This window comes from Dermacentor variabilis, chromosome 8 (genome assembly GCF_050947875.1).
Source record: "Dermacentor variabilis isolate Ectoservices chromosome 8, ASM5094787v1, whole genome shotgun sequence".
Taxonomy (NCBI): Eukaryota; Metazoa; Arthropoda; class Arachnida; order Ixodida; family Ixodidae; genus Dermacentor; species Dermacentor variabilis.
Window position 1 is genome coordinate 74,331,235 of NC_134575.1, and position 72,089 is coordinate 74,403,323.

Sequence of the window (72,089 nt, forward strand, 5' to 3'; positions counted from 1 at the left end):
TTGTCTTATTGAAGAAAAGGACGGAACACTACGTTTCTGCGCGGATTATCGCCGACTGAACAAGACCACCAATAAGGACGTATACCTCCTACTCGGGATACACGACGCATTGGATCGGCTCTTGGAAGCGAAATACTTCTCGTTGATGGATCTCAAGTCCGTCTACTGGCAAATACAAATCGATGAGCGAGATGGCGAAAAGACCACCTTCATCACGCCAGACAGCCTCTACAACTTCAAGGTCATGCCTGTGGGACTGTGCTCGGCACCTGCAACGTTCCAGCGCTTAATGGACACGGGAGTAGCAGGATTGAAGTGGCGGACCAGTTTTATTTAGTTGGATGACGTCGTCCTTTTCGCCAGAAATTTAAACGATCACCTTAGGCGGCTTGTGACAGTACTAGAGGCCATCAAGTCGTCAGGGCTCACTCTGAAGCCAGAAAAGTTCCGCTTCGCTTACGATGAGTTTCTGTTCGTGGGCTACGTCATCAGCAAATCTGGAGTCCACCCGGATCCGCACAAGACAGCTGCCATCAATACGTTCCGACAGGCCATCGACAAAAAGGTAGTAGGTAGATTCCTTGACAGGTATGACTACTACAGGACTTTTTACGCATCGCTGACCCGCTGTCATATCCGCATAAATATGATGTCAAATTATAGTGGGAAACGCTGGTGGCCGAAGCGTTTCAAGAACTCCAATACGGATGCAGTCGCCACCGGTACTTGCACACTTTGACGAGGACGCCGACACAGAAATCCACGCTGACGTCAGTAGCTTAGACCTCGGTACCGTCCTAGTCCAGAGAAAAGACGGACTTGAAAGAGTCATAGCTTACGCTACCGGGTCGCTCTCACAAGTGGAAGACAATTATCCTACGAACGAAAAGGAGTACCTCGCCATTAATTGGGCTACAGCAAAATTTCTCCCATACCTAGATGGCAGGCCCTTCAAGGTCGTCAACGACTATCACGCTGGTTGGGTAGTGAATTTAAAGGAACCTTCAGGAGTGATAACGCGGTGGGGCCTCATACACCAAGAATATGACATCACTGTAACCTACAGGTTCGGACAAAAACACTCCGATGCGGATTACCTATCACTGGCGCCAATTGACCCGCCACCGCAAGATGACGACGCCTTCCATGCAATAATAAGCGCGGAAGGTTTCACTGAACAGAAACGAACAGACGTGGAACCAAAAAACCTTGTCGAGTACTTGGAAGGGAACACCGACGTTTTCCCTGCGCATTTAAGCGAGCATTAAAAACAACGTACTCGTAAAGAACTTCTCGCCAGTGAACGCCAACTACCTTCTTGCTGATCCTTCAAAGCTGCGTCGAAATGTACTGCACGCCCTATATGACGATCCGACCGCTGTGCACCTCGGATTCTCTCGGCGATGCTATCGAGGATACAGGAAAGGTATTATTAGCAAGCAAAGACTGTCAGCCACGCAAGACACCACCAACAAGACCAACGGGATTACTAGAGCTTATTGAGCCTCCTTGCCGACAATTTGAGCAGATCGGGATGATCTTGTCGGGACCCTTTCCAACGTGAACAACCGGAAATAAGTGGATTGTCGTGGTGACTTCATCCGCTTCGCTGCAACGAAAGCTCTGCCGAAAGGTAGCGCAGCCGAAATGGCTAAACGCTTCGTGGAGAGCATCCTGCTGCGACTTGGCACTCCAGACGTCCTTATCAGCGACAGAGGAAGGGCCTTTACAGCGGACGTCACTGAAACCATTCTGGAACACAGCCAGTCAAGCCATACGAGGACGACTGTCTACCACCCGCAGACGAAAGGTCTTACGGAGTACGTGAACAAGACCCTCGCCGACATGCAAGCAATGTACGTCGCCCTCAAGCAACGAACAGACGCGGAACCAAAAAAACCTCGTCGAGTATTCGGTATGGCACACCGACGTTTTCCCTGGGCATTTAAGCGAGCATTAAAAACAACGTACTCGTAAAGAAGAACTTCTCGCCAGTCAACGCCAACTACCTTCTTGCTGATCCTTCAGAGCTGCGTCCAAATGTACTGCACGCCCTATATGTTGTTCCGACCGCTGTGCACCTCGGATACTCTCGGCGATGCTATCGAGGATACAGGAAAGATATTATTAGCAAGCAAAGACTGTCAGCCACGCAAGACACCACCAACAAGACCAACGGGATTACTAGAGCTGATTGAGCCTCCTTGCCCACAATAGCAGCAGATCGGGATGATCTTGTTGGGACCCTTTCCAACGTGAACAAATGGAAATAAGTGGATTGTCGTGGTGACTTCATCCGCTTCGCTGCAACGAAAGCTCTACCGAAAGGTAGCGCAGCCGAAATGGCTAAACGCTTCGTGGAGAGTATTCTGCTGCGACTTGGCACTCCAGAATTCCTTGTCAGCGACAGAGGAACGGCCTTTACAGCAGACGTCACCGAAGCCATTCTGGAACACAGCCAGTCAAGCCATACGTGGACGACTGTCTACCATCCGCAGACGAAAGGTCTTACGGAGTACGTGAACAAGACCCTCGCCGACATGCTAGCAATGTACGTCGCCCTCGAGCACAAGACCTGGGATACCGTCTTACCGTACGTAACCTTCGCTTACAACACGGCGGTGCAAGGAAACACAGATCACGCCATTGAAGCTGGTTTATGGCAGGAACCCGATGACGACTCTCCACGCTATGCTGCCACATGTCACCGAAGAAGAGAATTCCCACCGACTGTGCTCGCCGCTGTCGGCGTTCTTTGAGTACAGCCTATTTCTGAGGCCACAAGCTGGCGCAATAAATATATCGTTTTGTATTTACAGTTTCGCTAGTGTGTTCATCACAGTCACTACCGCGTTGGTAATGAACAGGATACAGAGGCTCCTTATATAACTAGCGATAAAGTTAGATGGGACTTGCAATGCATGAAACGTGCAAAAGTGGCAGAAGAACATAGAATAACAGTCGACTTAACCAAAGCAGGCGAGACATTATGCTTGAAAAGCTAAAACCTTTCGGCCCTGCTTCAAGGGTGCCAGAGAACTGGACGAATGCGATAATTATGCTATTCCGCAAAAAAGTAGCCTTAAATAATTGAAAGGTTACAGGCTCATCAGCTTACTTTCAGTAATTAATAAAATATTCACCCAGGTAATTTTCAATTAAATAAGGGGAACACGACTTCAACCAACAAAGAGAACAGGCTGGTTTCAGGAAGAGATCACATCCCTTCCTGACAGATCACATCCTTCTCATCTACGAGGTAATCGAGAAATCGCCAGAGTACAATCAGTCTCTCTGTATGACTTCCATAGATTTCGAAACGGAACTTGATTAATTAGAGATAGCAACAGTGATAGAGAAATTACGTAGTCGACGAGCACAGGAGGTTTACGTAAATATCTTGGAAAATATCTAGAGATCCCATAGCTGCCTTAATTATCCGCAAGGAAAGTAGAAAGATACCTATGAAGAAAATGGTCAGACAAGGAGGCACAATCTCTCCAATACTACTCACTGCATCCTTCGAAGAAGTATTCTAGCCATTAAACCGGGAAGGCTCAGGAGTAAGGATCAGCGGCGAATACATCAGCAACCTTCGGTTTGCAGATGACATTGGTGTCTTCAGCAACACTGGAAACGAGTTACAACGAATGATTGAGGACCCTAAAAGAGAGAGCGTAATAGTGGGGTTGAAGAATATCATCGAGAACACAAAGAAAATGTTGAATAGCCGGACAAGGGAACAGGAGTTTCCAGTGAGGCTCTAGAGTCTGTGAATGAATACGTTTATCAAGGTCGATAACCCACAGGGAACCCTGATCATGAGAAGGAAATTTAGAGAACAATAAAAAAGGGCTCGAAGGCATACGACGCACAGCGTAATCGGACATCGCAAGGAGAGGCCTTGTCCTTCAGTGGATATAAAATAGGCTGATGAAGATTATATATATATATATATATATATATATATATATATATATATATATATATATATATATATATATATATATATATATATATATATAATCTTCATCAGCCTATTTTATATCCACTGAAGGACAAGGCCTCTCCTTGCGATGTCCAATTACGCTGCCCTCCTCCAACCGATGCCAATTAGCGCCTGCGCATTTCTTAATTTCACCATCCCACCTAGTATTCTGCGGTCGTCGACTCGCGATCCCTTCTCTTGGCGCCCATTCTGCAACTCTAATAATCCACCGGTTATCTATTCTGCACTTTACATGACCTGCCCAGCTATATATATATATATAATGAACGAGAAAAGAATTCGGTATACCACCAGGACCGGTTGATTTTTTAGTGTCTAACTTTAGTATTAGGTTCAGTACACCATGCTCATTAATCATGATATCAGTAATCGGAGTTGTCACTTTAGGAGGGTCAAAGGATGGAACTTCGTGGGTATCTGATGAAATGACAGATTTAAAGTAGGCATTAAAAGCATCAGCTATTATTAACGGATCATTAGTTGTTTCATCACTGATGATTATAGATGCCGATGTAGACTCTGTTGGCAAGACAGAGCGCCAAAATTTGCGAGGATTAGTTTTTAGAAGATTTCCTAACTGGACATTGAAGAAACGATCTTTTGCCGATTTCGTAAGTACTCGCAGTTCTTCCTTTGCCCTACGAAACCTGATAGCACTATAGGAGTCTGATAAACGCTTCACGCGCCTGAGGCGTCCAACGCGGCGTGATACGTGAAGGATATCACGTGTCATTCAGGGTACTTTGAGGTTCTTTTTTTCGTTTTTAGCGGAACAAAACGTTCATGCAGTAACTGACAATACTTTCGAATTTGCTGACTAGTGCGTTGATGTCACCCATGTGACTAATCGTGTCGAATGCATCGAAAGAAGAAGCAAGAAAATCGGTGGTAGCAATATCGTCAGCGCGAGCCAAATCAGGAAATGTAGTGAAAGCCGACAGCGGCGCGATAACAGGGCAGTTAATAGTAACTACCACAGCCTTGTGGTCCGAAATTTCATCAACAATATCACATTCAAAACCAAACTGATAAAGAGTTGAACCGAGAAAGACCAAGTGAAGCAACGAGTCACCTCTTGTTGCTTCGTTAACAATTTGCTTTAGATCGAAGAACAAGGAAATGTTCAGCACTTCTTGTCAGATGGATGTATCCTGACCAGAAAACGTAAATGATGGCCAATGGATACCTGGAGTGTTGAAATCGCCCATCAAAATAAGATTAGACAGTTTGAATGTTTGTATGTTCAAATAATCACTAAGGATGCGCAATACATCGACAGATGAACATGGCGGTCGATAAAGAATGCCGATTACAATGGACTGTTCATTAAGAAAAATTTTGTACCTGACAGATTCAATTTCTGCTGGCGCCTTCATAACGGAGAACTTCATGTCAGATCGAACGATAAGAGCGACCCCTCCACCTTTGCTATCCTGTCGATCCGCTCGTATCGCCACGTAGCCTGGGGGAGTGAATTCAGAATCATGGACGCCATTGTGAAGCCACGTTTCCGTAATGCCCACAATATGTGGGGAATGCGAACACACAAGGGACAGGAAGTCAGGAAATTTGTTTATAATGCTTCTAGCGTTAATATGCATAATCGAGAGCATTTCAAGCCTGTGCTTAGGACGTCAAACAGAAGGCGTAGTAGAATGTTGGGCTGTGCGTTTGAGGGAATGCCTATGTTCTTTCTCAAGGGCATCCTTATCAATATATATATATATATATATATATATATATATATATATATATTGCAGGCTGTCCGAACTAACTTTAATTAGAGTTAAAAAATTTGCTGATTCCACGTCGCTGGGCATAACAAAGCTAATGTTTCCCGTAGCTTGGGCATATTTCAACTATTCTTTTAATTCTTCCGAATTAGGCAATTAGTCTTAATCACTCAACTTCGTAAATATTATATTCAGACGAAAAGTGTCAATGCGAAAATCGTAGCGCTACATGGAAAATTTGATACATCTTTTTGTTTTCTAAATACGTGCAGCATAAAAACATTTTTTTCGAGCGTGAGAGAAACCTGCGAATTCACGCAAAGTGACTGGAGCGGCCAGTCGCATGGCAGTTCTGCGTGTATTCTTTCACGCTCGAAAAAACTGTTTTATTTAGCATCTATTGAGCAACAGAAGGCAGCATCGGGAGTTTTTCATGTTGCTCTACTATTTCCTCCTTGACACTTGCCATTAATTAAAATATTTGTGAAGTAGGATAAATAATTAAGACTAATGATCTCTTTAGGCGGAATAAAAAATATTTCAGTATCTCCTAGCGACAGCAAACGACATTACCTTGGTTCTGTCAAGCTACATGGCATATCTTTAAACACTGGCTAAAGTGAGCTGGGCCTGCCTGTAGAAGGCGTGACGAGGATGGTATGGTGCGTGTAGGATATTAGAAGCTGGTATGACGACAACGATCCGAATGACCATGGCGCATCATGTCCAAGAGCACATACCCAGTGGCCAAAGCTGGCTGACAAATTAGCCACTGCGTTAGTGTAAGAGGCTACATGAATAGATGAATATGCTGAGAACGGTGGAAGTAGGCCAATTTTTGTCGCTAATATCCCCCTGCCCTCTGTAATGTGCAAACCCTGAGTCTAAAATAAACCAATAATAAACTAACTAAAAATAATGCTATTGGTATTAGAACAGTGAATAAAGTGCAAGCACAAGGTTACAAGGCACAAGGCGGCACAGGAAAAATGAAGTCGAAGGGAACAATACATTAGTAAAAAACCGCTACAAGGTAGGCCAGCATCATTACCAATAAATGATATGGTGACTAGTGGCATTCAAGAGCAGTAGACAAAAGTCAGAAAAACAATACACTTGCCTAAACCAAGTGTCACCCCTTAGCAAAAGTGAATTATAAATCTTTTGAACAAGAAAAGGATTATTGCAGTCATTTCGGATGATGGGAGACAATGGGTGATTGTAATGTTCGCACTTGTCCACACCCAACTCTATATTGCAGAAAATAAATCTATTTTAGCCTGCACAACTAAGGCATTGTCTGCAAGTAGTTCCGGTTAGTATTCCTTGGCACCCCATAAAATGACGTGGGCGAGTTGAAAGGAAGCCTGGAGTCATTATTTTCCTACGCACTGTTAAAAAAGATTATGCACTTCTGCAATAAATGACACGCGAAAACATTGACAGTTTAGCCAGTTTTCAACATATTTTATTATATTTTTAGGAACAGCATTTCTTATCTGGTACCAAGCATAGAAAGACATATTCTTAACAACTAGCGAACTGGGATAGCATATGTCTTCACCAGGTGCTAACAGGGCTTCGGCACCCACTCACAGCATCGCGGATAATGACCACCTCGACGAGTCCATCCGCAGCTTATAACGCGCCGTGGCATTTGACTAGTGCATCTAAGAGAGAAAAAAACAATTGTAGAAGTTGTAAAGTAGTGATAATACAAAAGCACGTAATATTCGAAATATATTGCTTAACAAATAAATAATTGGTATTGACGTAACCAAAATTTGCAGTCCTTACTTTGCAGTCGCCTGGAAACGAATGTATTCCTAAAATATTTGCCACTGCAAAAATGAAGGATGACACTTTTGCTCGTGAGTCTATGGGGCGACCTTCTCCTTCACACAGGCCGATTCCGCGGTGATTAATAAAAATTTTATTTCGCTTGTGTTTCTAAGTAATCAGTTCGTGCATACCTTTATTCGAAAAGCTGTTCACATATTTTAACCTTTTTGGGAGTATCTGCCACTCAAGCTTAATCATTAGTAGAAAACATGATGTGGTATTTCACATTTGGCTCCATGGAGATAAACTAGTGAGTTTGTTGGTGCTGCGTTATGCCATACCACTAACTAGGGCAGTAGTACATCGAGCACGCGCTGCCAACGTACATTACTGACTCGCCACAGCCCACCCCAATGTGCACATAATTTGCGTAATTAATAATGTTTCACCAGCAAACCGTAATATCAACCAGCAACAACGTGTACCCTGGTTACAGAAATTACATTGATAGTTGGGGGAGGGGAGCTATCCGAACCGCAGGTTTGGCATTCTACTACATTGTAGTACAAGAAATCAGAGTGCGATAGAAAACACACACATAAAAACGCACATGCATCCACTCGTACCAAAACTCGGAAAGAGGCAGGAATGAACACCATGCAATGCACAAGGAAAAAAGTGAACCCTTATGGCACCGTCACTGAAGTAATTGTTATGCATCTCTGTTTTTTAGAGTGCACTACAGAAATAGATAACATGTTTGTTATTGACGGCGACATAAAGCTCCGCGCTCTGCTTTGGTCATTTCAAAATGCTCAGTGCTACCGTTTCTGAGTTATTGTCCCAGTTTATGCGTACGTGTTTTACTATATTTTTGTGTTCTCTCGTTCTTCGATTCCTTGTTATATCAACACCTGTAGTAGCATCTACAAATTTTTGTTCGGCTAACCTCCATTCCTGTTTATCTCACCAGCGCACGCGTATATTCAGTGCCAATTCATATTACGGTTTTCAAGTACGATGACAGGGCGTGCAAAAGATATTACTGCCCTAGGCTAAGGATATGGCATAAGAGAGCTCCATCATAATGAGTACCTTATATACAGGACCCAAATAAAGAATACCATATCTTCTTGCTCACTACTGTATCTATATTAAGACCCGTCCTTTTCATATGTGTGTGAGTATTCCCCAAGGGTACGCTGTGAAGTAAGAACTGCTCCTTTTGCCTTTCATGCCTCTTATCACTTCATTTTCTTGCCATTGTGCGGCTGCGGCATTGCTCGAGTCGGCGAAGCACCGGTCAACGGCTGCCAAAAGGTCGTGGGAGTAGGAAACGGTGAGCCAGACGGGTATTGCCGGCCACTCGGGCAGAGCTAACATGGTAGTTCCTCTCAAGTTAGCTCTGCTTGCTCGAGGTAAGTCGTCAGATCTTGACTCCCGGGAACCCAACGCTGCAATCGCATCCGGCACAACAAGATCAGCTCGCCAGCGTTTTTCGGGAAAGCTCTGCCATCGACGTTTATGGAATTTCTGCTGCTGCCCGGTCATGCGTATGTCATCCTTTGTTTTCTTTTGAACTTTGTTGTAGTGGACTACTGGTAAGTGCATTCTTGTGCAGCGTTGGTTTTTATATCCGCTGTTAATTGCTCGTTGTATTTCTTTTGTCTTCATCATTGATCTATAATAAGTGCATCCGTGTTAGTGTTCTTGTGTCACTTTAAAAAAAATTGTTCATCGTTGTAAGTCAATAAATATATTTTTTTTCTTTCACCCGACTCTGACCACTTCACTGTGTTCGCCTGAGTAAGGAACGACCAACCGGCTTGCATACCTCATCGACGACTTCGCGGCGATGGCGAAAGGGTGACAAGCCGTGACACCTATATTCGCTTCTTTCTAGAGAAACTTATTTTTTGCCCCCCCCCCCATCTCACGTAATGCTGAATATCTAAATTTTGATATTTATTACTAGCAGATGTTAATATACGCTAAATTTAAAATGTATATTAATTGAGTGCAAATATATGAGTTATCGACGTATTATTGTTACAATACTAGCAAATGTTGCTATGTATGTTTGCATAAGGAATGATAAGTCTGCGGATATGGTGATGATAATAAAGTGGTATTTAGCATTGGAATGCATTACGTCTGATGCAAAAAAACATAACAAAACCTCGTGTAGCCTTGATGGCTAGGCGATAGAGTGGTATGTGTATTAAAGTAGGTTGCTGTTGAGACTTTCAAAACTTACAAACCTTCGTTGAAGTTTTCATTTATTGTGAATGAATAATTTGTCAGTAGAGCATTTTTTTCTCTTCACAAGGAAAGAAGAACTATATTGCAGATTTATATACATAAATATTCTCCTACCCTGTGGGCATGCTCCATGATTTATGTCTTATATAGTTACACTTGAACAAAAGAAGGGGATACTCATTTGTCTGCTTCGGATATGATGCCCAACGTTATTTGATCAGGATAACGCAGCATGGACAAATAAAGAAAAAAATAAGCAGCATCATTTTCTGTTATGTTATGCCATTCCCAGTACTACACCTTTCTTATATCTTTCAAACGTACATCTACAGCAGGCCATACTCTGCGGATGAGGAGGGAATAAAGAGAGGAGATAGGGATGTTAAGCAGCAATGCATTTAGTTGGCTACATTCTAGATTTCCGAGCTTCGCTGCTCATATACAAAGAAGCAATAGATACTCTCTTTCCAAGCAACTGCTTATGCGGCATTGCCTCTCTGGCAAAAGGAGCTTTTGCAAGAGCAATTGCTCTAAGAAAACGACCGTTCTGTTTTTAGCATTCAGAAAAGAATGCGTATCTTTTAAACCGTATTTTACAGCATATTTTAAATACGCATTAAAATAACCGTAATGCGTATTTTAAATGATGGCCAGGAAGTCGAAAGCTTCTATGAAGACGTGGAATCTGCGATGGGTAAAGTTAAAACAATATACACTATACTGATGGGCGACTTAAATGCCAGGGTAGGCAAGAAGCAGGCTGGAGACAAATCAGTGGGGGAATATGGCATAGGCTCTAGGAATAGCAGGGGAGAGCTATTACTAGAGTTTGCAGAACAGAATAATATGCGGATAATGAATACCTTGTTCCGCAAGCGGAACAGCCGAAAGTGAACGTGCAGGATCCCGAATGGCGAGACTAGATATGAAATAGATTTTACACTCTGCGCAAACCCTGGCATCATACAAGATGTTGACGTGCTCGGCCAAGTGCGCTGCATTGACCATAGGATGACCAGAACTCGAATTAGCCTAGACATGAGGAGGGAACGGAAGAAACTGTTACATAAGAAGCCGATCAATTATTTAGCGGTATGAGGCAAAAAAGAGGAATTCCAGATCAAGCTACAGAAGTGGTCTTCGGCTTTAACTCAGGAAGAGGACCTTAGTGTTGAAGGAATGAACGACAATCTTGTTGGCCTCATTAAGCAGTGTGCAATAGAAGTCGGTGGCAACTCCGTTAGACAGGATACCAGAAAGCTATCGCAGGAGACGAAAGATCTGATCAAGACACGTCAAAGTATGAAAGACTCTAACCCTACAGCTAGAATAGAACTGGCACAATTTTCCAAGTTAATCAACACGCGTAAGACAGCTGACTTAAGGAAGTATGTTATGGATAGAATTGAACATGCTTTCAGGTACGGAGGAAGCCTAAAAGCAGTGAAGAAAAAACTAGGAATTGGCAAGAATCATATGTATGCGTTAAGAGACAAAGCCGGCAATATCATTACTAATATGGATGAGATAGTTCAAGTGGCTGAGGAGTTCTATAGAGATTTATACAGTACCAGTGGCACCCAAGACGATAATGGAACAGATAATAGTCCAGAGGAATTCGAAATCCCACAAGTAACGCCAGAAGAAGTAAAAAACGCCTTGGGAGCTATGCAAATGGTGAAGGCAGCTGGGGAGGCTCAGGTAACAGCAGGTTTGTTGAAGGATGGTGGGCAGGTTAATCTAAAAAAACTGACCACCCTGTAAACGCAATGCCTCCTGAACTCGAGCGTAGCGGAATCTTGGGAGAACGATGACATAATCCTAATTCCTAAGAAAGGGGACGCCAAGAATTGAAAAATCATTGACCGATCAGCTTACTCTCCGTTACCTACAAAACATTTGCTAAGGTAATCGCAAATAGAATCAGGAACACCTTAGACTTCTGTCAACCAAAGGACCAGGCAGGATTTCGTAAACGCTACTCTACAATAGACCATATTCACACTATCAATCAGGTGATATGGAAATGTGCGGAATATAACCAACCCTCACATATAGCTTTCATTGATTACGAGAAAGCGTTTGATTCTGTCGAATCCTCAGCAGTCATGAAGGCATTACCAAATCAGGATGTAGACGAGGCATATATAAAGATACTAACAGATATTTATAGTGGCTCCACAGCCACCGCAGTCCGCCATAAAGGAAGCGACAAAATTCCAATGAAGAAAGGCGTCAAGGAGGGAGATCCGATCTCTCCAATGCTATTCACAGCATGTTTACAGGAGGTAATCAGGGACCTGCATTGGGGAGAATTGGGGATAATAGTTAATGGAGAATGCCTTATTAACTTGAGATTCGGTGATGATATTGCCTTGCTGAGTAACTCAGGAGACCAACTGCAATGAATGCTCACTGACCTGGAGAGGGAAAGTAGAAGGGTGGGTCTAAAAATTACAGCGCCGAAAACTAAAGTAATGTTTAACAGTCTCGGAAGATAACAGTAGTTTACGATAGGTAGCGAGGAAGTGGAAGTGGTAAGGGAATACATCTACCTAAGGCAGGTAGTGAGCGAGGATCCGGATCATATCCCGTAGGATCATTTCAATCATGTCATGTTGCACATGCTGCTTATCATTGCACAAAAAAAGCTAATAATCTGAGAGGATGGTTACATAGAAGAATAATAGGCCAGTACAAAATTTTCAAACTGTTCTAGATAATCAACTTTAATAATACTATGCGGTAGCGCATTCCCATTTTGAATCGTTTTAGGAAAGAAGAAATACCTAAATGAGTCAAATTTTGCTGTTATGGGCACATATTGGCCCTCATGGCTAGACCTAACGGACCGTGATATCCGTGACGTTCTCTTTTGTAAGTACCTTTGAGTGTGGAAATTGAAGTGGTTATGTTTCATTAAATAAATAAATTTTAGCCTAGCCACTTTTCGCCGTAATGAAAGCTAGGGCAAGTTTACGTGAGTGAGCATCTCAGTCACAAAATCAGTGTACCTAATTTGACATAATAAACGTTGCTGCACGCCTCTGTATTTTTTCAATTTTATTTACTTCCGTCTTCTTATACGGATCCAATATTACGCTAGCATATTCTATCGCGGGACATACCAATGACAGATTTGCAGTTACTTTAACATCTCGGGGAGAAGTTTAAGCCTCCGTCGCAGTGACCAAAGTTTAACCTCTGCGGCATTACATAAATTAGTGATGTGTTTTTTCCAAGATAAGTCATCTCATATCGTAATGCCTAAATACTTGAAGTGGCTCACTTGTTTTATTGGTTTACCGTCTAACTTGTAATTGTAATTTAACACATTTCTTGTTCTTCTATTTGTTCGCGCATAAACAGTTCTTTCGTAATTTATTTTCATTTTCTATCACTTGCACCAATTTGTGATTTATTCTAGTGCTAAATCTAATTTTTATTGGTCCTCATGACACGAGATTTTAGAGTATAATAAGCCCCCATCTGCAAATAAACGAACCATTGTGTTATCATTAAGACAATTTGTCATGTCATTAATATAACATGGAAACAATGCAGGTCCTAACACAGACCCGTGAGGGACACCTGATGTTACTTTTAGAATTTTCGATTTGTTTCGTTCGGTATGACTTTAACTTGACTTTAACTATAACTTTGGTATATCGCAGCCAATAAACCCATGCTCTCCGGCAGGTGCTAGTAGCCAGCGCCTGATTGATCGGCAGCAGCCATCTTTTATTCCTTTCGGAACGGGGTAGCCTGTGGCTATTCAGAAGAAAATTCAGTTTTGTTCGGCACATTAATGCATCTTTAACGCGTACACGGCACTTTGACGCGGTGAGGCTTCACGGTTTTGTGACGTCGCGTGACAGGCAGGTGAAGTGGCTGCAGTCCGAAATCTTTTGACCAATAGCCTAGGTTTAATGGCGAAAAGACGTCAAATCAAAAATAACTATTTTTCTTTTGTACTTTGTTCATGCATCGTCAGTGTGTTCACATCATATGAGATGGGGAGTTATCGCGGTTTTCGTAATGTCGCGTGACAGACAGGCGTAGTGGGGGTAGTTAGAAAAATTTTTGACCAATCGCGGAGGGCTGATAGCACAAATGGAATAGAAAAGCTTGGAATAGTTTTACGTTTTAGCGACCCATATGTGTTTGCGACAACAGTGGCACGACAATCACGTTGTGGACTATCGTACGACAGCAATGGTCTGATTTCTGCGCCGGCTGTTCAATGCGAACCTAGCGCTGGACGATTGTTAGGATCTACTTAGGTCGTCGAGGAACTAAAGGAATATAAAAACGGATTCTGACGTCATCAGCGGCTACGTGTTATACAGTCGTTCGTACATATGTAAATTTCATGTGGTGCATGGCAAAACCACGGGGACATTTGTACGTGGCTGAAGTAATCTGAAGTCCTGAATACCTTGGGCCATCGAAGTCCGTACAACGCCGCGCAATTTATATGTAGCCTAAGCTGCTAAAAGGAAATTACTGGCAGTAGTAGGCTCGTCGAACACGGCACCTGAAATGGCGGGCTGTTACAAGAAAATAAGAGAAAATTTTGCATGAGCGCATCCGCCGAGTGTCTCAAAGGGCTGGCTGGCTTTGTAACACGAGAAGCATGCGTACAATCGCTGCCTAATTGTTAGAATACTCTGCTACTGTACTCGACAAAAAACAATTCTTTACTTGCATATTGTAATCACATCGCAGAAGTACGCACGTAAATACATGGTAACACGTTTCCATAGAATTTTGTTCACAGAGCCTGCATTTTGGGTCTGGCTATATTTAAGAGGCTTTATCGAAGTAATCCAATAACGTCAACTCAAAAATCTGCATGCCAGATTCTATGTATATTGGATACAAAATGCCCTTTTTCACTTTCAACTACGTTGTGAATGCGGTATGAATATCGCTTTATTATTCCGAGCGGTGCGATGGCGTATTTTATAAAATGAGCAAGGCAATTAACGAAGCAAAATGTGATCCTGGTCCTCAAAGTTATGCGACACCTTACAACTTTTAGAAAAATTGACATTTCCTTTGAATAGTAAACTTAAACTTTATGGAGACCATTAGCGGAGGAGTATTAGCGTTTTCGTGGTCATTATTTGTTGTTTGAGGGTATTTTTGTTATTCAAAATTTTAAAATAATTTGGCAGGTGAGAGAATAGCTTTGATGTTGCTTTCTTAGAGTGGCGAGTTGATAATAGAATAATTGATAAGATGAACACATGATGTGATATTACGGACGCAGGTGAACAAGTGCATACATGGTATACAAGCATAGTGTTTCTACCTCAGGGTAGGTGAAACATTAAAACTAATGGTAGCCTCTTTTGTGATGACAGTCGAATTCTTGAAATATAAACCTGCTGTATAATTCGCTTCGTGATGTCTTTCTTTATATTTTTCTGACCTATTGTTAGATAGATTCCCCCCATTGTTCTGGAATGCGAGTTTACGTAATTTTATGCCACAGATCCTCTCATTAGCCGCTGAAATATACTATTAACGTAGTTTGTGATAGTTCATCTTTGTGCGAGTGTGCAATTTGTAAAGAAATCGTACTAAAGCATCTGTATTTATGCAAGGTTTGATAAGAGGTATCAATTGCGTTTAATTTATCTCAATTAGCATATTATTGGGTGCTCTTTATTGCATCTGAAGAAAAGATAAATCGTAGTTTTGTCCGCAGCAAGAAATGAACAGGGTAATAAAATACCAACGTTGATCCGACCGTTAAGCCGCCGCGGTTGCTCAGTGGCTATGGTGTCAGGCTGCTGAGCACAAGGTCGCGGGATCGAATCCCGGCCTCAGCAGCCGCATTTCGATGGGGGCGAAATGCGAAAACACCCGTGTACTTAGATTTAGGTGCACGTTAAAGAACCCCAGGTGGTCGAAATTTCCGGAGTCCTCCACTACGGCGTGCCTCATAATCAGAAAGTGGTTTTGGCACGTAAAACCCCATAATTTTCTTATCCGATCGTTACTCTTTCTTTGTACCTGCAACCGCGTGTGAAACTGTTTTTACCGCGCGAAAAAATGTTTTGCAAAAAGTATCAGTTTTGGCCGACTGGCGAAGCACCTATTACGACAGCGACTTAGCAGACAGCTATACGCAGTAAGGATAGCAATTTTATCGGCCGTATAAACTCGTTAAAATTCAAGTACTAACTAAATCCACAATTATATGGTATGTAGGCGCGACTGAACGAGCACGTAGAAAGAAACAGATGCATAAAGACAGCACTGTCATAACGTGTATGTTTCTTTCTACGTCCCGTTCAGTATCGCTTACACATTCTATTGTGAACTCAAACCAACTAGCCCGCAAATGTGTTTTAACTAAACTAACAAGCACTCTGTCTCGCTGGCACAAGTAAACATGAAGACATCTCCCTGGATGAGCGCGAAAACTCGCTCTCAATATGCTGGAGTGAGGAATCGGGGCAGCAGCAGCTATCCAATTAACCTTCGTGCATCTCTCGCTTCCACGCTAACCAACGTGGGACGCACAGCGCATAGGAAGCCATGGGCACTAAACGCACTCTGTAAACATCGAGTATCGCTTTCAAAAAGAAGCCCGCGCGGGCGGGCAATTTGGGCACGTCGCAGATCGCTTTCTATATACGGCATGCGCATAGCCGCGCCGTAAGCTGGATCCGGTGGAGAAAAATACCTCCTGTACAGTTAAAAGTACAGTGGTCGCAAATACGGCGACAACGTTATTTTGTGCTGATATCTTACGGTATTTATTCTTCCTTCGTGTATACCTTATAGTGTCCTTTGGTGGAATATAACAAATGCAAGCATGGAAAACGTTGAAAAAATCTACAAAAATTCTGCAACACCATTAACCCGAGTAACCCACAACCATTAGCATTGTGCGATGAACAAAACCATTCAATTCCCGATCATGAGGCCGCCTAGCAGTTTAACCACATTTCTTTCTTCAATGTTTATCGCCGAACCTGCCGACAACTTACCTTCCTTTCCTTATCTCGACTGCACGGTGATGCCCGACATCAAATTTTGGCCTAACGGTATTGCCAAACTAATCGACTCGTTAAAACTCACATCTTCATGTGGCGTGGACGGTATCAATGCGAAAATGCTGAAAAATATGAAATCGACTACTGTGTGATACCATGCCATATTTCTCACCAGTGACAATCAACAGGAGTGGTACCGGCAGACTGTAAAGTGGGAAAGGCAGTTCCAGTACCCAAAATAGGCACTCTATTTTTGTGCAGCCAGTTATCACCTTATTTCACTTACTACCATTTGTTTTAAACTAATGGAACATGCGATTTATTCAAACATTGTCAATTTCTGAGACTGCAATACTTTATTTCATCCTAGTCAACACGGCTTTCGCGCGCGGCTCTCATGTGATACCCAAGTAGCTTTGATTGATTATTACCTGATTATTACATTGATTATTACCGTTTTAGGTCGGCAGCACTTTCGAGGCCAGACCGTGATTACGTTATGTTGGATAGGCTCGTTCACTGCACAGCTAACACTGTGCCACGTCCTTCTGCGCGAAGGACGTGGCACAGAAGGACGTGACGGACCCCGGAGTACCCACATTTGTGAGTACTCCGGGGTCTTGTAGAAGACGTAGCCCTTCAGATTTATTTGGTGTTTGCCTACCTCCTTTACGCATATAACTTCGGGAGAGACTGGAGACAATTCAATAATTTTTGTGTAATTGGCGAGCTTTTTCCGCAGTGAGCGGCAATTCTTCTGCCAAATTTCCACTTGTTCAGTCTGTTTACTATTACTCGGTATAGCCATGATTGGTGTTCTCGTAACCCGGTCCTACTTCTTTGACTTGTCTCGTGGGAGAGCCTGGGCTTTCACTAGATCTCTTGCGAGGGTTCTGCGTCTGGCTTAGGTCGGTAATGGTGTGTTGCGTCTGTCCTAGTTTGGCAAAGACAGGCTGCATATGCTGTACGAGGTAGGCTAGCGACACTGTTTGTGGTTGATGCATTGTCAAGGGCTACACAACGGGTGCGTTCGCTGGGCCTGGCATGTTGCTCGATTGTTTTAAAAGCAGCGCCTCGAGGCGTGCCATCCTAGACTTAACCTCCTCTAATTCTCTTCTGTGTTGTCTGTCCTTGTCTACTACCCTTCTATATTCAGGGTGTTGCGTGATCGGTGGTGTAACAGATGTGTGCTTGGCAGTTGGAGATACGACTTGCGCCCAGCTTACCTGAGTCGCCTGGGGCTTGCTCTCTGCCAAGGATGCCCGGGTGACTTCCTTCTCGGATGGGATTTCGCCTTCGTGTTCTCGTGTGTGGTTTTTCTTGGCCTCGACGTGGATCTTCGGTGCTGCTGCCCTGATTGTCCGTTCTTCGAGCTGTTGCTTGATGGTGTGCGGATTCTTGAGCGGCTCCTGTTGGTCGCACCTCATCCGCACGCCCATTCCGATTCTTCGTCCTCCGAGGAGAACCAGCGAAGTGCTGGCTTGTGTGGTTTCTTGGGTGGTTTCGCTGCCTGGTTTTGTACAGGCTTGAGGCGTTTTGGGCAACTGCGGTCTCCAATTAGATGGTCCCCAGAGCGTATTGCGCATGTCGGGGTACAGTTGTGAGTTACTGCTGGGTTGCGCGCTCCGCTGGTACGGCACGTGGGCAAACCTGGTTGTGGACACACGTCGGTGCGGTGGTAAACTTCCCCACACGCTCGGCAGAATTGAACCATCTTACGAAAAGGAATGCACTCCTTCTCACATCCTCTGCAGTAAATGTATGTCACCTTATCCGTTGGAAAATAAAGCTTCTTCTATCTCGGTAGGACCTCTCTATAGAAAGTAAGGACAGCACTCTGAGAGTCTCCCAACATCCTGGCCTCTACCAGCTCCATGGACTGGGTGCGAAAACGGATGCTGGCTTTTGGGTGGTTACTTTCCTCAGTGGCAGTCCCTGGTGAGGCCGAAAGGCCACTTTCAGGTCGCGCTTGGGTAGCGGTGGGCGACTGCGTCTCGTGGGCCGACCCCGGTGTTTTGGCTGGTTGTCCGCTGTATGCTTGCTGTCCACGGAGAAGTACCCTCCTCAGTGTAATTTCCGCCCCTTTGCCTGTTTCTTCCGTGCTCTGAGCGATTGGGATATCTGCCAAACCTCCTCTGCGCTGTCAGTCTCCGTTCGGGTGGGAAAATGCGCGTTGGTGTGCGAGGACGCCGTGGTGCAATTGCCGGCCGGTCGTTCATCGTCCCGGTTTTGGGCGGCAAAATCCATAACCTCTTCGCTCAAAGCCAGCGCCGGTTGTTGAGGCATCGGATGCGATTCCGTAGTCGATGTCATGGTCGTCACGGTAACTGCGGCGAGGGCGTGGTTGTTGGTCTTCGAGCGCGCGTCTCCCGGCGTCACCGCCAGTCCCCTACTCGAGGGAAGTGGCCGTCAAATCGTGAAAAATTGTCCGAGTTAGATGAGAGTTGTGACCACTGATGCCGGAGCACTTCCCGTTCAAGCAGGTGACAATTTCCAGACGGTTTCCGGGGATAAACCGCCCGAAAAGGAAGATCATGCTGAGGTCGATGTGCACGCGACTGCACTTTTCGGCATCCAGAGGCGTTTTTTCGGACTGTTCTTGCTTTTGATAATTTTGTTGGCGCAACCATTTTGCATTGTTTCTTTTATTGTCCTTCCTCAATAGCTCAATCTAAGTCGCCGTTGTTCCTCTAAACGCGTTGCGATTATTTTAGTGTGAGGTACAATGCGAAGGACCACTGGCTTCAGCAAGTCCAGTTGCCGTCTCCGGAAGGATGCAAGTATGAGAAGTGTGCGGTCAAAAGCAAGGTAGGCTCTTAAAAATGGGATGTCTTCCAGCGCATCGCACCTGAGAAGGACTGCTTCTTTCGATCTCACAACCTGTGAACCCGTTGCTGCATCACTCGCACTATGTTGAAGAAATAATTCCCCTAATTTCTGTAAACTGCCAAAGCGCACTTGTAAAGAAATTAAGATTCAGTCACGATGTGTCCATACGAGGACGTGAACTTTCTCTTCGTGCTCTGGACATCGAAAAGATAAACGCCTGCATGTTTCTAAATTTCACCGCAGAATATTATAATTCTTGGTTGAAGGGGATATATTAGAAGGCTTCTATTTTGCAATTAAGCCTGACGATTCGGCAAACACATACAAATGATGCTAAAGCGCAAAAAAAAAATAGCAGGCACACTGCTTAAGAATTATTTATCAGCTAAAACAATTACGTGCTGTAATTTAACACGAAGTCTGCATTTTCCATCAGTTTTAGAATTTCCTTAGGGCTTTGTCAATCTTTTATACATCTTCGTAATTCCTCCTCCAACAGCTATACTTCATGTTCACATTCCTCTTCGAGAAAATTGTGGATAAAAGCTATATATGCGATTAAGAATAAATGTAAACAGATTTTAAAATCAGAAGGGATTCATATTATCATCCTGGACAAATGGAACATATAATATACTATACACTATTCCGAACGTTCTGAACACTCAAGGAGGTGTTAGGTAGGCTTGAGTGGGATTTTATTTTCTTATAATAATGTACGTTGGGGTGGCGCTTGCGTGAAGTGTTTCGAATAAGTGTGTTAGAAATAAAGGCAAGGTACGGCCACTCTACTTGTTCGAACCTACATTAGACAAAGCGTTCTTGAAGTTTTTCGAATAAAAGACCAGTCGTGAGTGAACAACGGCATTGCAATAAACTTCTTGAACGCAATGGTTGAATGGTGCTTATTCGCCTGATCTGATCTTCCTGGTTGGCCTCTCGTGGATTTGCTTCATAACATATATTTAATAATATTTTTAGACACAATGGGTGTTTTCAGTGACAATCTCTTCATTTAGGAGCCTGCGTCCCCAGTACCAGTCGCAAGAAATTAAATAACCGTCCTTACTTCGGGAAAAAGAAACTACGTGAGTAAGCTAATCTGGTAAGCAAATTTGGTCATTTTGACGTCGTGCCAGGAATGAGGATCGCATCGATATTCGCTGTTGCAAACTAAATGTAGTTCAAATTGCTAGCAAAGCGTTTTCCAATCGAAGGAAACGTGGTGGAAGGCCGTGATGCACGTCACTGAGAAAGCACGGCAACGCTGCACTCTGCTGATTTACGCTCAATGGACGTGAAATGTCAGCGATTGCTCACGAAAGTCAGCGCTAAACCACGTGAATTCATGGACACGCAAATGAGGGAGAGAGAGAAATAGCTCTGAAACGAAAGGATTTCAAAGCTTCGAAGTCACACTACGGGCGAAGAACAAACTACGAGGGGCTCGGTGTATGTTAATCAAGACAATATAAAGCCATAATACAATGAGGGCGGAGAAGCCAAAGCGAAATTAGGTGTGTGAAAAATTGAATTGTAGAAGATAATAAGGAAAATTGAAATTAAAGTGGAGAAGAACTTTCCCCCGGTGAAAACCGAACTCGCAGCCTCCGCATTACGCATTCCTTTCACTGCCAAAACTACTGTGGTGACGGCTATCAATCTAGCCACGATATGGGGATTTTGGTGTTCTAGAAATAGCTCTGGGATTGTTAGCCAGCGCCACCCTGGGCAATTGCGGGCGGAGGTACAACATCCTTCTTTGCCTGATAGCGTCACGTAAGACGTCAACATAGGGCAGCATTCACGCGAAAGCGAATTGGGAATTTCTGTTTCGGCTCGGGAGGTGACTTGGCCAGCCATGTTCGCTAAGATTAAGGATTTATGGTAGCAAAATGAAGGGCCTTGTTTTAAATATTAATCGTCGAACGACAGATTTAGAACGCACCCCAGCCACACTTATAGCCATGTAGTGTAACACAGGCACGTGTTGGTGCCGGAGATTTTTCTGTTCAGGGGCCCTATAACACAAAACTATTACAATCTTTTTTGTTCCAATCTCCTTATGTGAAATTTATGTTGTCGCCGATGCAAGAACCGGCCTGTGACCCACAGGGTTGTCTTAACAGCTCATTCAAATGCTCTCATGGACTATAGGCGGTCCCTTTTGTTTGCTTTTAAAACGAATAAAATTGCCTACATGGATAACTTTTACAGCGAAACTGTGTATGGCTTGAGCATTTCCGTCGTCCGCGAACAAACCGCGAACTATCGCTGGTTGGCGCCCCTCGGCGTATCCGTGCGAATGAGCTCGTGCCAGTGCTCACGTGTTCATCGTCATCGTCTTTTTCCACAGCAGGCTCCGTTGCCGCTCATTGCTTAAGGGGGTATGTGCCATTCAGTGGCAAGAAGAAACTATCATCGTCATCATCATGGACTATCGTCATCAGCCATGGCTTCAGCAACGTCGTCTTCTTTTACAGCTGGCTCGTTTGCGCCGCTCGGCGCAACCACTCGAACGCACTCATTCCTATGCTCGCGCGTTGGTCGTCGCGTCGTCTTCACCAACACCTGCCTCCGTTGCCGTTCATAATTCCAGCGTAGAATTTCATTTCTGTTCTGTCGTTGTAATGGCAGGGTGAGGGGGCTGCGGTAGTATGAACCATTGCTTAAGGGGGAAGGAGTCATTCACTGTCTAACGTGACGGACACATTTATTAACAGAGGTGATACAAGAATGCGTGTGCATAACGATCGTCACAATGATCACCGATCACGACCATAAATAGGTTTGTACCTCGGTCCAAAGTTCTATGTCACTTCTGTCTGGTGTGTTAAAGAGATTCGCTGGTCATCCATCTTCACAGAGGAGGATGGCTCGTAATTTTATTGCGATAGCACGTATATGAACACTCTAGCGCATTTATGCCGTCGCGTCCGCGTCGCCGTTGCCGATGCCGTATGGTTCCGTATGAGTGAAAGCGTGAGGGTAAGCCGGCGAAGTCGGTTCAGTCTCGCGTGCGCAAGCGAAGAACGGAGCCCGGATGGGCGCCATCTCCTGTGGCGTGCGAGGCAGGGGGTGAGGGGAAGGAGGAAGGGCGTTCATGCCCTGCGGCTGCTACGGTGCATCGATATTTTCCTCGCCCGCCGCTCCTACAGAATGGAGACAATCGCGGCGTCTACTACAGCGTTGGCCACGTGAATAGTGGACACCGTAGGGATGCGTTGCCGGCGCTGGTGTGCCTCGAAAGCGGTCTGTGACCTGACTAGCCTGCGCGGGCCTCATCTATAAAGCGATTTGCGATATTTAAAGAGTGCGCGTGGTACCGATAGCTTCGTATGAGCTGCTCTTTTGACGTTTCGTACGCGTTGAAACGACAGATCCACGGAGGTGCATTGGCTCGCGGCTGCGTTCGTGATTCCTATCTCCAGCATTTTCACAGACAGTTCCCGCTGCCATCAAGCGATGTGTGTTCATATATACCCGTGTGCGAGCGACGTTGGTGCTGGTTAATTTACTTAGAACACATGGACGAGCTAATGGTTTGAATCCATAATAAAATCTCTAATAGTTTTCTTCAGCATAATAATGTACCTTTAACGCGTACACGTTTCGCTATCGCAGTGTATTTCGCGGTTTTGTGACGTCACGTGACAGACACGCGAAGTAGGCGCAGCCCGAAAACTTTTGACCAATAGCAGAGGCTTAATGGGGAAAAGGCGGCGAATCAAAAATAATTATTTTTATTTTGTTCGGTCTTTTCAAAAATAATCAAAGCGTCACGTCATATAATTGAGGATCTATCGCGGTTTTCGTGAAATCGTGTGACAGACAGGCAAGGTTGAGGTGGCCCGTAATTTTTTTTTTTGTCAATCGTGAAGGGCTGCTTGCAGAATTGAAATAGAAAACTTTGCAACAGCTTTACGGTATAGCGACCAAGATTGACTGAAGGTGATGTAATGCTGCCTTCGGCGGGCACAGTCCCCAAAAATCGAAGTTTGGCTGTTTATCTCGGCAGTGCTTCATGTAAATTACTTATATTCTGTTAACTTACTTAGCTAGGCTGGTAAAGTGCACCATTTTAATGTTTGATATTGCTATACAGGCTCCATTTTCAATATCGCCCCAACAAAGTAGTGTGAGAGACTATGTTACGAGAGGTTAAAAGCTACGAAGAAGACATATATGTATCAATTACTGAGAAGCACGTGACAAACCAAGGGCTAGAAACAAAGGCCGTAAGTTTTATCTAGCATAAAGATCCTCCTATTTACAATATGCAGTAAAACGTTTGCTGCATCGAACCACTAACGCACCCTGATGCACTTACCGATGAACAATTCCGACACGAAAGGAGCATATAGCTTTTTCACAGAGGCTATCAAAATACATGTAGTTTTCCCTTGAAAGTTCTATTCCTCTATATGTGCAATTATCTGAAAAAAATGTTTAGAAAATAGTTTTCTGCTTATATATTATACTGAAGTTTAGTCATTTATTGATAATTGAAAGAGATATATCCTTCTTCTGAGTCTTCTTCCGTTCCATGACCTAAGATCAATATATCAATCAAAAGAGAACACGAATCTCCCATTCTTTCGCACAATAGTAAAATGTTCTCATACCGCATCGTCTGGAAGCTTGTTAATGTTCTGGTGGATGGCAGGGCTAGCGAAATGATTTTGACACTCGGAACTTGTGAATGGTGAAAACAGTGTTCGTTTTCACATTTATATCTATATTTGATTGGTGCATTGAATAAATGTTTTTCTTCTTGTATGTTCCCGGCTGTTCGAAAAGTAGAAGGCACACGAGGCTACGGCGCACAAAATCACCACGTACGAGCACACTGGGCTCCGCCAACTTCTCAATAATGCATACATCGACGTAGATGGACATTCAGTGCAAAGAGTGAATGAAACGCTTTACTCAATAGAAGTATATGTAGAAAGCAATGTCTCGCAAGCTAAAATAAGAAAGAAGTGAGAGTTTGGACAGAAGAATGAAAATTAAATTGAATAGCACGGCTTTATGTTGTGCTTTCACTCTTTTCTTCCTAGTATTATTTTTCATTTTAACGTGTAATTTTGCCGCTCAGGGTCAGCTATAATACAATGTTCCTTAAAGTCTATTTGGGGGGTGTAACTTGTACTATTTCATCCATATCTTGGCCACTATACCTTAGTGGGTGTGAGCCACGAATTTATAGCATAATGATTTTCTCTGCTCAGAACGCTCTCATTTTAGCATGTGAATTCCAGCTTGAAACAGCCCCTTACTTTATATCAGTCTTTAAAGTTTACTCTACGGTGGTTACCAAGTGGTGCAACAATAAGTGTTTCTGAGTGGAGGTTATAAAATATCAATTTCACACAAGGAAGTATGCCCAGTTGTCTACTTCGTTGATACAGTATCTTGTACCAAGACCACAACCGATGTAGGAAACGTGTATGTTGAGCAGGAAATAATTGCCACATCTTGAAGGTAAGTTTATCTTGGGCGCGAAGCCAGGTGGCAGCCAATATAACTGAAATATGGGTTCGGTAATCCAATCACACCGAAACTTCATCTATTGCAACCTACGATAAGACGAAGAGCAATGTACCGACGATTACATGTTCAGTTAAGAATCTAAATAATATACTAGCAGAGTGTTTGGTGCTAATCCAACAAAAAAGGCGATCAGTAAATAAAAGAAGTCAAAATCAAACAGTACACATAAATTGAACTTTATATATCTGGTAATAAAACAGTTCCTGAAGATACATGCGAGCATTTACATTTATTGCTTTACGTTTTCAAGAAAGTTGATTTAGAAAAACGTTTAAATAGCATTGCCTATAGAAGAAAAGCATAAAAATGATACAATGACCTTTCACAACATGAGCGCGGGCTACGCGAAACTGTGCGGGTGCTACTCCGTTGTTTGAATTGCGCGTAGAATGTTTTAAAAAAAGCTTTGATTGAAGGTGCGCGGTTCCTTCAAGGCTTATTATTTATTTGTATGTTTAATGTAGTTTTCCGATTCTTATAAAGTGTAAAATGCAATTAGAAGAAATGGTAAGACAATGAAGGCGATGCACAATCGTTATGATTTGAAGAAAGTTAGTAATTTACTATCCGTACTATTCATTTTTCCCCTCGACTTCGTCCTCTTCTGGAGCCCTTTGGGCATGCCAAGCCCGTGCCTTTTGCAAGGCTTGTTTAGGTGGTGCCTGGTGCTTGGCGACGATTCCGGGTCGGTCGGTTCACGTGCGGCCTGCCGCCACTTGCTTCGATGTTCCGTCCTTCTCACTCGGCGCTCGGCCTCTAGGTCACGAGACGTCCATAGCATACAAAGTTCCAACAGCAATTGCCAGGTTAGGTAAAGCCAGCGCGCCTCCGCCTACCCTCCTCTTCCGCTGCGATTAGACTCTTTTCTTCTTCCCCACTTCGTGCAGCACCACCTACACTTTCCTCCAGATGGCATTGCTTTGCCGCGCGCTCCTACATACATGCCACGGCACGCGAGTTTCTTATCCACCTCGAGGCGCCCTCCTCCTCCGGGGCTCACTTTTCTCGCGGCGACACAGATAATCTCACCATTTTCACAGATGCCGCAGGTACGCTTGTGGGTAAAACCTAATCTAGAGACGTATCGGGTTGGTTTCTGTGCTGTAAAAATGATTAGTGGGATAACCATGACTTGTTCAAAGCGAACATTTTTTTGTGATGTTCGACTTAAGTATGAGGATTTTGAAAATATTCAAAAGCAGATCACACGACAATAATCACTGATGCCATTCAGAAGTTTGCGTAGGACTATCGGCACTTACAACTTGATTGCAAAAATGCGTCAATCCTTCACAGACAGGTCATAAAGGCACCACGTATCTAGGAAAAAGTTGAGGCATATAAAATCAGCGCACACATATGCGCACATATTTCTCAGCCGCAATTGTTACAACTTTCATGCAAAGAAAATATTTCGGTGACGATGGGTACCGGAAATGGTGTTATATTCTCCGGAGTTGATGGACAATATGCCTGTTTCAGTAATTTTAGTATGCTGTAGTTAAAGCGAAAAGGGCTATATAATTTGAGTATCTCGGGATACAGTAATTTGGTTATGATGTTGGTCTTTTCGGCAGTACTTGAAATTATCTGTTCCAACCAATGACGTTCAGAGCAAGAAAATGAGTGACAATATAGAAAGTTGACTAGCCTCTCAGCCAAACAATAGTTTCTGATTGTTTGTTAATATCCTCCAGCTGTACAAGAAGGCAATTTAGTTAAGAATTTGAATCGAATTTATTGGTTGAAAAAATTTGCGAAAACGACCACGCCGTAAAGCTGCAGGTCGAAACTTGAGGGGAGCGCAGGGCAGCTTCGTAGCAGTTGACCGACAGTGAATATTTCACGTAACGCTGTTACCAAATAATAAAAAGAATAGATACAGGAAGACCCGTAAACCACGATTAGAATTACTAAAGAAATTATAGTGGAAAAGTTTCATACAGCGCTTTGAAAAAAGTTAGTCATGGAATAGAGGAGAACATTAACTTCTCGCGGTTACCGAACCAATCATTCAAATATTTCACGTAGTTTTTAAATGCACACCTGACACATTGAGAGAATTTTCTGTATGCATTGGGTTCCGCAGGCAAGATTGCCTATCAACCCACCGAGACCTAAACGAAGGAAATTCGATCCCAAAGTCACCAGAGATCCTGCCTGACGAGGCAGGAGCCTCGGTTTACTCTCATTCTCTAGGGCTACTCCTGTACTCTCGGTGCAGCCCCACAATCAAGAATCCCAGTGGCAAACGGTCGTTTCCATTCACCGGAAACACCGCCTGCAAAAGCAACAATGCACTGGTGAGCAAGACCTAATCGGGCAAACCGCGGCATCAGAAACTACGGCACTGGGGCTAGCTCTAACCCAGGTGCCAGTCAGCGCCGCGAAAGTCACATCGCGAGCTACCTGCTACGATCGCGGAGCCTGAACACCTATTTCTGAAGACGCGGCTGCAATGAGCAGGCCTCAACGGCGCGCGCCTCCATTCTTGCGCAATGGCATGAAAATCATCATCCACCCGACCTCGCGCCTCATCGCTCGAAACATACAGACATATCAGGTGGCCAAGGCGATCGTCCAAGGCACCGAAGGGGCGCCGATCTGCAAGCGGGACAACTTCATCGCCTGCGACATGGCTTAAACATCATCATGAGCACCCCTCTCGAGGCCATGGTGCCCGACCTCATAAAAATTATGACGCTCACCTTCCACGAACAATTACACCCTGCGAAGGTGTACGTACGTCTACATGTCAACAGCCGAGGGCCTGCTGAAAGGTGTCGTACACGGCATCAATGCAGGCACCGGCGAAGAAGAGCTATCAACGAATCTTCGAGTCCGCACAGATGGAGTCAGCATCGTGCGGGCCCGTGTGCTCTAGGAATCTCAGACAGGCCTGCTCCACTTCAAGGGACCCTAATATATTTGTGTATTTTACGGATGGGAGATGGCTTACTGAGACGACTAGCCGACAACGCAGTTCTGCTCTTTCTGTAGAACCACCGGACACCGATAAGACATCTGCCCCAAGCCAACGGTTCGGGCGTGCAACGTCGACTACCACATTAACCCAGAAGCCGGACATTCTTGTGTTCTGAAGTGCGCCTTGTGCGGAGGGGCCCATATCACAGCCGCAACAAACAAAGTCCAACAATAAACTCGGGCGCATTCCCACACTCACCCTCGACGACGAAGAAATACCCAATGTAAACCGCATCCGCACTCTCGACCTTCACATACAACAGGAAGGCGGAGGCGACTACACCATCTAACGTCTCAAGCAAACCATCTTCAAGTCATGCGAATTTGTCAGCCGCATCACCACTGAACAATACAGACTGAAGGAAGACGACGTGACACAGCTTGTCCAGGTCCTGGTAACCAGCCGCATTGTCTATGCTTCCCCGTACTTACCCCTCAATCTGAAGGAGATGTATCAATCAGACGTACTTCTTGGGAAGTATACAAACAAGCGCTCGGTCTACCACCGAGAACAACCATACTCAAGCTTGAAGCCCTAGGAGTCCATAATACAATAAGAGAAATTATAGACACCCACCTCACAAGCCAACGAGAACGCCTAGCCCTCACACCAACAGGAAGAACAGTTCTTGAGCGCCTAGCCTACCCCAAACACCGCAAAGGCCCCAAACAAGCAGTCCAGCTGCCCCCAAATTCAGCGAGCACATCAATGTAGCCCCTATTGCCAGAAGCATAGCCCCGGAACATCATGCCAGTCGTCGCCAAGCTCGCGCAAGAACTCTACAGGGAAGATATGGCAGTTAGGACACTATACACAGATGCCGCGCAGTACTCAAGAAAAAAGCAAGCATGATGGTCAGCGTTGTCAACCATAACCTTCAAGAGGTGGTCTTGCAGAGGCTCCGCACTGTCAGCGCCCTCGTGGCGGCGGAGACAGCCGTCGCCTTGGCCATCGCCTGTAGTCTGACCAACGAGTACGTCACAATTATTACTGACTCCCAGGCAGCTCACCGTAGCTACGCGAGAGGCAGAATGTCTTCTATCGCCCACTGACACTTCAAAAAAGCCTCCCAATTCCCGGACGTTAGAATAGTATAAACTCCAGGACACGAGTTCCTCCGTTGAAATTAGCGTGTGCAAGCTGTAGCCCGGAGCTCATGTCTCCCGGGCGCCACAAGAGAGGGGTACGGCCGCATCTATGGAGCCCGTACCTATATTATACAACGCCATACTACAACACCAGAGGTCGAACAGACGATAATACCCACCTCCACACAAGACTGTCGCGTGAAGACGCCATAACATGACGACAATTACAAACCAATACATACCGCCATTTAAGCAGACTACACGCAATACACCTACACTGTACTCATACAAATATCCCCTTTGTAACGAATATGCCTCGCTATATCACCACATGGTCGTGCCCCAACGTCAAGGCAGTCCCGCAAATACCCAACCCTACACCCGAGCACTGGGAAGCCGTGCTGGCTAGTTCGGACCCTCGTGACCAGGAGCAACTGGTGCGCCGGGCCCGAAAAGACAGCAAGAGCCACAGGAGCCCTGGACTAAGGGCGCCTCTCTTACAAGCAGAAATACACCTGCTTGTCGTTTCTCTTTTTTACTAAATGTTTTTCCTCCTACTCCTCCTTCCCAGTTTTAAACCTTTCTCCGACAAACCAAAAAACGAACGGCAGCCCCACCCGGTCATTCAATCGACCAAGGCGGCTGACCTTCGCCCGCGGTGGTTCAGCTCCAAGTGGGAACATTCCGACTTCGACTACTCGGAGTCTTTGAGAATCTACGGATGTTGGCCCGGTTCGAACCCGAGCTCTAGATCACGCTCCTGCTTTCGCCCCCTTACTCAATTCCGATCACCCAGTCGGCAATCGCGTTCGACACCGAAGCAATAGCAGCAGGAAGCACCAACCACCGCGGGCACCCAAAGACAAGGGACTCCAGCGGCACCAACGTAATACCTAGGAAGCATCCATTAAGTGGACTACTATCAAAGAATACGAGGTAAACTGGTCAGCAGTAGTCTGCCTCCCAAAAAAAATCACAGACTCCACCATCTATGAAATTTGAGCAGGAACTCCCGAGCATGCGCAAACAAATACAAACACTCACACAAGAAAACAGACAGCTCCAACAAATGATACAGCTCATACAATTACTACAAGACATGGCACCACACCAGGCAGTCACAGAAATACAAACCCATGTCGATGTCATCCGCCCCCATATGCAAGCCTTCATGGAAGCTACATGCGCCCAGTTGCAAAAATAACGCAGACTGCAATAGAGCACACAGACGCAGCAATAAAACACATGAAAACCACTATAGACAACAAGCTTAAGGACCAGCTTCACTCCATAAAACTACGAAGAACCTCTACGCAAGCACAATTGTGGGAGGACGTAACCAAATATATCAGATCGTAACATCACTGACTGCCACATTCAGCAATGCCTAGACCATATAGGCAAGTCAAAGAAAGCTTTGAAATTTGGCAATAGAACTATCGTGGGTACCGAAGGAAAAAGGGTTGCTGGCACAATTGATCGCTCATTCTTCAGAGCCAGCGGGGGACTTAGCCCTTCAAGAGACCGGTACCCGACAAGCACTACATGGCTGCAAGGAATACCACGCAAACCAAGACGATAAGTGGAAGGTAGCCACACCAGTAGATAGAATCATCACGACAGCACAACACAAGCCCATAGACTACGTGGACCTACTATGTGCGCTCCTCGAACTCGTCCACAAACGCGACAGGAAACAGATCGCCTTCGTCCTCAACATTTGCTGGCCCTCCAGCCAAAGGCGTGCAAACATAGTTAAACTCTTTAGGGACACCCTCCGCCTCACCAAAGACAGCCTCCTGATAAGCATAGGCGATTTCAACGCTCATAACGCGTTGGGGGTATCAGAGGCAGGATCGTAAGGGTCTCCAGCTGGAAAAACCAGTTGAACAGTGCCGCCTAACATTCATCACAGACCCGAATATACCGACGAGGGAAGGGAACAGCATAACACACAATACCACTCCCGACCTCGCTTTCATTACACAAACCACGTGAGCCGAATGGCTCAACACACTCGAAAACATAGGCAGCGATCACTACATAATGAACATAGGACTACAGACTGGACGCCTACACAGGTGGATCCGCACAGTCAAGCTCACTGACTGGCGAAAAGTCAGGGAAGCTGAAGAACAGGACGCAGACACAATCACGAACCGGTAAGACTCGCGCGACAACCTCCGTCGACATAACCCCGAACGGAAGAACGGAAGAGACTTCAGAGCGGGAGCCCCACTTACTACACCTGTGGAATGCCAAACGGGGCACCACTCACTGCTGGAAAACACAGAACAACATGAAACTGAAGACAGGCATAACACAAATAACAGCGGAAGCAGAAGAATATGTCCGGTGGACATATTCAGGCAGTCCGGTGGAGCGTCGACCAACGTGCTGATCTTTGCTGCTTACTTCTAGGGCCTGTTTCACCGATCACCAACTGGGCAGTTGGTGATCGGTGTTCATGTTCATGTTGCGGCCTGCGAGCTTGCTGGCCGGCTGATCAAGGAGCGAGCAACGGACAGCGTATGGCGCAACAACTAAGCCACGAGTGTGGGCGGTCAGCTATAACATCGTCGCTGATGACTGACGGCAGCGGTGACGTCAGGAGCCTGGACGGTGCCAACACCTATAAAACGAAAGACCAAACGATGCTGGAGTGCAGTCTGGTGCAGCGTCGAGCAACGTGCTGATCTTTGCTGCTTACTTTTAGGGCCTGTTTCACCGATCGCCAACTGCCCACCTGTTCACGTTGCGGCCGGCTAGCTTGTTGGCCGGCTGATCAAGGAGCGAGTAGCGGACAGCGTACGGCGCAACAACTAAGCCACGAGTGTGGGCGGTCAGCGATAACATCGTCGCTGATGACTAACGGCAGTGGTGACGTCAGGAGCCTGAACGGTGCCAACACCTATAACACGAAGGACCAAACGATGCTGGAGTGCAGCCTGGTGGAGCGTCGACCAACGTGCTGATCTTTGCTGCTTACTTCTAGGTCATAGGCGCCTACTTGGTGGGATCGGTCATTTTCCTTTTGGCTCCACTGGCCTGCACTCCTGTCTCGAACCATGTCGCCGTGAGATTATACAAAGTGTTCAAAGTTGTTTGAAAAAGATCAAGAGAGTATATCTTGTTCCAAATGCAAGAAAGTATACTACGCGGGCAAATGTTCGGGAATGACTAAAAAGGTTTTCAAAAACATGGGACCACGCGAAGTCGACATCTGGATGTGTGACAGTCGTAGAAAGCAAGAATCAGGGCAAGAAACGTCAGAAACCAGTGATCCGGAACGCAGAGGGGAAGGGAGGAAAGAAAAATAAAATTAGTAATGTTACAAAACTGATTGAGGACATTAGCCAAACGATGGTGGCAGTCTTTGGCCGACTAGAAGAGATGGGAAAAAAAGGTAAACAGTGCACGACAACAGAAGGAATAGAAAATCTATAGAACTGCTGTCGCATTAATATGGCGAAATTATGGCCACCACCGCAAGGCAATCAAAGGACATTGCAGAATTAAAGAAAACGTCAGCAGAACTCACGCGAAAGATGGCAGAAAAAGACAATGAAATTGCAAGGCTGAAGGAAAACGTCGAGAGTGCTGACGCCATCATGTATGCAGAGCATTACCAGTTCTTTATATTTAATTTGGCAACTTCAATTGAGTGCCTAAATTTCTTAAATGGGGCTGGATATATGTGTCTGTTTCTTTTTCTATTTGTGCAGGATCAAACTTCTCCACTAGTGGCATGTTTTTGGATACCTTTGATTGTAAAACACCTTGCTTTGACTGAAACACGCCATGTAGTGTCTGAATTAAGCAAAGAAATAAATATCACATCCCAACGAAAATGCTTCCAAATTATTGGCGATCGTACGCATAAAAATTAATACAATTCAAAATTCAGATTACGTGAAGCGCCACTTTACCGGTCAGCCTGCAGTAAATAAAAGCAATAAACGAATTGGATATGTGCGTTCTCTAATTGATATTTGCAAGAAATATCTATTTCACTTATAATTTTTGTAGCTTGCAGGTATAGTATCTTTTTCATACTTATCGGCAGTTGCCTCGAATTTTCGAAAGGAATAGACGCGAATGGTCAGCCAAAAGAATGACTTTAGCAAGCAGTATCCAGCAATAAAATATATGTCGATGTAACCATTCTTGCTAAGCAGGAGTGAGAACGTTACAGAGAGAGAGAGAGAGAAACTTTATTGCAATTGTAAAGATTTGAAGGAGGGGTGGTTGGAGCCTCTCAGTCCAGGGCCCCGCTGGCCTCTGCCGCCTGCCTGACCTGGCTAATTAAGGACTTTTGTCCTGCCAGGTCGGAGCGGGCGAGCTGTGCCTCCCAATGCTCCATTTTCCTACTGGTATTTAGCCTATGAGGGTGCTTAGTGCACTCCCATGTTATGTGTATTAGGGTAGGTATGCCACCGCACCAAGGACAGTTGGCCCTATAACGAGTGGGATACATGGCGTTTAGCAATTTTAAATGGGGGAACAGAGAGTTTTGAGACGCATTGCCACATCATAGGACGGTATAAGCTCAGTATAACAAAATCATTTGGCCTGTAATACGGATCTTCCTCTCGAAACTAAATACTGCGGCAAATGAGCAGCTTATTATGCCTTATGCCAGAACTCACTCCTGTACATTGTGCAACATCATCACTAAACATTCCATCATGCGTACGAGTGATACTCACCGCATTTATTGCACGGCACGCAGGTACCGTTCCTATTCCTACACGTTCCTACCTGGCAGGCGCAGGGGCGTCTCCTTACAGAGTTGTAGTTGTAATGACTGCACGATACATAATACCTACTTGCAGGGCATCGTTCTTCAACTGCTATATTACCCGAGCGGCATCTACCTCTGTATTCATACGGTCCCGGGCAAGCATCTAAGTAGAAAATAAAAAAAAATACATTTGTGAAAGTAGTTTGACTTTCATGAAAAGTGGCATGTCATTCATAAAGGTGGTGTAAAGGACTGAATTTTCGCACGAGAACGCCACAACAATAGGTGGGAGGAAGAAAAGTGAAGAACAATGGTAACGGAAGGGGCACAGTGGGCAGTATGCTGATTGCTGCGCTGCGCCAAATTTATTGGTGTATAAGCAATCCTACTTAGACATTTTTTGGAGTTTGTCTTTTGTTGGCAAGTGCGAGTACTTCACGCAACTGCTAAACTCTTCGAACCCTTAATGAGCTGGGCACCACGATAATGATTTCACGGGCATTACGACAGAATGTCGTGGTACAAACGACAAACATACTTAAGAAATATTGTACTTCGTCCTGTTCCACTCTTTAAATTTCTTCCGTGGAGTTACGCTCTCATACACTCAATTAGGCTCCCGAGTCACTGAATCCACGGCTTGCTTAATCGGTAGGAAATCAATAGATAGCAGATCGCGGAAGGATATTTATGGACAGTATGTTATTCAGATGGAGCAAATACCACTTTGCATCACCCAACAGCAGCAGCATTTAGTCACGCTGCTACATTGAGATTGAACGGTGCTATGGGCAATTGGCAGTGGACAACGCTATTACACCGAAAAACACGGGACAATGTGAAAAATTTTACGCCGAAAGCAAGATTCTGCTACATTCAATTCAAATGTTCCAATTTGTTCTGACAACCACTACCGGAAATTTCGCACAGGCAACGTAAAAATTCCGAACTTACCATAAAAGCTCGATAAAAATGCGAATTTTTGCTGGATAACAAAATTTATTAGCTAACTGTCTGTCTTTCCATACAGTGTCTGCATATTGAATGGTGCCATCGTGCAAGCGGCGTCTGCAGCTTGCTGCCTAGTTGTAGTATCTCGGCGCCTGTACCCGTTCTAACAAAACTTTCTCGTAGTAAAAAATCTACGGATGGTCCAAGATGCCAAGGGGTTAGATACGCCTGGTCTTCTTGTAAGCGAAGATTTATTACCGCATGTACGTGATAAATTTGTAACCACTCCCCTCTACAATGCATTTGCGTTTCATGGTATTTGGAATAAACAAATAAAATAGGCCGTTGGATGAATCTGCATATCTTTGTGTCTATCACCTAGAACATTGGAGCGCTACAATAAATATGCACTATATATGGGACACTAGCTGTGTTCCAGTAAGGTGCGAATTTGGGCTTAATGATGAATATCTTTTGTTGCCAACGGAAATCAGGTTTTGCTCCATAACCACGAAGTACCAGGAACTTAGCTAGTTTACGCTTCGAAGTCGGAAACGTATGATTGTTCCGTATCTTTCCCTCCCATACTTTATTTATTTCTTTATTATGTTAGTATAACATAAACGCAGCTTGGTCACCGAGGTCGCACACCATCACTAGATAGTTTACTGACTGACCCAGATCGTACTAGTGTACATCAGCCCCTGAAAGTGGAAAACGTGAAGGATTTTCACACGGTAAATTGGCGACCAATACCTATGTTGTTTTGAACGTGAGACTGCTATGGTCATTAGCGGACATCTCTTTTAATGCGATCAGAACATCCATCCATGGATTCAAACATTCACCCACCCACCCACTCACCTATGCATCTATTCATTCGTGCGTCCGTTCGTCCTATCCATCCATCCATCCATCCATCCATCCATCCATCCGTCCGTCCATCCATCCGTCCGTCCGCCCGTCTCTCCTTTTACGCTGATCCAAAGACCAAGTTGTCTACCTCCTTGAGCACTACGTATGTCGTCATGGTCGTCCTACAGTGGCGGTCGTTCCAACCTTGTTAATGCCACTTGATCACCTGCCTCTCGTCATGCCATTGTTTTGACACCTTCGCCACCTACCACGTGTCCTAAATTATCTAATAGCTTGGGTCACTCGGTACCTGCTAGTGGTCGAGTTGCGCTCGTGGTAGTTGTATCATCGCCAATACAGCTTTTTCATCTTGCTCACGTCATGGCACCGTCACATCATTGTCATCGTAAGCTCAACCGTAATTCGTGGTTATGCCGTCATCGTAATGCTGTAGCAGTCTTTCTATCGCTGTCACTCCAGCTTCGTCATCTGACTCTCTTCACGGTATCGTCCTCATACCATTATCGTAATAAACTCATCTTCAACCCATTGTCCTCATACCACTGTCATGCTATCATCATCATCGTGCCATCGTCATAGGATCGTCATTCTACATTTGTCATTGCAATTTTGTTATAATGCCGTCGTACACGTTCCGTCGTCGCCAAGCATTCGTTGTCATACTGTTCTCATCACGCTGTTGTTTTGCCATCGTCATCACTTCTGAAACGCAATCTCGTCTTCATTAATCTGTCCTCATATCGCCTTCCAGTTTGCATCGATGTTCGTCAATCCCCGTCCTTTTAGTGTAATCATACCATCGTTATTCTGTCCTGACTATGCCATCATTGCTATCTCGTAGTCGTCATGTCATCGTGACCGCCATTGTCGTCATAGCGTGTTCAGACATACATTCGATGTCATAGCATGGGCGTAAAGGTCGTTGCATCGCCACCATTCCTGCTTTTTCATCCTGATCTCGTCATGGTTATCTACGCTGCTTTATCGCCGTCACTTTAGTTTCGCCATGCCACCATTGCCACAGCATTGTCGTCACGATACTGTCGTCATATATTTTTGTAAGATAGCGGGCGTGGATTCATCGTCGTGATACACTGTTCATTTCAATGTCCTCATGCCGCTGTCATGCGATCGTCGTCATTGAGTAGTTCTAATGCCATGATCGTCATGTGTTCGTTATTGTGTCCTACTGATGTGGTCGTGGTAGTTCGATTGTCGTCATTCTAACTTTGTCATCCCACTCTCGCCATGCGACCGTTGTCATGGCGTCATTTTTTTATACATACTGCAGCCCGTTAGGGCTATGGCAGGAGTGGGTGTACATGCGAGGAAAACTGATTATGATATGCAGAAACAAGAACATAGAAATATAAAGATGTGAAGGAACTATAGATCAGCAATAGCATTTAAAAATTGCACACAGACGTCGTCATACCACTGTGTTCATGCCGTCGTCGTTATGCTGTCGTTTTGCAACTGTCATCGCTTCAGAAACCGTGTCTCATTTTAGTGCTGCCGGGTTTGTTGTACATCGCTGGGTGATGTACCGGCGACATTCCTTCTTCGTTATTTCGGTTGATTTATGATAAAGTACTACAAAGGGGGGGGTAATTCCAGTGGATGCCTTGGCAGGCGCCGAGGGTGAGGCAAAAAGGCTACAGAAATTCTAAAAATTGTCTACTAATACGTAAGCATTGCCTGGCTCGGCTGCGACTTTGTTTTTGCTTAGTTTTGCTTACGCGCTCTTCTTAAATTATGCGCGGCGTTACCGGTGGCAAAGAATGCTTAGGATTTAGTAGACAATTGTCAGAGTTCTTCGCATATCTGGCCCCCTCAATGTATTCGTACCAATTGAGCCTGAACGGTGGGCACGAGCGCGCCCTGACGGAGCAGAGCGATCAAAATGGTACAGCTGCGGCAGTAGCAGATGAAATGTTGCGGGAGGGGAGAGTGCATCACCGCGAAGCTGTAGCACCGTTGTTGTCGCTGTCGTAAACCTCCGTTATGCGCACGTTACTTGCCCCCGCATGCTCTCACCTGCGTTCTGACTGCGCGTAGGTAATGCCCAATGAAAACGCGCCAATCATCTCTACGTGCTCGCTTGCCCATAAGGTGTTCATAACGCGAAAGGCATCGATCACAGATAACCTCCACAGCAAGACTACTCGCTTTGCGAATCCACAATACTGTTCCCAAACAGTGCGAGACCCCACCTCACTTCCCAGTAGAATCGCCTCACTCACGCTGGATCGCGCCGGGCTATCGTCCACTGCCTTAACATAGCCTTCGAGTCCTCACACCTATCACCACACATTCATAACGCGTTAGGAATAAAACCCCTTCCAAATAATATGCACCTCATCCATCATAAAGGTCCCCGTACGGCGTGAGCACGCACCCTCCACGCCAAATACGGCGAGTACTTGAAACCCCGTCTACGTCGACGAAGCCGAATACCCTACCCACGATGCGTTAGCATTGGCAGCGGTAATTGGGGCCGGTAGCTGTCTGTCGGCTGCAACCATATATCCAACTTCTCCGAAAATAGTGGAGGAAGCTGTAATCGCTTTCGCGATCGGTACCACCATCGCCGGTGTGATATTGAGCCTCTCGAAAGCCGTGTGCGACTTCGCGAAGGGCCCTCAACCACCACCCTCCACCTCCTTGATCACACCGCATGTGCCCTGCGTGGGACTGAACTATTCTGGGTACCAGCACATTCCTCCAACCCAGGGAACTAGGCAGCCAACACTAGCGCCCGAGTATTCGTCGGCCGTGCTGTGGACGTCTCCTACCTGAGGTTTGCGAGAGACAGGCTGGTCTCGTTTCATGATATAGCGCATCACTATTGCCTTAACAGGCAACTCAACTCACTCCCTCACAAGACCCAGGAAATAATCTGACGGCGATTACAGACCTATTCCTTCTCGAACCTTGCAGTATACTCTCACATATGTCCTAGTCAGTACTCTCCCTCCGGCATTCTTTGTGGCGATAGAGCCACATTAGATCACATACTTTGGAATTGTTCGGAGGACGCGCCTCCTCCGGCACTGGGTCAGCTCCTTTCTCCCGCGAAGTAGGACGCCTTGCTGCTTAACTCCGGCGCGGCAGTACGACTCCGGGCCGTGGAGCGGGCCAAAGAGGTCACCGAGAGCCAGGGGCTTCCGGCCAACCCTCCCCCTCCCTCCCCCCCGTACGACCAACAACCCACCATCTTCCAACCTTCTGCCGATTAATAAAGTCTTCCATCCATCATCAATAACTCGAAAGGCGCTCAGCAGCGTTCGCTTGGGCACAGGATCGCCACAAAACCTCAAGTAGGTCCACACCTAAATTTTGAGTAGGGCAATCCCTAATTTATATAGGTCCACTGATAAATTTCAAGTTAGCCAAACTCCGCATTTCGGTTGTGCCAACCCCAAATTTCCAGCAGGCCTACCCGAAATTCACGTTTGCATGCCCCCAAAGCCATTTGTCAGGCCTTTCTAGCCTTATGCTCCTGCTCCTCTTTCTGTAATAGAAGCAAAATAAACCTACACCTTCACCTTCAAGTTGGCCCACCCCCCAGTTTAGGTTGGCCCACCCTCAAATTTAGGTTCACCCACTTCTAAAGTTAAGTGGGGCTACCCTGATATTTCAAGTTGTCCAACCCGGAATTTCGGCTGGTCCACCCCCCAATTTGCGTTGGCCCACGTCCGAATTTCAAGTTGGCCTATGTCCAGATTTCAAGTTTGCTCGAAGAAGAAGAAATTTAATAAAGAATATTCCGACAGTTCTTGCTGTGGTGGCCTCAGGTGACGGCTCGAAGTCTTCGGACTCGAGCGGCATCTTCGGCTTGCCGGATGGCCCAGAGCTGGTCTGCCAGCTCTGAACTTTTTATAGCCACCTCCCAGTGGCGGCGACGCCTACGGAGAAGGTCCCCGGCGGCTCCCGCATCCGGGGCGGCGTCGGGAAGAAGCGAGCTCGAGCCGCCTCCTACTCTGGCAATGGCCACGATTATGGACGCGTCGCGAACGGAGCTGGTTTGATTACCGTTGTTGCCGGCACATTCCCAGAGCATGTGTCGCAGCGTTGCTCTCTGTCCGCATGTTTTACACCCGTCTGTTGGATATAAACGCGGATAGCAGTGGTGTAAGATAGCGGAGCTAGGGTAGATGTGTGTCTGGAGCAAGCGTAAAGTTACGGCCTCGTTCCTGTTCAATTTATCGTGCGGTGGCGGGAATGTGCGTCTTTCCAGTCTGTAGTGTTGGGTGAGGTCTCTGAACGTGGTTAATCGATCGCCCCACGCCCAGTGTGTTTCTTGTTGCTGTGTTTCTGTTGTAGTGTCCCGATCCAGCAGATCCGATCACAAAATTTTAAGTTGGTCCAACCAACATTTCAATATGGCCCACCCACACATTTGAATTGGCGGATTTCTTAAAGCTAAGATTGGCGTTCCCCATACATTTTCTAATGAGCCCTACGTACGTCTATGGGTAGGCTCGTCTTATGTTATTTTTTGCTTTAAATTATTCCTTATCCCTTAAAAGCTACCATTCTAGATTTACGCCATCACACCAATTGAACGTCTTTGCAAATTACGCATTCTTGTGCTGATACAAGGCACTATACATATTGCGTAACAGGGCTGGGGAGCTCGCCAAAGGATGCTTACACCTTAAAACGCTGAAATTGCCTCGGCGCTGCCGTTGCCTTATCTTGGAGCTCCGGCTGTCTCCGCCAAATGGTTAGGGTGAAGATCACGTAGAATTTGCGGTGGAGTCAGCAGATTACGTAATATTGCAAAAGCATCATCACACACCGGTGACCAACCAGATAGATAGCCATCATCGGTGAGCTTTGTCAGTGGTGCTAATATGGACGCGAAGATCTTCACAAAGCGGCGAAAATATGAGCACAGACCAAGGAAGCGCTTTCACGATGGTAGGTCTGTCAATAACTGCCCAAAGTTTTTGCGGATCGGGAAGGACGCCGTCCTTTGAGACTGCGTAGTCCGGTATGGTGAGTTGGTAAGCTCCGAACCGGCACTTATTGATGTTAAGCTGAACTCCTTCGCACGTTAAACAACTCAATATTTCGTAAAGACAATGAAAGAGGCTGTCGAAACCGGGGAATAAAACGACGACGACATCCAGGTAGCACAGACATGTCTTCCATTTTAACCGATGCAAGACACTGTCCATCATTCTTTCAAATCTTGCTGGGGCATTACATAGGCTGAAGGCATAACATTCAATTCATGCAGCCCATCGGAAACCTGCCAATAACCGTCCCTTAAGTCTAGTGATGAAAAGAATTCGGCTCCTCGCTAAGTCCAGGGAATCATCGATGCGTGGCAGAGCATATACATCTTTGTGGGTAACTTTGTTTATTCGGCGGTAGTCAATGCAGAAGCGGATCGAGCCGTGTAAATTAGGTAGGCGTTTGGGACAGTTGTTCCCCACCTGCCGCAAGTTTCTTCATCCACTTTGATTTCCATTCATTTACCATTACTTCATTTATTAAGTACAATATTTTCGCCTATGCTACCCTTGGTGTCGTTATTTGTTGTCTTCTTATAGTGAATATGTGTGTGGTGTGTGTGTGCATTATACTGGTCGCGGCCTATGAGGGCCACCCTCCGCTGAAGGGAGACCTGCTTCCTATGTGTCAAAGAGAACGTTCTCCTCTTCAATGAATGTATTTTCGACAACTTGGCTCAGTAGCTATGGGAGCTGGGTTCGTGGTGCTCTTCAATGGACCTCGTTGGCGCCAACTTTTGTTACTTGGTATGTGCCACTGGGAATGTGGCGCACTTCATTGACAAAAAAGGAATCATATAAATGTTTTTAGTTATGTGTTCAGCCAAACCTGCGTTATATGTATTGAGTCAATTTTGTCTGCATGTATATTCTAACACGGGTCACGAGGAGATCTTGCCGCGACAGCGCAAGACGACGCTGCGTGTCTAGAGCGAAGCGCGAGAAAGCAGCGCGACGTCACACAGGCCTCGTACTTTTGCACGTTTCGCTGGAGTGCTACGGCTTTTCTATATATTGCTTAAGTTGCGTCAATTACAAAATTGTCCCCATTCATTACGCGACAGGTTTCACCGGACTTTTGAATGCTTAAGCCTTCGCATACTTCTACAACGAGAAAAACCACGCGTGCCTTTCTCCCGTAAGCCGATCGCTTCAAGATAGCGCCCACCGCAGAGAGTGAATGCACCTTCTTGCTGCTTCTCGCTTCAACGCCAACGAAGCGGCTAGAACACAGCGCTCACGGAGTTCTCATCGCATGCCGCACTCTGCCCCTTTCGGAGATTGCTTTCAAGATACGAGCCAGGGCATCTCTCTTCAACGCCAAGTAAGCGGCGAGGACAAAGCGCGCACTCTGTTTCACCCTCTGTCGGGCTCACAGATCGCTTACAAGATACCGTCCACAGAGCTGCCGCCAGAGTACGTTTAATAACGGTCGATAATGATTACACGCAGATAACTAAGGCGCTAATGAGCGATAACAGCTTACAACGACTGCAACGTCATCAGCGCACCAGAAGCTGCCACAAGCAATAGTTTGCTTACGTCATCAATGCTCGTTGCGCCCCATTCCGCACCAGCTCGTGTCACTGCAGCGCTGTTGTTTATGCTGGACGAATCAAGTTTATAACCTTGATAATGAAATCGAGCTGCGGGCAGATGAGCAAGTGGCACAATGCTTACGCATATTTAGCCAACTCCCAGAGGAATTTTGGGTGATTTTTTTCTTTCAACAGTGAAAGTGTCTTCCTGAGAAACCCCGATATGTTTTCTTCGCGGTTTTGTTTTACAAACATTTGGCTGAGAACTTGATTCTTTAACTAAAGTAAAATTTGTATTTTTTGTGATTTAAAAGCAGTTAGATACCTTACTTCAGGTGGCCCCAAACAACAATTCCTGTAGCATAAATAGAATGACGGATGGGTTTCGCAGCCTTCCGACAGGCCCCATCGGTCATTTCGTTTGTACACTTCATTCCTTTATTAATTCATTCATTTACGCTTAAAGATCCCAGTGGGGCATTGCGCAAAGGAGGAACACATACGATTCTTTGCAAGATTAGAAGCAAAAGATGATATATGCAAAGATTAGAATCATGACAATAAAGACACAGCACAAAACAGCCACCAAAAATAATGTTAATGGAGAACCTAATATGGGAAATCTGCTATTGCACAGTAACACCCTTAAGAATTAGCACATGATAACAACTATAATCAGCAATTTTCTGTCTAAATAGGACTATATTATGATAGAAATTTATTGGAGACTCTTGTAATACACAGTAACTAGTGCTTTGAATTTATCAAGCTTTCTCTCGCATATACTGTCACCTGCGAGTATATTCTGTTCTTCAGTTGCAGGAAGTAACAGCGATTGATTAAATGCTACACTTTTCCGGTATACACGTTGCACAGATAAGGAGTTAAGCAGCCAACGCGAAGCACGTGATGGAGGAAAAACAGTTATTCCATAAGCTGAGGAAGCTGTGCTCTCTTAAGCAAACGTATACCCTTTGGGATGTATATTTGCCCCACAACAATATCCGTCAACTGTCTTGCTTGCGTTTCCTTGCTTGAAAACGCTGCACTCGCTACTTTCCTGCCGAGAACGCTCTGTCATACTAATAACGGGCATGTTATTTGCGACTTGGAAGTACCGGGCTCGCCGCGTTAAGAAAAGAAATGCGGACAAGACAGATTACGATTACTGTTGCGTGACAAAATTGTGTAATTTTGCTCAAGAGTGCAATATAAGTGGTGAAGCAGACATATAAGTTGTGAAGCAGCCAGTGATCCTTTGACGATGAGCAAGAACCGGTGATCTACTGATGATCGTACTGCGAGGTTATAAGGTACGCGGCGCCATCTTGAACTACCTCGATTGAATTCATTGGGTATTTAGGTCTTGTTGACTGCCGTAGAGGGACATTTCTCTAGAAATACTTGCTTGAAATTTGATTGGTAATGTAAAATTTAGGGTGGATATAAAATATTCCGTTGGCATGCTGCGAGGAGGCGAACTTCACTCGTGACACAGCCTACATCTGCATTTGCGTTTGCAAAGGGGGATTCTTTAACGGAATCTTCCCATAGCAGAGAATACAAACCACGTCAAATTCCGGTCGCGTGACCAGCCTAGTTATTTTGTCTTCACCGTTTCTCGCAGCGAGGCTCATTTCCAGTGGAAGACTTCCCTCTTGCGGAATCTGCCGTTTACCGATGTTGCATGGCATTGATGGTGAACTACCACGTATTGCGTCTTATGTGGAGGCATTTATGCCAGTGACCTTCACTTTCCCACAGGAAGCTGTGCTTCCTGAAGACTAACGATCTACCGGTTCCCACTTATAATTTCAGCTCATTTCGCCGGGCACAATCGACAGTGCTGCATACACAGCGCGCGTTCGTCTATTTCAATGCCCAAAGCTGCTGACGAGCCTCTAGAGGACAGCGAAAATCACAATGAGGCGGAGACGAAGATCCCGGTCATTGTTTCTGCAGTCGAACCCTGTGAAACACATTTGCAGAAGTACATATAAGCCAGGCCTTGTCGAGAGCTGTTCTGTAGTACCGTTGCGCCTCTCTTCCTGCAGCTGTAGACGGGTTTATGACTGCTTGCATATAGGCCTGAAGTACTTACACCACCTACACCCATCGTTGATGCGTGTGAATGTATTCTATAATATTTACATGAACGGTGAAAAAGAATGGCGACTTCGTTATGGGCAATGAGATCCAAAGGCTGTATAAAATATAACATAATATTCGGGTAATATAGAAAAAGCCATATAAATTCAAAATGACTTCCTGTCGCAACATGACCAGTAGGCATAGTATGGTAGTATTCTCCTATAATTGTGTATGATATACATATTATAAAACACGAAAGAAACAAGTGTGACAGTAAACTGTTTCTAATTCCAAATTTCTAGAAGGTGAATTTTTGAGAAAGTAAATAAAATTGCTGTATCAAAATAAATGCAATATAGCTTGGATTATATAGAGAAAATTTCAACTTACGCCATCCGTAATTAGTAGTTCCCGCTTCAGATACTGTAGGTAAAAGAAGCAAAATACCTAGCAAGCCCTTCATTTCCTGCTGTAAAAGAAGTGTTTCATAGAGGTCAAGTGCATGTTCTGCTTTGTTGGAAATGTTTTCTGAAAAACAGAACTGTAGATAGTCTGTGGCAAAATGCAAATTGCTGCATTTCGTGCCATAGCTGTTATTACATCAGAAATTTGTAACGCGTCAGCATAATTATCCTGAGCGCCGCATATGATACTGTCGCCTATGCGAAGTGTGCACTGTTGTCTTGGCAACAACATCTATTACTAGAGTAGGGTGTTTTGAAACGACGATGTCATTTCTCTGGTGTCAATAGAAAATTTTGATGCAGCATCAGAGCTGCAGCCTTAGAAGAGAAAAATCTATCTTCGCTGGAGAGATTCGGCACAGTTCGTTACATAATTACAGAAATAAAAGACTTGAGGCAGAAGTAAAAAAAATGCACAAGGAAGGTTTTAGACTGAATATCAGGAGTACACACGAATCGGCGGAGCCCTCGCCCTGGGAATGGGTTTCAGAGTAGCTTTCCCTTATCCTTGCGTAAGCATTAGAGTATATTATGATAAAAGTAGAGCCACTGAGCGAAACGCTTGCAGAAATTCGCATAAAGAAAACTCTGTTTTACGTAAATGAAATTGTAATAGGGAAGAGGCAAATAAATTTTTGGTGCAAGCTTTGGTCACAACCATAGCTGCTTGCTGGCGGCTTTTACCATCACTCTTACTCCCTACGGTGGTGGCTCATTGCAACTGCGTCAGTATATCTCTGCCGCCACAAACCACCTACATGACACAGGATGGCGACACCATACAAGCATCGCACCATTACAATATTACACCCCACAGCGTCACACAGGGTGTGTGTCGTCTCGACACCTGGAGGCGCCTCTATCTATATTAATGAGAGCGCTAATACAGAAGTGCGAAAGCGCCCTGACTGGACGCCATGAGAACAGTTGTCCAACCCGAACGACACACCGACAGAACCAATGAACTAGACTGAAGCTCCAAACATTACAGAGACAGCAGTACAGACTTTCCCTACAACGCCATTTTCTTAACCGAGAAGATGCCATAGCGTAGCGACAGCTACAAACTAATTCATTTTTCTATCTTTTTTATCTTTACCTCTTCCAAGCCGAACAATATCTCTCGTACAGTCCCTACTGGGGAGTAATGCCCACAGTATATCACTAGGTTCCCTAGGTGTGCACCCTACGAGCAAGTCTCCCTATTTCATAAAAAAGTGGTTTCTCCTTCTCTTTGCTGCCCACTTGTTATTTACTTCTGACAGGTTAATGACCACGGATTGATTGCCTTTGACCCTCAGTGTAAGAGACGAGAACTATCTGAAGAGCACAGAGAGAAGATGACACAGTGACAACAGCAGAGCGAGGGAAAACAGGGGGAAAGCGGGAAGTGGAAGGTCATGACGATGACCAAAACCACAACAAGGTGAAAGCGGGAGCTAACGTTCAGAGAAGTAGACTTCTCGTTGGCGAGTGGACCGATTGAATAAGACAAGTCCACTTGTCGAAACTTTGGCTTCCGCTTTCACCTTATTCTCGTTTTGCTCAACGACAGAAGGAGAATGATATAACGGTGAAGGCCTGAGGACTATGGCATGAGCACGATGAAATGAAGAGGGAATGATGCCGACTGACCAATGCCGAGACTGTGAGTGACAACGACAGAATTTGACGCAAGTGACGACGGTACAGAGATAGTGACGAAATGATTAACCCTGTAGGTGCGGAGCATTGAGAACCATTTCATCATCCCGAGGAAATGACACTAATTTGTTGACGGCATGCAGACAGCGGCATCACTACGGGGCGCAGAAAGTAGGATGAAGGTGTGTAGACAGCGAATTGACAAAGCTGGCACATGAGGAATAAACAACAACAAAGGAATTACGACGATGAGATCATAAAGACGTAGTTTAGACGTAAAACTATAACCGATGCTGGCCTGCACTAAATCCTGACCAAGCAGAAAAGACGGTGACCACGCAAGTCAAGTGGTCCCAGGGGCACATACCCAGTGGAATTTAGAATTATACATTTCTCTTTAGTGAACATGGCAGAAACATCCAGTACCAGAAAATAGGGATCAGTGCCAAACGAAGAAAAGTACGCAGATGACATTCAAGGGGTGAATTGGACAAAGCGATACTGACAAGACCCTGAACTCTGACTCGGCGCATTATGCGGAGAGATGTGCTGCAAATATCTGTGAAGAATGCGCTCCAATGTTGGACATCGCAGAACAAGCAAAAGTTTCTTCTGCATTAAAACCTGTTTTGTCCCAAGCGAAGGCATCACGCACTTAGCATTGCGCATATGCTGCGCAGCGTAAGATAAACGCAGCCAATTTCGGCGACGAAGAGGTTAAGTAAGTTCTCTCCTAATTGTCATTTCGAGGATACCTACACCCTCCTTTTATATGTAAATTGCTGCCAAGGGACGCAACTAACGCGCGACCAGCGTCACAGTGCTGGCTTGCTCTAGGTCAATTGTAAAATTGTTAATTACGGTCTTTTTAGGTATGTATTTGTGGACAAATGGTTGGAGGACCCTCTTCTGTGCTCGGGGAAGGAGGTTTGAAAATAACACTATTGCACATGCATTTGTACAAGCACACACACACACACACACACACACACACACACACACACACATATATATATATATATATATATATATATATATATATATATATATATATATATATATAGTAGTCATATCATGTGGTGCCAACAAACACTGACACCACGAACAATATAGGGGAAATCACTTGTGCTGAATAAATGAAATAAAGAAACGATCAACTACTGGAAATTAAAGTGGATGAAAAAACAACTTGCCGCAGGTGGGAACCGACCCCACAACCTTCGCATTTCGCGTGCGATGCTCTACCAATTGAGCTACCGCGGCGCTGTTTCCCCATCCACTGTGTTGGGTATTTATGTGTCCTAGTAGAAGCCTGGCAGTGTTAGCCAGCGCCACCACTCACATACCTTGGCGGCGGACGTGGTACGTCCTTTTTGCCACAGACGTCACGAGAACGTGATCTTCTTGGGTGAAGGCAACTGGTCAACAAACCCACACATGCTACCTGAAGGCATCAATGTTGCCGGATTCGAGACCCTCGTTATGTAAACGAGAAGAGAGGGGGTTAAGCAAGGGTCCCGATTTTTATTAGTCATATCATGAGAATCCAACAAACACTGACACCAAGGACAACATAGGGGAAATTACCATAGGGAAATTACACCCAAAAAGATCTACGTTCTTGTGACACCTGCGGCAAAAAGGACGTTCCACGTCGGCCGCCAAGGTATGTGAGTGGTGGCGCTGGCTAACACTCCCAGGGTTCTACTAGGACACATAAATACCCAAGAAAGTGGATGGGAGCTCAATTGGTAGAGCATCAGATGCGAAATACGAAGGTTGTGGCTTCCGTTCCCACCTGCGGCAAGTTGTTTGTTCATCCACTTTAATTTCCATTAATTAATTGTTTCTTTATTTCATTTATTAAGCAGAAATAATTTTTCCTATGTTGTGCTTGGTGTCATTGTGTGTTGGCCTTATCATGATATTACTAATAAAAATCGGGACCCTCGGTTAACCCCCTCTCTTCTCGTATGTATGTATATATATATATATATATATATATATTGTGAGGCTTTATATTATGGAAGTCATCTTAGTCATCAGTACATAATCATCACCATCGTTTTGCATCTTCATCGCCATCGCGCTAGCCCGTGCTTTGGGAATAAAGGCGTCTAGTAAAACCGCTGCTTCTCATGTGGATGCAGTCCTTTAAGCTCCCTTTGACCTCTTCACATTCCTCTCCAGGAGCTGCGCTCGGGCCACCGCTTACGCCAAGCAACCACCGAGGAGCCCCTACACGAAGGAGCAGCGTCCACCGACTCCGTTCATGTGCGAGGTATCCCACCCTCCTGGATTGTAACCAGCCGTCAGCGCCATCCTGATGGCGTGCTAGATACTGTCGCCGTTTCGCGCCAGCAACGTGAGTATGCAGAACTGGTTCCTCTTTTTGACTATTTAGAGGGAAGAACAAACAGAGTGCCGAGGTGATTCGCCAGAGGGCTGTCTTCATTTTGCTTGCGCCACGAAGTTCTCTATAAAAAGAACGTTTCACCTACTGGGAGCAGCTACCTACTCGTGATTCTCGTATCTCTTCACGACGAAGTCCTACATGCTTGTCACAATGAGCCGACCGCTGTCACTTGGGCTACACCCGCATATTGGCAAGAATTAGGCTAAAGTATTATTGGCCGAGACTTGGGTCGATCGTGAAACGTTACATACAGACATGCCTGAATTGCCAGCGCCCAAAGCCCTACCCGGCAAGCCAGCTGGACTGCTGCATCCTGTTCAGATACGGCAAGCGCCATTCAAGCAAATTGGCATGGACCTTTTAGGTCCGTTTCCACTGTCTACTGCCGGAAATAGATGAATAATCGTCGTCACAGATTACCTTACTCGATACGCCGAAACAGGTGCTATCCAACGTGGAGCAGCAGCCGAAGCAGCGCGATTTTTCATCGAAGCCGTCGTCCTAAGGCATGGAGCTCCCGCAGTGACCATGACAGAGGAGCTGCGTTCACGGCTGCACTTCTGTATACCGTTTTGCGACTAAGTGGTACCACTCACCAAAAAAGCAGGGCTTATCATCCCCAAACCAATGGGCTGACAGAGCGTTTAAATAAGACTGTGGCAGACATGATGAGTATGTACATCGGCGTCGACCACAAGAACTGGGACGAGATTTTACCATTTCTTACATTTGCGTATAACACGGCTCGCCAAGAGACAACACGCATGGCACCTTTCAACCTCGTTTACGGGCGGGAAGTGACAACAATGCTGGACGCGATGCTGCCACACGAGTGCGGTGGCGACGAGACTGGTGCCGAGGAGTTTACGCAACGCGTAGAAAAAGCCAGCCAGCTTGCGCGTTTGCGAATCGAAGAAAAAGAGGAATACGATGCCCGACACTACAATTTTGGACAAAGACCCGTCACATAGAACCTCGGTGACCAGGTGTGAGTCTGGACTCCTATTAGTCGGCGGGGGCTCTCTGAGAAGATCCTGCGAAGATACTTCCGCCCGTACACAGTTCTGCGCTTCATCAGCGATGTGAATTATGAAGTTGTCCCCGATAGTCATAACTGCTCGAAACGCCTGCGGAATCAGCCCGAGGTTGTGCACGTGCTTCATACGAAGCCATACTTTTCCTCTCATGACCTCAAATTTGCACCGACTGTGCACAGCTTTCGGAGGTTGGTGCATTGGGATGATGCCTTTTTTTGGCAAAGGAGGGACGCGTACTCTTTTACACGTCCTCTACACCGGCTTTCCCGTCTCCTACTAGGCTGTGACAATATAGTGTTGAGAGAGAGCGAATGTATTGGTGCAAATTGGAGCAACACTTTGCAATGTGGTGAACGTGTTTTAAATGATGAGTGCAAAACCTCAGAGAGGGGGAACTTAATGCTAACGTATTCTTCGGCTGCTAACACTAAACTGCCACTGAATTTTTTTTTGCTTGTGCTTTTCGGCTACACTTGCCGACTCAACCTAGATTCTGTGAGAAATGTGTGAAGACTTATGTGCCTGTATCGCGTGCAAATAACAGCTTTACCAGAATGTTTAAAGCTCAGACCATAGCTTGAATGCAACACCTCAGCTGGAAAGCTCATTCATCTATAGTGTGCATGGGTCAGTGTGCACCTCATTTTCATGGGGGAGTGAAAGGTGGAACGCTGGCTGGGGTCCATCACCGAATTGATTGAGCGAAGCGTAAGAGTGCTGGTGTTGCGCCGATTTTTTTGCGTCACTTTTGCAGCCAACCACAGTACATGTCTTAAAAAAACCCAAGCTCTCTGCTGCGCAGGCGCCGTCAGCAGGACAGCTCGCTAACGATGGCGACGACGCCTATGGATCAAATTCGCTTTGCTCTTCAGTAGGACTGCTATCAGAAGTAATCAAAGAACAATGCATGAGCTATCATTGAAGACAGCCAACCCAGTCTTGGTTATCAAAACAATTTATGGAAAATATTAAAACAGCTAGCTCAGCTAAATATCAGCGTGGAGTCACAAATATCAAATGTGCACTTCCATGTTACAAGCGAGGACCTCCGTGAAAAAACGCACATATATTGACGGGTTGTAAGCTGCCTAATACGAAAAAATTGCTCAACTGGTCGCCGATCGCATGCAAAGCTTTGCTATGGCACATCCTCTCGGCCTATTTATCTGCTTCAACTTAAAGCTTTGACGAGCTGGCCTACTGGAAAGCCCGCTGCCAAGCGTGCCGTACTTTAACACTAACGACAATGGCCGAACGCCCGGTCGACTTCATGGAACATCTACGGTCATTTTTCTTTTATAAATACTGTAGTCAGTGCTCAAACCACGTAGGCTAGGTAGTGGTAATTGTGTGAGTTTTAGGCGTGCTGAATATATCGTAATAATACTAATGTATCCTAATAGTACTCAAATGAGAATGATTTTGGTTTATATGTTGAAGGCACACATTTTTGAGCCTAATAAAGAAATTCAAGTACAACTCAAGTGCCTACTCACCGAAGCTTACAAAAATTGACAGCGATCAGCCCACTGGCCACAGTATTGCTTCTGAGCCGCCTAATCTCGTCTTGAGTCGCTTATATTGATGCTTATCGGAGTGAAAAAATCAGAATCTCGTCTTTTACAGGTCAGTTGTCATTAATGTAAGAAACTTCCTCGTGTTTTTAGGGACTGCATTCGAATTTATCATGGGTCGTTATCTTTGTTATTAGTCAAAGCTTGTAAGAGTTCATTTCTATTGATTGTGTTTGCGGTTTGAGGTGGTACAGCGCATAACATTTTTGATGATAACATTTAAATGCTACGAACTTTTGCTCTGATAGAAATGTCAAAAGCGAAATACCAAGTCCTGGGGTTTGCCTTCAGTGAGTTCTGACACCTATCTGTCTACGGCTTTAGAAAAACATACGCTCTTTCTGAAGGTTAATTGTGTACTTTAGGTACATTCAACTCTAGCCTCTTGGAAAAAATTACTCTAATCTTTTATCTGAACATATTTAACGTCTACAGCACATTCTAGACGATCGCCTAGTACATTTGATTCATTGTTCGGTTTTAATGACCAGGTATGGCCACATAGAAGCAAATACCTGGTGCAATGATGTAATAATGATAAGAAAGGATGCAACATGGCTGCAAAGGGGCCTGAAATAAGTCTGTAAATTGCATAAAGTAAACATATATTAAAATAGGGGCAAGAATTAGTGATGTGCGCTATGCTCGAAAGGTCATTGCAAATGAGTAAGATTAAGCGAGGCGTATGGGATACAGCAGCACTAGTGCCTCAACAGAGCCCTTGGAAGTCGAGGACAAGAAAGCATTTACGTCGTCTACAGGTATGCTTGAATTACAGCTACAACCTCCAACGGTGAGGTGGAGCTACAAATAATCTGACCAAATGATTTTCGAGGTGTCGGTTTCTGCAAAAAAAGTGTAAGAGCGAGTTAATTGAAAAGCGACTAATTTTCAAAAAAATACTTGTCGGAAAGGTACGTGCTCATGGTACAGGGATCGGAAGTACTTTTGCCTGCCTGCTTCTATTTCGGGGCACTGAAAAAGAACGTGGATAACCCTAAGGCTATTGTGCATTTACTACAAGTTGGAAAATCACATTCAGTCAGAAGGTAAGAGTGAGCTACGTAGGTAAGGCCTACGTTTATTCTGCAAAGAATTTCCTTGTGTCTTTGTGCCCTTTAAGTTATCTAGTTTCTAATTGTGGCTTCATGATGTGCACCATAATTAATGTTTCAGTATCTCACTGGCTATGCCAATACTCCCTAAAGTGATGCCGTATGGAGGGTTTTAGGTCGGTGACTGCTATAGGAATATTTATTTCTGTATCACTGAAGGCTACTGACGTAGGAGTTTCATCAGCAGCCACATTGCTTTTATGCCTCTTTGACCTGGTACCCAACCCGTATGGAGGCGAACACCCGTGATGCCTCCATACGCACAAGGATGTCTATAGACAATCCATTTTCCCTGAGTCAACGCTGGAGGGGATCTAATATTTTTGTACTTTCAAGATATGGGATCAAGCGCATGTTTACTATTTTTCCAAATAGTTGGCGCGAAAAGCTTGTTAGCGATATGGGTCTATAGCTGACGGCTAAAGAAGGGTCCTTCTTCACTTTGAGAATTGGGATTCCGATGGCCTGTTGCCACGAGAGCGGAATGTGACCTATAGGCCACATAGCATGGAAAACTAACAGGAGTGTTTTGTGAGTTGCAGGGTTTAGGTTTGACGTAATAGTTCTGCGGAAACACGCAAGGTGGAGAGAAGTAATTCATAAAGGGAAAATCAGACATCCACCTGTTCGTAAGAATTGCTACAAAGGGAATCCATACGGGTTGCTCGAAAGAAAAGCCTCGTAGTTAGAAAAATTTGTCCTTGTCCGGGATTCGAACCTGGGACCACCGCCTTTCCGGGGCAGCCGCTCTACCATCTGAGCTAACAAGGTGGCTAGCAGGTGGCAGGACAGTCAGCAACTCGAAGCAAAGGAAAGAGTTTGACGTAATAGTTCTGCGGAAACCCGCACGGTGGAGAGAAGTAATTATGAGAGAAGAAAGAGTTAAAAGAAGTAAACTACGAGGCTTTTCTTTAGAAGAACCCGTACGGGTTTCCTTTGTAGCAATTGCTACGAATGGGTGGATGTCTGATTTTCCCTTTATGAATTCTCTCCATCTTGCGGATTTCCGCAGAACTACTACGTCAAGCCCTTGCCTTTTCTTCGGGTTGCTGACAAATTCGACTTCACCCTGCCATTGGCTAGCGGCCTGGTAAGCTGAGATGGTAGAACGGCTGCCCCGCAAAGGCGGTGGCCCCGGTTTGAGTCCCGGACCAGGACGGATTTTTCTTCAACTAAGAGGCTTATTTTCGAGGAACCCATATGGTATTTGTAATGATGAGGTTCTATCTGATTGCAGCCACTTTAACATATATAGGAAAAACGGGATTGTTAAAAGAGAGGGCGCGGTTTTATTGCCACTAGTAAACATGTTCATTCTTTCTTCATTGATACATATAGCCCACTTGAGATGCTATGGGTTACAATTACGTCCCGCTCACTGAATACCGTTTTCGGCATCTATTATAGCCCGCCCGATCCTCCCGTGTAATTTACTCAAGGGCTACTCGACAATATACCGGCTTTTAGAAGTAAGCACCCGAAATCAGGTGTACTGTTGGTTGGTGATTTCAATTTTCCCCACATCCACTGGACTAACGTGACTTCCTGATCAGGCACTTGTAATGAATTCCTGCAAGTCGTGCTGGAATTTTTCCATTGTCCAACCTGTTAATAAAAATACGCGTGGCAGCAGCATTCGAGATCACATTTGAATTTCTTCCAGGGAAAGGGTTTGTCTTATTTCTTGTCAACACGAGTTCAGCGATCATAGCCTCCTCCATATAACATTTTAAAATCCACAATTCTCTCGTCGATCTACTCCTAAGCATATACTAAGTTACAAGGGAGCGTACATAGAGGCCATCAGCAGTGGTATGTAACATTTTTGTGACGAATTTCTTCTTTCCTTTTTGTCGAGATCAGTTCATGATAACTAGGCACTACTCAAAGAGAAACTACTCCAACTCATGCGCAACCACATACCACTGGCCTCTATACGTGTTAACATATCAAAATAATGGTTCACCGAGTCACTTCGATCACTCAGAAATGAAAAGCGTCATCTGTATAAAACTGCCAAAAACAAGGGGAAAACCACTTTCAAAGGTGCGACATAAAGCCTCTGAAAAAAAATATTTGGACGCTATAAGCAGGGCTAAAGCTAAATTTTCATCTCACGACCTCCAATCTTTATTCAGTAACGAATTTCGGAAAATTATCTTATCCTCAAAAAACTCAAGTGATATCTGACTCTCTGACGACACCGAAATGCGATTCCGCATGAAAAATTTCCAACTGCTTCCAACAAATACTTTACATCTGTGTTTACAAAGGAAAATTTCGGGACATGCTTTCTCGGCTGGACGTCAGCTACAAGTACATGAGCGCTATAAATACTACATCTGAGGGAATTGCGTCAATAATCAACGAATTAAGAATATCCACTTCATTCGGAGTGCACGGCGCAGATTCGAAAATTCTTGAACTAAGTGAACTCCAATCAAGTACAATTCTGTCTCACAATTTCCAGCAGTCCTTAACTGCAGGCTAAATTCCAAAGGATTGGAACGTTCATAAACTAATTCGAGTTCACAAATCTATAGATAAATGCAAGGTATGTAACTGTCGCCTGATTTTGCTCAGCAGCGTTTCTGGTAAATTACCTGAACAGATCATTGTTTCAAACATAACCAGCCATTTGGAACCTAATGAGTTCACTTAAATACGAGCATTACTTCAGGAACAAATTCTCATGTAAAACAAAACTAATATTAATTACTAATGGCCTGTTTTGTAACATTGATGATACTTTTAAGAGGGACTGAATATTTATATATTTTTCGAAAACATTTGAACGTGTCGGCCATTGTCGCTCACAGAAAAACTCTCATCACCTAACACAGGTTCGTTAGCTGTCTCCTGGCTCTGCAACATTTTGTAATTTCGCAAAGAATTCACGGTTATCGGTAACACTTCATCCCTCTTAACGGAGGTTACGTGCGGAAAGCTCCATAGAAATCTCTTGGGTCCTCTCTTATGTCTCATATCGAATAAATATTTTCCATCCCAAATACCGTCGAAAATGAGATTATTCGCAGATAACTGTGTGTCGCACAGAAATTTTGATTCAAGCAGTGACCATAACGGGCTTCAACTTAACATCGACCCCATGTCGCATTGGTATGAGATGTGGGAAATGAGTTTGAACGTTAACAAATGAAAAACCATGACCTTCAGCTCAAACTCTCAAATTACATCTCACTCACTTAAGGACGCGCTCTCAACCACAATTTGCTACGAATAACTTGGGATTCATTTCACACTGAGTTTATCGTGGTCAGCGCACATAGAAAAGATAACCGCAAACGCAATCTTAACAGCACCACTGCTACTACTAACAAGTTCGCCTACCAGACTTTCGTGCGCCCTCAGCAAGAATATACATCTGTCATTTGGACTCCTCATGAGGACTATCTTATAAAATTCCCTCGAGGGTGTCCAGAATCGTGCTACAGGCTTCATTACGCATGAATATTATAGAATATAAAGTATTACAAAAACAAACAATCACTTCCACTTCTATACATGCAATCCCGTAGGAATATTGCTCTTATCAGCGTACGTCACGAAGTAATACACAGTCAGCGTCAAACTATACTGGCTGTTGTAGGACCTCATTGCTCCTAGAGCCTTTAAGTATCAGCATATGCTTTCAATCTCCTTCTGGCTGAACGCAAGCCTTTAAAAATTCTGCTTTGCCTAGTGGAATTAAAATTTGGAACGGGCTTCCTAATTCATAGTTATCATACGTGTCCCAATAATTTTCAGAAATGAGCTAACTTTATTAATTTCATAACAGACTTCTCGTATACTGAGTGCTGTGTCATGTGAATCAATTGCACTTTCCTTCCGTAGCGGAGATATTTTTCATTGTATAAGCCTTGTTTTCTTCATGTATTTTAAATATATTATCATTCTACAAAGTTTATTTCATATGTGTTTTTCTATTCTAATTATGTACGCTAACGCATATACGTTACGTCCTCGCGTGTTTTGTTTTATGAGTTCTTTCGCCGTCTTTGATATTTATTCAGGATACATTTTTACTATTGGCGAGTAATTAACTTTACTATGTCTTGCACCATTTACTTGTGCTTGTTTATTAATGTAACACGCCCCCCTCGCGAAATGTTCCAGATACTGGAACCTGTGCGGTATATGTATAAATAAAAAAAATCCCTAACGGTCCATAGGTAGGCCACCTCTGTTTCCTTGCGATCCTTACCAACCACCTCCATTTCCTTGCCACAGGCCGCCAGTGCCTAAAGGTTCATCAATATTGCCACGACCTCAACACAACAGACAGCCACTCTGTGCCAAATGCTAGGCATGTTGGGTGGCTCCCAGAAGAAGACAACGAGTAAAGTGCTAGGACAGCTATATAAAAGATCTACGGCATCGCCCGAAGTCTTTTGTGGCTTTGTCTGTGGCAAACTGGTGGAGCTGCAGGGTACGCGCCTATGTACTCTGACCGCCAGGAACTGGAAGCGGGCAACCTCTGCAAAAGCCGACGGCTTCAAAGAGTGCCTCCGGAATACGGCCTGCAAGATCTGCCGAGGATGTCCAACAGTGCCACAAGCCAGACGTAGGTAACTTACGGTACGGGACAGCCTCCTGCATCGCCGGTTCTCCACACGCCACGCTGGCCGCGGCCGTTCCATGGTGAGCCTTTTCAGGACGTGGAAGACTGGCTCGATGACTTCGATCGTGTGGCTGACGTCAATTAATGAGATGAACAAAGAAAGTAAAGGAGCGTGTACTTCACACGAGAAGACTCTGCCCGAACATGGTTCGCTAACGACGAGCCATCACCGCCTGGCAAGAATTTCAGCGGCAGATGCGCGATACGTACATCAACCCCGCAAGAAACGAGCGAGCAGAGCAAGCCCTTCAGAGTAGGGTTCAAAAGCCGAACGAAAGAGTAGCCAGGTTGGCAGAGGACATGTCGCGGCTTTTCAAGCATGCTGACCCTGGCATGACAGAAGCAAAGAAGGTCCGCCTGCTGATGCGTGCAGTGAAAGTGCAGCTATTTGCTGGACTGATGCGAAGGCCTTCTGCTACAGTAGCTGAGTTCGTGAGTGAAGCGACAACAATGGAGCGAGCCCTTCAGCAATGCTCCTCGGTCTACGATCGCCAAATCAGCCTGGGATCAGCATCTTCTATCTCGTTGCCCTTGACACCGATACGCTTCGAGAGGTTGTGCGTAGTGTCGTGTGTGAGGAGCTCCATCGACTGCAGGGAGCGCGATTTCAACCGACCGTAACATCCCTCGCATATATAGTGCGCGAAGAAGTTCGCCAGGCGGCATAGTCATTCGTGCAAACCAGACCTGAAGCCGCCCGCCTCCATACTGACTTATCCACAAGCAGTGAGGCTGCCTGCACAACCAGGGAACCATCGTAACCTGCCTTCTTCTGAAGAACCGTGGTGCCACTTCCAGGGCCAAGCTTCACAAACAAATATGTGCGGGTCCATGAGCCCCGGAATCAATAAGCGATATTCAGGCGTGGTGCAAACCTGAATATCAGTAACTCTGCTTCCACTCTGGCGAAGCGGGCCACTTGTACCGTGCCTGCTACTACCGAAGGATAGGACACCAGGGCTATCACCCCGGCGCTCGTCGCCCACGTGAGGGAGAGCGCCCGAGAGAAATACAGCAATAGCTGTCCAGTCAACCTTCGTCGTCGTACGCGCCGTTGCAACCTGTTGAACAGTCCCTGCCAAAGAGCCGATTTCCATCTAGGCAGAGACGCCAGTCCTGATCACCACCTCCTCGACAATCGGGGTCACCTGGACGCTACACTACGCTCTCCATTTCCGTGGGCAACTGGTCCCCGGGCGCAAGTCGGGGAAAATAAGAACAGCGACATCCGGTGGTGGGGCCGCTGTCCAACGCACTTCGAAAGATCCTCCGCTGCGACACCCTGTTAACGACGTCGACGACAACAACGACGACTGCGTACCTTCGGCACCTTCCTTCAAAAACCATGAACATCTTTCTACCGACATACTCATTTCTGTAGATAACCACCTGGTAACCGCTCTTGTCGATACTGGTGCCGATTATTCTGTCATGAGCAAACAACTGCTACTGCACTTTGCAAGGTGACGACCCCGTGGCCAGGACCTAAGCTCCGTACAGCCGGCGGCCATGTTCTCACGCCGATCGGCAAATGCACTGCGAGGTACAAATTTGTGAGACCACATTTGTGGGTTCGTTTATTATACTGGCAGAGTGCTCTAGGCAGGTCATACTCGGCATGGACTTTCTTTGGGAGTATATTGCAATAATAAACCTTCGCCAGTTGCTTGCCACTATTTCAAGGAAACAAGCAACTCATGCGGACGACTACCACACACACTGCACGGCATTACGCGTTTAGGGTGACGACGCGACATTACCCCCCCGGAGTACTGCGTTGATCACCGTGGAAACAGACGATGATCCTCCCCATCTCGGAATCGCTGAAGGCAATCTGTCAGTTTTGTTGGCTCGACAGGTTTGCGTAGCCCGCGACATCTTGCAGCTCTCGTCACGGACTACTCACATTTTGTTATCAATTTCAGTCGTCAATACTAGCACTTCGCCCACGAACTGCCATCGCCTCTTTCGAACCAGTCAGTGATTCTCCTGCTTGTTTAACTGTAGGACAGAGTGATGGAGACTCTAATTTTGACGTACCAGCCGATAGCAATATTGATGTGAATTCTAAATTATGAGGTGAACAACAAGGTAGTATTCGAAGCCGTTTACAGTCTTTTGCGGACTGTTTGGCTTCAACATCGAAGGTCCACCAAACGCCTATTGCGAAACCAAGAATTATTACAAATCCCAATAAAAGACTCGTGCGCAAATGTTCCTACCATGTTCCTCGTAAAGAGCGCGACGCCATCCGAAATCATGTCCAACACATGCATACCAACGACATCTTAGAGCCCTCCATCAGGGCATGGGCGTTGCCTGTGGTTCTGGTGAAAAAGAAAGATGGTACACTGCGTTTTTGCGTTGACTATCGCAAGTTTAACAACATTACGAAGAAGAACGTTTATCCCTTTCCCCGCATCGACGACTCTTGGGACCGCCTTCGACATGCTAGATACTTCTCATCGATGGACCTTCGCAACGGCTACTGGCAGATGGAGGTTGATGACCGTGACCATGAGAAAACCGCATTTATTACGCTTGAAGGACTCTACGAATTCAAGGTCCTTCCTTTCGGATTGTACTCTGTGCCTGCTACTTTTCAGCGCATGATGGACAGGGTTCTATCAGGTCTCAAGTGGCACTCATGCCTTGTCTATTCAGATGATATCGTTGTGATTTCAGAAACTTTTGAGCAGCACCTCCCGCACTTACGAGATGTTCTTGACGCAATTTGTACTGCTGGCCTGAAAAATGCCATTTTGGGTATGACGAACTCAAATTTTCAAGCCATGTCTTCAGCTACGAAGGCATTCGACCAGATCTCGACAAAACCATTTCTGTTTCTTCGTTCCCAACACCTTCGAACAAACACGAACTCCGTCGTTTTCTACGGCTTTGCACATATTATCGACGCTTCGTGGATAACTATTCACGGATAGCCGAACCTTTGCAACGGTTAACAAAGGATGATGTTCCGTTTGTGTGGGAGCACAACTAACGAGAGGCCTTCTGTGAACTCCAGAAACGCCTGCACACACCTTCTGTTCTAGGACACTTTGACGAAGACAGCGACACCGACTGGCACACGGAGGCCAGCAACGTTGGCCTTGGGGTCGTCCTCGAACAGTGGCATGATGGCCATGGTTCAACGTCTCATTGAAGTGGCTGAACAGTAAAAAGAAAAGGCTTTGTTGTTCCGCATAACGGTCGAATGACGCAGGCGTGTGGAAGAGATACTATGTCATAGAAGAAGAATTCGAAAGGCTCGCCAACAGAGAAAAACATTTCTTTTTTTCACAGACATTGCCCGTTATGTCACAAAATAACCCCATGAAATTATATACCACCTATAAACTTAACAACGCCAGACCATTAGCATTATGAGAAGAACAAAATCATCCACTTTCCCATCACAAGGCCGCCGAACGGCCTAATCACTTTTTTTCTTCAATAATTTCCACCGAAACTGCCGACAACTTGCCTTTCTTTCCTTATCTCGACTACACCGTGATGCTCGACATCAAATTTTGTTCGAACGGCAATGCAAAAGGAATTGACTCGTTAAAACTCGCATCTTCATGTGGCGTAGGCAGTAGCAACACAAAAGTACAGAAAAACACGAAGTCGACTACTAGTGGGATGCTAGTCCATATTTTCCAGCAGTCACTATCAACAGGAGTGATACCGGTAGACTGTAAAGTGGGAAAGATCGTTTTAATGCCCCAATAGTCCTGCATCTTTGTGCAGCAGTTATCGCCCTATTTCACTTACTAGCATTTATTATAGACCAATGGAACATATGATTTACTCAAACATTGTCAATTACATAGACTATTTGTCATGTGATACCGAATTATCATTTTTTTATAACGATATTAGTTCCAGCCTTGAATAAAACATACACGTCGATGCTCTCTTCTTAGGCTTTGAAAAGCATTGGACAAAGTTCCGCATCAACGGCTACTCCCAAAGCTTTCTCGACTAAACAGTAACACTCTTGCATAAAATTGGATTCGCAGTTTCCATGCAACTCGGCAACAATTTGTCTGTGCTAACACCCACTCATCAATCCTATGCCCCGTGATCTCTGGCATGCCACAAAGTGCAGTACTTGGACCCCTACTTTTTCTCATTTATATTAATGACCTTACAGCTAGTATCTCATCTACCCCCATTGGTGTATTTGCAGATGACTGCGTCGTATATCATTCCATTCGAAAGAGCGCAGACATTCATCATCATCATCATCAGCCTGGTTACGCCCACTGCAGGGCAAAGGTCTCTGCCAAACTTCTCCAACTACCTCGGTCATATACTAATTGTGGCCATGTTGTCCTTCCAAACTTCTTAATCTCATCCGCCCACCTAACATTCTGCCACCCCCTGCTACACTTCCCTTCCCTTGGAATTAAGTCCGTAACCCCTAATGAACATCGGTTATCTTTCCTCCTCATTACATGTCCTGCCCATGCCCATTTCTTTTTCTTGATTTGAACTAAGACATAATTACCTCGCGTTTGTTCCCTCACCCAATCTACCCTTTTCTTATCCCTTAACGTTACACCTATCATCCTTCCTTCCATAGCTCGTTGCGTCGTCCTCAATTCCAGAAGAACCGTTTTTGTAAACCTCCAGGTTTCTGCCCCGTACGTGAGTACTGGTAAGACACAGCTGTTATATACTTTTCTCTTGAGGGATAATGGCAACCTGCTGTTCATGATGTGAGAATGCCTGCCAAACACACCACAGCCCATTCTCATTCTTCTAATTATTTGCCACTCATGATCCAGATCCGTGGTAGGGGCCCTGAGTAGATATATTGCCTTACCACTTCCAGTGCCTCGCTACCTATCGTAAACTGCTGTTCTCTTCCGATACTGCTAAACATTAATTTCGTTTTCTGCAGATTAATTTTTAGACCCACCCTTCAACCTTTCCCTCTTCAGGTCAGTGATCATACATTGCAGTTGGCCCCCTGATTTACTAAGCAAGGCAATATCATCAGCGAATCGCAAGTTACTAAGGTATTCTCCATTAACTCTTATCCCCAATTCTTCCCAATGCAGGTCTCTGAATACCTCCTGTAAACACGCTGTGAATAGCATTGGAGAGACCGTATTTCCCTGCCTGACGCCTGTCTTTATTGGGATTTTGTTGCTTTCTTTATGGAGGATTACGGTGGCTGTGGAGCCGCTATAAGTATCTTTCAGTATGTTTACATACGGCTTGTCTGCAACCCGGATTCCGTAATGCCTCCATGACAGCTGAGATTTCGACTGAATCAAACACTTTCTCGTAATCAATGAAAGCTATGTATAAGGGTTGCTTATATTCCGCACATTTCTCTATCACCTGATTGATAGCGTGAATATGGTCTATTGTTGAGTAGCCTTTACGGAATCCTGCCTGGTTCTCTGGTTGACAGAAGTCTAAGGTGTTCCCGATTCTATTTGCAATTGCCTTTGTAAATACTTTGTAGGCAACGTACAGTAAGCTGATCGGTCTATAGTTTTTCAAGTCTTTGGCGCCCCCTTTCTTATGGATTAGAATTATTTTAGCATTTGTCCAAGATTCCGGTACGCTCGAAGTCATGAGGCATTGCGTATACAAGGTGGCCAGTTTTTCTAGAACAATCTGCCCACCATCCTTCAGCGCGGACATTAGTATTCTGCAAAACGACCTCAACCTTATCAGTCCTTGTGTAACACTTAGTTAATGTTCCTGAATGTAAAGAAAACCGCAGGCCGCCTTTACCAGCCGGCATATTATATCATTTACGGGTCCGCAATATCGTCCACTCACTCTGATAAATATTCTGGCGTAACATTTTCAAGCAAACTCTCCTGGTCAACCCATGTAAATAACATAATTTACTCCACAAACCGCGCTTTGGGGTTTCTTCGTAGGCTCTTAAGACTGGTTCCCCCATCAGTGAAAGTAATCGCTTATCTTGCATTTGTTCACCCAAAGTTAGAATACGCATGCGCTGTTTGGAACCCTCATCAATCTAACCTATATAATATCGTCGAATCAGTACAAAATCGTGCAACTCGTTTTATTTACTCTGTATTTTTACCGTTCCATTTTTTCTGAGCTTAAGGCTCGTGGTCACCTTACCAACCTTGAATTGCGAAATAACATATCTAAACTATGCCTTTACCACAAATTTTATAATGCTGCCTTTGAAGTTCAAGCTATTTTACCAGTTCATCGCTTGTCCAGTCGCGCAGACCTTCCCAGTGTAGTTTGCTACTCAACTATTCAACTACTGCTCATCTTCACTTCTCTTTTGTGACGACCGCATGGGACTGGAACCATCTACCTGCCATTGTCGTGCACCACTCCGATCCACACCAATTCCAAGCGGCACTGGGATCACACTTTCACTGTAATCAAAGCCCATCCCTCATTTATTACCGCAAGTGGACAGCAAGCGCCCGTCGCGTGTTCCTGCTTGTCCCTCTGTGTTTCTTGCGCTATGTATCCCAGTTCGTATGTATCCCACCAACACGCCCAAACTTCTTCCCTGCTAAAGGGCCTTTGAGGTTTATGAAATTGAATGAAATATGTTGATAAATGTTGGAGCGAGCCCGACAGAAGTGACAACAACTGATAATGGTGTATAAGGGTCGCATAGAGTACCATGAGGTGCATAACGACCGATACGTATTGAAAAGGCTTTGTACTGGGTGGAATAATTTTGATCAGCTTGATAATGACACCAGCCTGCGTGGAGGTTAGCAAGTGGCATAGGGCTTGCGAATACTTAGACAACTCCAGTAGAGTTTATGCATAGCTTTCTTAATGCTCTTTCTTTAGGCGGGGCAGCAAAACTATAATTTAATATGTGTTTAGAATAGCTTAAATTAGAAAGTGTACTTCCTTTATCACAGGAATTCAAATGAACACGTACAAATTTTCACCTTAGCAATGAATCATTTGTCACAGGACTTTAGTCAAAATGTAGCTCAGATATTTTATAGACACACTGAACGTATCTGTAGTACATAATGCGTAATATCAATATCTTTGATTTAGGTATTTCACGAACACCTTCCACAATTTCCCCTAAAACATAGGTTTCACATGCATGCGAAGACGGCCATCAGGTACCTCGTGGGCTAAAACCATCTGACGGGAGTCGATTGCCACAGCTTTATTTGCTTTGCGGAATAGACCATTGTCCCTTATTACAAGTAAAGATGCTAAAAATAACGTTCACTTCATGGCTTTCCATCTGAAAAGACAACTTTCAGCTCAGTACTCATATTTTTAATAATGGCACAGAAACGTGGCATGTGATATCCTTCTTTCTCACGTGATTGTAAAGCACGCGAAAAACAATTGTCTCAGAACATTGAAATTTGTCGCGCAGACCTGTCACCCACAAATAAAGTGATAAAGGCCACTTCACGCACATCCGTGCTCATAAAATATTTCTGCCCGCAACCTTATGCTAAAGTAGAACATTTATATAGTATGCAAGGTTACACTACAAAGTTTAGCTCTGCATGGGTCACATCGAGATCTTCTGGCGCAAATTTCCTTGCTGATATGGGAAAATAGCTTTAAAACGTGGTCTTGAAATAGTTCGCATTGAGCGATAAAACTATTCTGAAAATAGAAAGCCATTTCAGAATGAATCTTTGTCAGCCTATTGGCAAAAAGCATAGCGTCGCGTGGGATTGAGCATATAGTTATAATTCAGGACGAATTCCTTGCATTAGGCTTTTTCAGAAAGAAATAGTTCTTTGAAATAAGTATGCCCAAATCCAGTTGGATTTCAGCAAGAAAGAAATATGCTCTTATTTAAACTGCACAAGAGTTCCAACGTGAGCCAGTCGGTTTATGTTAACATTAGAGAACAGTGTAGAGAACTGAGTAAGTAATATGTGCCGAAGAATGAAAAAAATACGCAATTGTTTGTGTTTGTCGTCAACTGTAAACTAAATTGGTTATTTGCCGCAACTGCGCCCCATCTTTATATAATCAATATGTGCGACTAATTTACATAATTTACAATATTTCGATTCCATGACAGATTACCTAGTCTTGTGGTATTTTTTTATTCAGCTGGTACTATAATGCAAAGGTGAGAAAGTGGGAAGGGCGATGCCTTCCAACTGCTCGCTTGGAGCGATAGGCTTTAAAATGGGGTTACACTTTAAGTAGACAATGTAGATCAAGTTTCAATGCATGCGATGTGACTAAGTTTCTCGCTTGCTCTCTAGAACAAAATCACCTAACAGGGAGAAGTCAAGAAGGCAGTTAATACCAGAGGCTTCTCCTAAAAAGTCGAGCTAATTTCTGTTTCCACGCTCCAGTAAAATAGTTTCCTTGCGCACTGCACGAGTACAACAAGCAGCTACGGGGTCTTAGCAAGAGTGAACACACCACCGTCATGGAGCACACGCATGAACAACCATACGTGGCTGCTTGGAGTGCGGAGAAAAAAGAGTTTGAAGAGCGCTTAAGCACCGACGTTGTCATAGTTCCTGTCTATGATTTGCTTTGCAGCTGTATTGGCGAAGAATCTTAGTTTGTGGAATGCTTGCGCTACCTTAGTTTCATAAACTTCTAATGTGAAAAAAACTAAATATATTCAGTCTTCGCAGTGATTCTATTGCAGTTTGAAATTAGCTATAAGCATTCTTCAACATTTCGTAGCGTGCTTTGTAGGCTATTTTTTAAGAGGTAACTAGCTCAGAAGCGGTACTTAACATCCTGGTGGCCGAAAAGCGCTTTAAAGGTGGCCGGATATACTTGCACTATTAGACCCGCCATTGATTCGACCCTCGCACTCACTGAAACTAGACAGCCAGTTATCAAGGACGCTAGTGGATGGTTTTCTGTTGATTCGCACCACGTGGGGCTCATTACCGTTCACACACTAAGAACGCGAACGTTTTTATTCTACCCCCATGGGAATGGGGCTGGAAATCGAACCCTTGAGCTGACCCGCAAGGGGTTAGGATTTGGTGAAAGTCTTCTAAGCTCTCTGGCAGGCAAGGCCTTAACAAACTTCGCATTCCGTTGCAGGCGCAAGGGAGACAGTGACAGCATGCAACTGGAATTGTCGCTGAATGAGCGCGAAGTTTGCACTATGCCTAATGCCACGTGTAGGAAGTCTAACATGGAAGTTGATGGAATTAACCATGTTACAATCATTATGTTCAAGATATATGATGGTTCCAAGTTCTTCAACCTAGCTACCACAGATGACAACCATATTCATAGGCTCCCCTCAAGGTATCGCACGGAACAACATAAATTGTCAATTTGTCACATTAGCCGTTTCGCGATTTGTGTCTTGCGGAGCAAAAGGATCACACAATGCGAAAACGGCTGCTCAACCTTAGGAGAATGTCACGAGAGGCACATCGGAAATGTTGCCCTGCACACTGTCACGGGAATCACTAAATGTTAGCGCCTTGCATGGTATGCGAACGGCGAGGATAAAATCAAGTGGGCAGACGAAAAACTGTGTTTGCTTTAGCAGAAAATGTGGCCTTAAGAAGGCGGCTGACGCACAGTATATACCTACGTCAGCCTTAATCTTAACCTTTATTAAGAATATGTCGGGCCTTCAGTCATTCACAGTTCAGGTACTTGACTTAAGTGGCTACGGCGGTAAGTGGCTACTGTAAAGGTTTTCCGTCTCATTTCTATATGTCAACTACCATAAACAAGCCTGATGAACCACAGCATTTTATTTTCCTCAATTGAGCTTGTCTATTCACGTGGCCTTGTCGTAGGAAGTTTTGTTCTGAACAGAAATCGACCAATTTAATTGTTATGGCGCATGCAGGCACTATTGTTTTAAGTGCCAGAATAAAGGTAGGGGAGGTGTATCTGTGCTGGTGTTTGATACACATAACATGCTAGGCGCTTGATTAATTTTTTGGTATAAAATGTGACTATGACGTAATCGCGATAAAGGTGCGTAAGTTTTGCAGCGAAACAGTATACACCTTCCCTCCGACAATGGTTGATGTCCGTTCGTCTACGCATCATGACGACACGAAAAAAAGTTTTTTCTCAGGATTCTCACGAGTGCTCTGTAAGTCCAAATCTATTCTAGGTATTTCGGAAACAATTATACAGAAACTGGTCGCTAAAGCAGCTCAATGTATACTCCGAGTGTCATTTACTTGTTATAATTAGTTCAGAACGAAGTTGTTAAGGCTACAGAATTCTTTTCTGCTGGCAATGCGTGGCTTTCTACCGATGCAACATTGTTAACGAAAACGGCTGTAAATCTATTGTCACAGCGAAGCTGTACATCTCTACCGCAGAAGGAAATTCTCGTATCCTAAGCAAAAAACTCCCCATTCGTCGACCGATACCGGAGATCGTGCAATGCCAGACTGACCCGCGGCAGATGTGAAGTAGGCGTTAAGCACTCCCCCTATTTGGGCCGATCCCGAAGATAGTGCAATGCCGGGCCGACCAGTAGCGGAGGTGAAGCAGGCGTTAAGCCCTCCCCATACTTCGGCCCATCCCGAAGATAGTGCAATGCCGAGCCGATCCGCAGCGTAGGTGAAGCAGGGGTAAGACACCCTATACGTAGACCAATCCCGAAGATAGTGCAATGCAGGGCCGACCCGTAGCGGAAGTGCAGCACGCGTTAAGCACCCCCCTTACGTCGGCCAATCCCGAAAATACTGCAATGCCGGGCCGACCCGTAGCGGAGGTGAAGCACGCGTTAAGCACTCCCCATCATGGGCCGATCCCGAAGATTGGGCAAGACCGGGCTGACCCGCGGCAGAGATGAAGCAGGCGTTAAATACTCCCCAGACGTGGGCCGATCCCTCAGGTATTGCAACGCTGAGCCGACCCATGGCGGAGGTGAAGCAGGTGTTAAGCACTCCCCATACGTCAGCCGATCCCGAAGATAGTGTAACGTAGGGCTGACCCGCCGCGGAGGTGAAGCAGGCGTTAAGCACTCCCCACATGTGGGCCGATCCCGAAGATTGCGCAATACCGTGCTGACCCGCGGCGGAGGTGCAGTTCGCCATTAAGGAGCCCACATACACAGCTTCGCTGGCAATCCTTCAGTGGAAGGGCACTGATTTTTTATTAAAACTGTCCCGTAGCAAGTCACACTGTATTTGGCCACTAAAACCACTGCATCTTTACGCCGAATTTCTTTCGATTGCTATGATTAGTTAACAGTCAACTTGTAAACGGTAAATAATTCCAGTCTGCTGTCAATATGTGGCCGTCTACGAAGGGAGTATGGTTACAGAAGGCGGCTGTAACTCTTCTCCTTCGACACTATCCAAAAATAAATTCCACCAAAATAGCTTTCTAAACTGACTCTAATCTTACGCCTCAGTCATTTACTTGTCAGAAATAGTTCACATTGAAAATGTAGATATTGTAGGATTCCCGTCTGCTATTCCGCGGTACTTGCATACGCTACTATGTTATATAAGACTAAGAATAAATCACTCTACAGTAAAAAAAAATATATGCGAAATGCTTAAACACGCGTGTGCTTAGATTTAGGTCCACGTTAAAGAACCCTAAGTAGTCCGAATTTCTGTAGTTCTCCGCTACGGCGTGCCTCATAACCAGATCGTCGTTTTGGCACATAAAACCCCATAATTATTTTTTTTATCTGATGGCTACTACATTATTGCAATAGCAATTGTATGATCCATCCAGGCATATTTTTGCAGTCGCCGTGATGTTTCGCATATAGTCGGAGTGCGATAACGCCGTTGCCGCGCGCTGGAAACCAAGATCGTGGCTCGATGTTGCGCGCGCCAAGGCGGAATACTCCTTTTGTGACGCTGGACTGCGCATGCGCAGCGTCCTAGCGGCTGAGGACCGAAGCAATTTGGAAGGCGCACCGGCCGGAATCGAGTCTCTCCTCCCAGTGAATTGAGTACGGCTGTGGCAGGCGGAGCACTTGTCAGTGAAATAGGGCGCCAGCCGTTTCTCTTGGACTCTTACAGACCGGCACATATCCATCTTGCCGTTCTACACGGTTTACCCTGACGTATATCCCGACGACCACTGCCAGTCCAGCGGGCAGACCTCCACTCTAGCACACATGCTCCGGGAGGCAGGGTCGAGATAACCCAAGTTCAGCAAGGAAGAGTGGGACTCATGTTTGCGTGGCCCCGCTCTAGACAAGCCAATCCTGGCTGTCCGGCGTGCCCGTGACCGGGCGGGTTGGCTAGACCTGGCAGTCCTAACGTTGGACTAGCTGGGTGCGCGACGACTTCGCGTCGTCAGCCAGAACTTCAATAAAGTTTTTTCACTCACTTGTCAGCCTTGCCTTTATTGCTGCCGCGCGCACGGAACGCGTTCCGAATATTATTGCCATCAAAATTTGGCGCGATGCCAATGTCGTGTCTAGTTTACGGCTGCACCTCCCGTGACCACACGTGCAGGGCAATGCGGCTTTTCCGATTTCCGTTGGCAAAATGCGATCGACAGCGTCGTGAAGCCTGGATTAAGGCTACACATTGTTACAGGTGTGTATCCACATATGCAGTTTACCTCTTTGTTTTTGTTATTACTGACTCATACGAATAATCTCGACTGGGACTCAATTGTATGTTTGAGCTAACGAAACAAACAATTTCTGATCTCGCGCGATCTGGTTGAGTGAAACACGAGGTGTTTTTTTATCGTCTCTGCAGGGTAAATATGCACTGTAGCGAAGCTTCCATTGGAGCACATACGTTCAAAACATGGCGGTTCATCGATGGTTCCCGGGTCTTCGCGCAATCTGTATGTACACTTCCGGCGGAAGAAAAAAATAATGTGACGCCACATCCGTTAAAAACAGAAGTGTGGTCATTTTGTTTTCGAAGGCGCAAAATTTGTTTTGTTGGCCTGCATTTAGAGCTATATGTTCAAATGCACCATCATCCGACTTCTTGGGCGTTTCGAGCTTTCAGCGCCGAATGCGAATCAGGAAAAGGCCAGCCGTACGGTTGTTGAAATCGCACCCCTGCACAGAACATACTTTCTTTGGAGGCTGACGGAAGCTTTAGGCGTAGAGTGCTGATACCATAGAGAAAGAACATTCAACAAGAGGGCATGCTCCCGTAGAGCCCTGTGGCCGAATTGACTGTAGTGCACCAAGCGGATGGTATTAACATCTTCCAGTTTAGGTTCTAGCGCGCGCGTGTTGAATACCAGTTGGTACACGCCACGCCGACTCCGCTGATCGGCGCGGCATTTATTTTTTTTTCGCTTCTACAGCAGAACCACACGCGGCCTTGGCGCGGAATTGCTTTATTATTTAGTAAAAATATTTGCGAACGATCTTTACAAGCCTCCACCGAATGTGTCACGTGCAATTCAATAAATAAAACGCAAGACGTCTTCTGAAATTGCGAAACGTTTATTTTGCACTATATAAATGCTCGTTGTGGGCTTCTTGTGCATTAATACACAGTTGTGGTACCAGGTAAGCAGTAGTTGTTGCCGTACGAAGCTCCACCGAATGCCCATCAGCTGAAAAAAATAAATTACAAGCATGTATCATTTCGGTATATTGACCTCACAGGAATATTGCGTGGAGAGGCGAAACGTGCGTAAGGGGCGAATGAGCGGAATTAGATAAATTCACTTTTATATACATTTCGTAGCAAATAGATTCCTCCCAAACAATGCTATAAAATCTGAAGAAAGCATCCGATTTTCCAACATCCCTCCCTTCCAGGGTAATATTTCCTGCACTTTAAGAGCGAAAATACACGAGTGACTGCTCATTACCAAAACAACTTGGCCTCAGTCGACGTGATGGTACGCCAAGTAGACAGACGTGGCTGCAGCACAGGCTCTCTGCCAGATCGTGTTACGCACTCGCAGAATGACTTCTAGTTGCACTCATAAACATATTCCTGGGTGTAAACCCTGTTTTCAGTCGCTCAGAAGACAGAAATGTCAAGTTCTTGAGCTCCTCAGTGTTATCTTTTACGCTTGCTGCCTGGCGCAAGAAACGATCCTGTGTTATCACTCTCGGCAGTCGCTCATCGCGTTTTCGACAAGCGTCAGTACCGAAATAAGGTATATGTTGTTGCAGGGCGATAAAAAGCGTCACAAACTTGTCCCAATAAAATTCAGTACAAGCAAAACTAACTCACCATGGCCGGCGTGCTTTTTTGCTGACAGCTTCACAAGCCTAGGCGCGACCAGCATGCCTCAAAAGTATCCGAAAATGTTACGAAATGAATTACAATAATTTTCTGGGGTCGGAGAATGCGATGCGTCACGAACTTCTCCCAGTAAGATTCAGTATACGCGAAACTAACTGCGGCACACAGCCGAGGTGCTTTTCGCTAACTGCACTACTACGCTGAGCGCGGCCACTGTGCTTGAAAAGTACCCCAAAAGTAGCGAAATTAATTACAATAATGTCCGGGGTCCGAGAAAGCACCGAAACTTATCCCGGTAAGATTCAGTACACGCGAAACTGCGTCACACGGCCGAGGTGCTTTTCGTCACGAAGCCAGGTGCGGTGAGCGTGCGCAAAAACTACCGAAATAAGTTATTATAATGCTTGGGCTCATAGAAAGCGTCGCGTACATCGCCCAGTATGAGTAATTAACTCAAATTAACTACGCTTGGACGGCGAAGCTGTTTTTCGATAACTGCGTCACTGTATAGGTTCAGTTTTGTGCGGTAGGCCTAAATGTGCTTGAAGTGCGTTGCAGACTGTCAAACGAAATTCTCACCTTGCTGCAGTCC

The 72,089-nt window shown here is 45.1% G+C and overlaps 1 long non-coding RNA gene across 1 annotated transcript; it reads right to left on the reverse strand.

Moving 5' to 3' along the window:
• Positions 1-7,198: 7,198 nt before the first annotated feature.
• LOC142591105 (uncharacterized) lies at positions 7,199-51,681 on the reverse strand. Its single transcript, XR_012830339.1, has 5 exons — positions 51,537-51,681; positions 44,870-44,948; positions 33,965-34,162; positions 23,959-24,064; positions 7,199-7,412 (listed from the first exon to the last, which is right to left on the reverse strand). It is a non-coding gene; the product is annotated as an uncharacterized LOC142591105 (long non-coding RNA).
• Positions 51,682-72,089: the final 20,408 nt, after the last annotated feature.